Source organism: Stegostoma tigrinum, unplaced genomic scaffold, assembly GCF_030684315.1.
Source record: "Stegostoma tigrinum isolate sSteTig4 unplaced genomic scaffold, sSteTig4.hap1 scaffold_256, whole genome shotgun sequence".
Taxonomy (NCBI): domain Eukaryota; kingdom Metazoa; phylum Chordata; class Chondrichthyes; order Orectolobiformes; family Stegostomatidae; genus Stegostoma; species Stegostoma tigrinum.
Window position 1 is genome coordinate 131,007 of NW_026728189.1, and position 72,089 is coordinate 203,095.

At 44.0% G+C, this 72,089-nt stretch overlaps 1 long non-coding RNA gene and 1 other non-coding gene across 2 annotated transcripts; one reads left to right on the forward strand and one right to left on the reverse strand.

Moving 5' to 3' along the window:
* The first annotated feature begins 23,712 nt into the window (after window positions 1-23,712).
* On the forward strand, window positions 23,713-40,191 carry LOC132208036 (uncharacterized). Its single transcript, XR_009444148.1, has 4 exons — window positions 23,713-23,953; window positions 27,597-27,761; window positions 32,755-32,854; window positions 38,436-40,191. It is a non-coding gene; the product is annotated as an uncharacterized LOC132208036 (long non-coding RNA).
* Window positions 40,192-42,501: 2,310 nt separating this feature from the next.
* Window positions 42,502-42,693, reverse strand: LOC132208038 (U2 spliceosomal RNA). Its single transcript, XR_009444153.1, has one exon. It is a non-coding gene; the product is annotated as a U2 spliceosomal RNA (small nuclear RNA).
* Between the last annotated feature and the right edge of the window lie 29,396 nt (window positions 42,694-72,089).

Genomic DNA, 72,089 nt, shown 5'->3' on the forward strand with positions numbered 1-72,089 from the left:
GAGACGATTTAAGTTTAACTTCCTCATCTCTGACAAAGAAACTCAAGCTCTTTACAGACTATTGACAATTCAACCCTCACAAGCACAGCTTGTAACTCAAAGTTTGATTCGGAGCCCTGATGTAGGAATTTGTCATTGCTCAAATTCACTGAAGCTTAATGTCAGATTAGTCACCAGTGGCTGTTTTGCTGAAAAATTAATTTTATTCATTTTTCTTTCCTGCTCCTTTAATAGTTCTGAGTTTAGTTAAAGATTTGGACAAAATAAGCTCAGGATTAATTCCAGGTCTCTGACTTGGGAAAGTGCCTGACTTCATGGATGCACATGGCAGATGGCCAGATTAGATAATTAAAAACGCAAACTATTCAATGGCAATATTGTATGGGAGAAATACCAAGGCTCGGACACGGGGAGCAGGTCACATTCTTAATTGTAGGAATATTTATTCAAATGTCACGGAAGTTTGGAGGACACTTCAATGAACTTGGAGGAAGTTTGTAGGGAGGGTGCAGCTGAAGCAGGAAAGAGGAACAAAGAGAAGTGCTGAGGTGGGGTAGAGGAGATTAACCCATTTCTTTCATATTTTTTTACCAGAGCCACATTGTCCAGAAATATAACCTCAATATTGATCTGAAAACAATTTCCCATCTCAGTGTTTTGGATGCTTCAATGGTGATGCTATCATTTAAGGCAAATGTCTCTGTTATAAATTTTCCAGGGAGGCAGTCCAGCAGCCACTTTAATGTGATTGCTATAGTCTGGAGTGGCATTCCTTACATTGCAACAAAAAATTTGAAATCAATGATTCTCCATCATTCCTTTTTCACACTGCTGCATTCCAAATGAAGCAGAATTAAAACACATCAAAATTATTTCCGATCAACCTTGCTTCCTCATGGTTACACAGATGCCTGGCAAACTTTGATTCCCACCCACCCGACAATCTGTACGGCCAAAATATCTGCAGCTGCAAGTGCTCATGAAGCACAAATTAAGGAAAGGATCTGCATCTACAACTGACTTATAAACATTGAAAATAAATACTGAATCCCAAAATGCTCTGTATTTCAAGTCCCCAATTGGTCAAAGTCCAGACGAATGACTACACTAGATGGTTTGCTTTCCAAATTTTCAGAGAAAATATGTAGGTCACTCCAGTTACGTAGGCTGGTGCATTTGACGGGAGGTGGGAGGTTTCGCAGTTTAGCATTGTTGCAAGTTAGACCACCAAGGTCTGGATGTTGAGGGCCAATCAAATTTTCACTGAACATTTTTGAATGTTTTCTATAGATCAAAGGCTGAAATGTGTCATTGATTTAATTACTGGCAATGGCCGCAGAGGGAGTAAAGCTGTTTCTTTAATGTGATTTTTATCATTTCGAATGGTGACATAATCTTTCAGGAGCTACTATATTCACAGCAATTTCTTTTCATATTATGTATTATGAATGAAGCACAGAAGGATGAAACTTACTTTGAGATTTCTGCAGTCGCTTTTGGTGAACTTGGTTCTTCATCTTTCTCAGAGTTTGGGCTGTCAAAGGTTTTGGACCTGCAATTCATTAAGACCATAAGACCATCAGACATAGGAGCAGAAATTAGGCCATTCAGCCCATTGAATCTGTTCTGCCATTCAGTCATGGGTGATAAGTTCCTCAACATCATTCTCCTGCTTTCTCCCCATAGCCCTTGATCCCCTTGATAAACAGGAACCTATCTGTCTCAGTTTTAAATGTCCTGGCCTCCACAGCCTTCTGTGGCAGTGAATTTCATAGATTCAACACTCTCTGGCTGAAGAGGTTTCTCCAAATCTTCAATTGAAAAGGTCTCCTCTTTATTCTAAGACCGTGCCCTCGGGTCCTCGTCTCTCCTATCAATGGAAGCATCTTCCCAACATCCACTCTGTCCAGGCCATTCAGTATTCTGAAAGTTTCAATTAGATCACCCCTCATCCTTCTAAACTCCAATGAATATAGTTCTGGATTCCTCAAACGTTCCCTATATGTTTCGCTTTCCATTCCTGGGATAACTGTCGTGAATCTCCTCTGAACCCATTCCAGGGACAGTACATCCTTCCTGAGATATAGGACACAAATCTGCACGCAGCTCTCCAAGTACGACCTGACCAGAGCCTTACAAAGCCTCAGAGATACAGCCCTGTTTTTACATTCAAAATAAATGCCAACATTGCATTTGCCTTCCTGAATATATAAGGCAAAAATTAAAGACATTGTAAACAAGCACTTGCACCCAGAAATGGCTTACTCACAAAACGAACATTGAAGTATTTAGTGTGGATCCATAAGACTATGAGATATAGGGGCAGAATTAGCTCATTCGACCTGCTGAGTCTGCGTTGCCATTCAATTCTGACTGTGATGTTTCTCAAGCCCAATTGCCAGCCTTCTTCTGGTACCCTTGATCCTCTTATTAATCAAGAACCCTTCTCTCTATATATCTTAAATAGACCGAATGACTTGGCCTCGATGGCTTTCTGCAATGTTTTCCACAGATGAGCAACTCCCTGACTGAAGAAATTCTTTCTTACCTTAGTTCTAAAGGTTGGTCTCTTCACTGTGCGACTGCGCCGGCATGTCCTAATCTCTCCTACTAGTGGAAACATCTTCTCCATTCCATGTGCAATCCTTCCAGGTCTCTCAGTATTCTGAAAGTTTCAATGACATTCCCTCCCATCCTTCTAAACTGCATCCTGAACAGAACCAAAACCCTCAACCACTCTTCAGATGACAAGCTCTCCCAAGTTTTCAAGTGCTTATCAACTGGGTTTGTTAAACAGGCAACATTTCTGATGTATGTAACTACAATAGATCGAGATTTGTTTTTCACCTCCAAGCATTAAAAGGTGGTTTGCAAATGACAGGAGTTGAGTCTGGAAGAGAAGCTGGGGAAGTTGCAAGAAAGAAGGAATTTCAACTTTCACACGTTTTCAAAACACCACGGTCTTCTTTTTTGGGCAACGGGGGGAGGTGGGGCATGTAATAACATTGGAAATAGAGTTAGAGAGTCAAATTTTTCAATATATTTACCGGCAGTGCACAGTCCAATGTTTGGAAAAGAAACATTCCATTAAAGATCGTGTGTAATGCATGCCCAATCATTCACTGGCAATTAAATGGGAGGCGGGAGGATTAGGAAAATGGCAGGGAGGGGGTTTGCCACCTATACATTGCAAAGCTATGTGACATGGGCCAGTTCTCTTTGACACCTGGACTCTCCTTGACTTCTAAGGACTGCCTCCCTCATTTCCCTGATGGCGCCCACCTACACAACCTCAGTGACAATCAGCATTAACAGTTGGGCTGAGAAAGATGCTGATCTGCCATCCCTTTCTCTGGACCAGCAGCTGTCAAAACTGAGCCAAACCGTCAACTGGTGAGTAACGCCGGCAGCAATCTCTGTATTGGTTACCGTTGGAATCGGCCAAGGCCTCCAGGTTTCAGATCCAGCAGAAGGCCTGCAGCATGAACCACAAGCTTCCATCTAAAATTTCTTTTTACAACACTAAGAACAGAGCAAATATTAGAACAACAGCCAACTGTTTCTTTAATATAAAAAAAACAAACTACGGACGCAGACAATCTGAAAGAAAAGCAGATGTTTCTGGAGAAACTCTACAGGTTTTGCAGCATCTGCAGACAGAAAACAGAGTTCAAGTTGAGCCAAGCGACACTTCTTCAGAGATGCAAAGTTCTGAACAGGGGAACCTCAACTCAAAGCGCCCACTCTGCTTTCTCTCCACAGATGCTGCTCAGTTTCAGGAGAAAGTCTCAAAATAATGTTCCTGAAAATGGTGGCCCTCCAGCAGCTGCCCTTCACATAGTTGTATTCTGATTAAAGCATTATTTCCTCACACATTGGATCAATACTTACTTTCTGATCTCTGTAACTGTCTCTGCAGGCACTGGATTTGCAAGCTCCTCACAGCTCGGAATGTTATCACTGTTTCCGCTGCTGAAATTAGTTGTGAAAAATGTCATTTTAAACAAACACTTGCAGCCAGTAATTGTTCGCACATCGGCAGTTTCCTTTGTATTCCTTGTACTCTGAATAAAGCAAAACCTTAACCGCTTGTTGTATTCAAACTTATTCCTTCATGATAGATTTTAGAGTGCATGGTTTCCCATCTACCTTGTTGTTTGCACTGTCAGGTATTCTGCAAATGGTCATAAAAGCGCTATCAAGTAAATTTAAGCGAACATCTACATCCACAATAAAATTATCGTCATACACCTGAAAGACATTGAGTCCGTAATTTGAGCCATTGACAGCTAATTTTGTAACAACAGGTCTAGACGCAACTACAGAATATGGTGATTTGTCTCCACAAAGCCCTTGACTGCAGTTTGCAGGATAAGACCGTGAGACTGGGGTATGGCAGTAAAGAAAGAGAGAGAGAGAGAGAGAGAGAGAGAGAGAGAGGGAAGGAGAGAGAGAGAGAGAGACGGATGTATCAGATCCATTTCTTCATCATTTTATATTTGTTGCAAAGTCGAATAATATCTTAAACAAAGAGCTCCAGGCCCAAATATAGAAAGGCAACCAACTGTCCGATGAAATACTTCAGATAGTGTCTCGACATACAGGGCTGCATTTCCCAAGTCAACTGGCCTTGGCCTGAGACATGACATTCTTGGTAAAGTGAAGGGGAGTTCATGAGGAAAGCTGAATTCTCTTCTGCACCATTATACTGTATTGTCAGCGGTGGGCAAAGTAGCTGGTTTCATGACTCACTGGGCATGAAGTAAGTCACCAGCTGAAAGCCACTTGTGCCTGTCTGTCTTGCAAATAAGAGAGTTCCACAACTCCCACAGTGGACATTGGCCTGCAAATCTCTTTTGTGTAAGCTCAGCAATACCAACCTTCATGACAGCAAAGAAAAGATTGCAGCTCTGCCTCTATTTCATTCTTTGGTCAACAGTTTTTATAAAATAGATCACCCTCCAGATGTACTGGGAGTAGGTTTTTCTTCAAAACCTTCACAGGAGATTTGAAAGACAGCACAGGCAGACTGAGGGGAGGGGAGGAGGTAGGAACCTCAATTCTTCAACATGTTGTATCCTTAATTCAGAGTTCAGCTATCTAAATGTTTGGCGACAAATGGAGATCTGAATAGTGAATAGATGAGCAATTTTTCACTGAACACTTTTGGATCTTTTCTGTTGATACAACTTTTCTTTTTAAACAAACAAAATCTGTGTAGATTTTTGATACAATCAAACAACTCTGTTCATGTGACTGCTGCTGTCTAGTGTTTGCTGCATTGCTGTGGGAGGAAGGCCCTCCACAGATCTTACAGGAAGTGCCAGCAGGTTTTTTAACATTGTTGTATTTTGGATGAAATTTAATTAAGTCACACATTAGACTAAAGCTTACTTTGTGCTCACTGAATCGATAACTGGAATCTCTTCTGCCTCTGAGGTGCCAAAGCTTCCATATCTGCAATTGGTCAGACAGCACAAACTAAGTGATTTTAAACAAGCTTGAATCTACAATTTGCATTCAGCCACTGAAAAACATCTGAAGGTTCAGGATTTTGGCATTTGAAGCCTTGATTACCAAGTTTGTTAATACTTTGCATTGAAACTCCAATTTGGCACTTTACAGCATACCTGCCTCATCCCCTGCCACAGAGAAGAGTAAAGCATTCAATGTGGTTCAATGTTTTTTTAAAAAATCACTGTTTTAAATTGACAACCACTGCCCTTTAGACACTCGCCCTTCATTCTAGTCTCTTCTACAGGAGGAAACATTGTCTCCATGTCTACCCTGTCCAAATCGTCAGGTTTTTTTTGTTTCAAACACGTTGCCTCTTCCTTCCCTAAACACCAACTGATGCAAGCCTTGCCTGTGCAAATTTTCCTTGTAAGACAAGTCACTTAGTCTTGGTGTTATTCTGGTAAACCTGCTCTGAACTGCGTCTAATATATTTACTTCCATCCTTGAAATACACTGACTAATATAAAGAAAATCATTCAAGATATTGGATAACCAGTGATCCCTAATTTTGTGCTTAAATTCCCTCATGATAAAATGAAAACATTTAATTGCTTTCCAAATTACTTAATGTGTCTGTACATGATCATTTTGTGATTCATGCACGAGGATACCCAGATTCCACTCTATCTCAGAGCAATGCAATCTCCCTCAATAAAAACAAAACTGCTATTCTTTCTGCCAAAATGGACTTCAAATTTACCCATGTACAACTCTATTTGTCATATCGTTGACTACTTGCTAAACCTATATTTCTCTGCAGTATTCCGAAGTCCTCTAAGGTTAATTTTTTAGCGCATCTTTGTCACATCACCAAATCTGTCAGTCATAAATTCATTCCTTCAGAAGTCATGGGCTGGTCGTCAACACTTGGAAAACTTGGGCAGGAACAGATTTTTTAAATTATACTCATACTATACGATCCTAACCATTTTGAACTCAAGTTAATTCTCACGTATAAAAGCACACGTAAAAAGGGATGAATTCCCTGGATCTAATTACAGAACACCAAAATAACTGTAGCAACTAGTCAGACTGTTTCTCCCTTTCACCATGGATAAAGGAAAATTTTGAAATGTAGGGTGCCTGTAAGGTGAACGGATGCTATAAACATCCGTTGAATTATGATGATCTTTTAGCCGAATTAAAATGGTTGGCTCAAACACTAATCTTAAACACAAAATCTGACCAATTGGTAAAATGGGTTTGAACTTTTGAATGGCATGGAAGCCACTTTGTTGTTGACTTTTTAAAAACTCCAAGAATCTCCCTGCAGATGGAGACTTTCACCAAAAGACAATGGACAAGTTAGAGATCTAAGCAGCCAAAGTCATAAACAGTTACACTGTGAAAGGAGGAGATAGTAAATATAACAGATGATTGTCTTAACCACAGCTACCTTAGAGTTTAATGAGAACCAAACTCCTCAAATTTCAACAAACCACAGTTTGCTGAGATTCCTTGGTTTTACGAAATTTTCACTTTACCTTTAAAAGAATACCATCATCTAAGATGACCACCGGCCTAACACAAAAGCAAATAAGAAAGTAATAACCTGCGAAGAATCGTTGTCCACTATCTCACCTCTGAGAGATAACGTGAGACACATGCGTGAGCTGTGATGTTTCAAATTCTACGGCAAGTATGGGTCATCTTTTTTTAAAAACTCAGAAGCTTCTGGTTGGAATTATTCTGCTGGAACATTTATTTACTTGGGCAAAGAATTGAGAATATTTTGGCAACAGGCAAAAAGAGAAACCCAAATTCCCTTTTGAAAGGTCCAGCTGGATCGATTTCTGCAACCTATTGGGTTCATGAAAGCCTGCTCATTAGCTTACTGCTTTGAAGAAAAATCTAATAATCTCTGGTTATTTGCTGATTTTCTCCAATTTTTTAACCATAGCACATTTGGGAAACTTTTCCTACCCAGGGATATCCCTCTAATGTCAGAGGTACATCAATTGCAGGTCAGCAGTGGTGAGAATCGCTTTGTCCCCGAACTGAGTTTTTATAAGTTACCCCAAAACACCATTTGTGAAGTACATAAACTGTTCAATGCTCACCCAACATGCAAAAAAACTAATGTATGAAAACTGAGGTGACAAGAGAAACCATCACTGATGTCATTTGAAAAACATTTCACCCATTATTACAGAACTGCGGTATTCCTGCATATTTCAGTTGGAAGCAGACATTCATTTGACCAACATTTCAGTTTTGCAATGAAGGTTCCTCACCCTGAACTCAGCTTCCAAACTTTGATTGTTATGCCCAACACAGACTTACAGACAATTGATCAGAGATAATGGGAACTGCAGATGCTGGAGAATCCGAGATTACAAAGTGTGGAGCTGGATGAACACAGCAGGCCAAGCAGCATGTTCGGAGCACAAAAGCTGGGTCTAGGCCTGACATGTCAGCGTGTGTGCTCCTAAGATGCTGCTTAGCCTGCTGTGTTCATCCAGCTCCACACTTTGTTATTACAGACAATTGATAGGCTTCTTTCAATTAAAATAACATTTTTCCATTCACTACATGCAGAAACTTAAACATTCCAAACATAGTTGTAGGAAGCTCCAAACTACATAAAAAGCATTGAAGGAAGTCAACGTCACTGTTTATCTTTAATACCAAGGTCCAGACATTGTCCTAATACATTCACCACACTTTTTAATCGTTGTATTGTACTGGTTCTCGATCGCTTCATTATTGCGAAAAAATAATCAAAAATACATTGGCAGCTGTCTCAGCATTATGTTTTGTGAGTATGTTTTATTCACTTCTGTCCCAAATCACTAGCCGGGTGCTTAAACATGATTTGTGCCACCATTTGGGATCAGGGATATTGGAAGGCGATGGGGGCACAAAACAGGAGAACTGAAGGACTGCTTTGCCTTGTTGTAAACAAACAAGCTCATCAGTCCCACTGCAGTCTCTCTTTATGAAGGACTTCAAGTCTAATTACTTTTAATCAAGTTATTCAAACTTATTATGACACATGACATAGGAGATAGAATTTGAATCCGGACCTTTTAGGCAGAAGGTGGAAGATAAAACCATCTGTGTGGAGGATAAAATCCTCCAGAATACTTTAAAAAATGTGGACTTTTCTGATGAAACTGGATGAAAGTTAAAGCCCAAATTTGCAGAGCTTAATGTCCAAGGGATTGGGGTGCAGGTAAGTTTGTGTCTTCAATGAACAAAAAATAGTCTCCCTAACTGAGGGTTGGATGGAGATTCTCAGTTTACTGAGAGTTGTTTCCATATGGCTAGTTTCAGCGATTCATTGCCAGAAGGATTAATAACAAAAATTACTCGACAGAACATACTTTTCTATCATTACCATTAAACAAAGGAGATGCTCATAAGATTTATGCTCACTTGTCCAGGAGGATGTACAACACACTTTCAGCAGTGGTATATGCTTTGTATGTCGAAAAGAATGTGCGGATGTAGAAACGCTCCTTGTTCATGAGAGCGATTACAAAATTTTCGACAAGTCTTTTTGAGGTCTCAGAGTGAAGAATTTGAACGTTGGAGGTATCGACAGCGAGATGGGATGGAAGCTCATCTCCTGATGCCTACAGAGAATACAAATTTAAAAAGTAAATGTGATGCAGGAACAATGTTTATTTGTATAGATCTCTGACATGGTAGAAATATTTCAAAATGCTTCACATTTACATAATCATTTAAAAATCGCTCCAAGATTCATGAAGCTAAAACTAGGGCAGGTCACCAAAAGCTTGGTCAGAAAGATTGGTTTTGAGGACAAAGAGGAGATGTTTTGGAACAGTGTCCCAGAACTGGGTAGCTGAACACACCAATGACAGGATAAAGAAGATCAAGCATGCAGGCAAGATCAAAGTGGCCGGAATTAGAAGTGCAAAGATATGAGCATTGAAGGGTTGGAGGGGAATACCATTGATGAGGAGATACAATATGTTCAATCCAATGATAAAGCAGCTGGTCACTTCATGTATTGCTTGAACCATTAAAAAAAACACAAAGTTAAAGTCAAAACATTACAGAAACATGGCCAGCTAGATTCATACAAAACAGAAATTTGAGCCTTGGAGTTATTTTGTGTCGATCTCAAGAATATTAAACCATCATTTTAAGTAAATAAACATTTAATATTAAATCCCTTCAGCTGACTACCCACTATTTCTCAATTTCTACTTTAATCCAGTCATCAGACGGGCCAGAAAGTTTCCACAACAGAGAAAATGTGGAATTATGTGCAGCAACTTCTGTCTACAGCTCGAGGCCACAGCCAGCAACAGGAAACATGACAGTCTGGCTTCAATCCTGTTTGAATTCTCTGCTAACAATATCACTGACTTCACATTTCTGAACAATATTGTTCTGAGGAATCTAATTACTCTTGAAAGCAAGCTTACATAACTGGAAGGAAAGCAGAGAGGTGTAAAATGTTTGCTGACTTGGCGGAAAATAGAAGGAGGGAGAAACTGAAGAAAAAGGAAACCTCTGTTTTTTTTTTGTTCCACAACTCGTGCCATGCAAGGTCTCTTCCAATGTGCTGCCGAAGGGTTATCATACTTGATACTGTGGAGTGTGCAAAAGAAATTAAGAACTCTCACAAAGAACTTCATAGTTCAAATCACATCAAGCACCCCTATATCAAATTCAGTTTCCTTCATGTCAGCAGATGAATATACCTTTGGGATTGGGCAGGGGTCAGGGTGGAGCATGTCAGCAAAGGAGGGAATTGGAGCACTCTTGAAGGAGCCTGATTTGAAATTTGAAATCCAATGCGAACCTCTCAACTTTGCCAGAGTAGCTGACCGGTTCTGTCAGAATTATGAATCGTCTGTATTCACAGGAAATGTATTTCCAAGACTTGTTCCAAGTAATAGAAAATTGTACAAAATGTGTTTCAATTAAATGAAGTTGCCGTTTTAAGAACTTTACCCCACACAAGTATAAAAAAGCATGACTGCAGAAAAGCATAACCTCCAAACAAAGATAACAAAGTGTGGAGCTGGATGAACACAGCAGGCCAGGCAGCATCTTTGGAGCACAAAAGCTGACGTTTCGGGCCTAGACGCTCCATCAGAAAAGGGGGAGGGGGAGAGGGTTCTGAAATAAATGGGGAGAGAGGGGGAGGCGGACCGAAGATGGGTAGAGGAGAATATAGGTGGAGAGGAGACAGACAAATTTCGAGGCAGGAATGGAGCCAGTAGAGGTGATTGTAGGTAGGGAGGTAGGGAGGGGATAGGTCAGGCTGGGGAGGTCGAATAGGTCAAGTGGGTGGGATGAGGTTAGACAGAAGGAAATGGGTGTGTTGCTTGGGGTGGGAGGAGGGGATAGATGAGAGGAAGAACAGGTTAGGGAGGCAGGGGCAAGGTGGGCTGGTATTGGGATGCGGTAGGGGAAGGGGAGATTTTGAAGCTCAATTTGTTTATGTGTCATCATATTTTGATCCAGAAAGACAAATAACATTAAAAATAAATTGATGTTTTATGACGATGATGACAATCTCAGTGAGAGAAATTATGTAATGTCCATCTTTAAATATTAAAAGAGCAAAACTATTGAATGTTTGCAATACATTACTAAAACAAAGGCTACCAGCTGCCAATACATTGCCTTCAACATTTTTAATGGTGAAATCTCTGTTCCTTTCTCTCTCACCCTACTACTCATTCCTTCCATCTGTTCTGCTGTTGTGGTAAAAGGCTATCAGCTCCCCTACTCAAATTTACTTCATAATCATTCTTCCCGCTCCTTTCCTTCCCATTCATTGCACGGTGTAACAGAAGAAAGGACAGGATATCTATGGAAGGATGTGCCCTCCAGTGTTCTAAGTTTTCACAATTCCAGCAAAAAGGAAAAAAAAATACAATCGAGCGCAGTAAATCACGGTCCCTCAACGCACAGTTTTTGCGGCGATAAATCAAAACTGGTGCGTTTTCTCAGTATATTGTACACATGCAGTCAGTAAGCAATCAACAGGCATGGAGGAAATCTCTCAAGCAGATATTAATATGTCAATAAAAGCAGGATGGAAGAGTTGAAGTTAATTATGCAGCGGAGAGAATCAACTGAAGTGTGCACATTCAGGTTTCAAATATTAAGTAGAGTTCCACATGAACATTGTTTTATTTCCCTCTCGTAGTCAAAATGCCACAACACACTAGCTTGCCTGACAGATGACATGTTCTTTTCTTGTTTCGAATTCAGGAACTGGTTTGCAAATCTGGTTCAGATTTGGACTTTGTTCACTGAAGGTTGCCAGGCACAGCATGTGGCAGAGCAGTGGAAAGTGGCCAGTGATTGAAACACCATCTAATGCCCACTCTTAACCCCTATTAACACACTCCAGTTTGTGGCGACAAGTTAGTTCTAGTCATGATGATTGTCAAAAATTTATGAAAAACATGACAGTTATTTTCACCACCCCCACTACACGACATCAAGGGACACAATTCCTCTTCATGATTATATCGTTGCTCTATGTTCATCATGAATGTAAATTGGGTGACTATTCTATCTCAGTCTTAAATTGAAAAGAAGAATTTGCACATGTCGCTTACTTAATTAATAACAATTAGAAAAGTTTGAACAGATCTCTATCCTAGTACACAGCATACTTTTGTTACTCCATTTGTCTTACAGTTTGCTTGCTGAATATCTCAGAACTTAAACTATATTTTTTGAATTCATAGGAATAAGGTCTCTTGAGCTTGCTCCATTGTATCACATCATGATGCATTTCTCTCTTAACTCCATTTATCCATTTACTGTGAATACACTAGCGTAACATAAATGGCAGTCTTGAAGTTCTGAATGAACCCAACAGACTTCAACTTCAGAACCTCCAATGGACGACATTTTTTGGAAAAACGTCTGTCGCCAGATTTCACACCCATCGGACGTAGCTCGGATTTGAAAAGTGCAGCAATAGATATTTCCTGACATAAACAGTCAGTGATTATCACAAAAAAACCCAGCTTGTCTGTTCCAAAGTGACCCACCTTCGAAAAAAAAGTCACCATTACCACACCACATCATAGGGCTGTGCTCACATGAGTGAGAGAGAGAGAGACAGCTGGTGATTGTTTAACCAGCATGTCAGGCACGGGGAGAAGTCGATAAGGACAAACCCTCATGGTCAACACAAATGTTTATTTCCTCTTTCAATATCACCTTGCTCTTCCTTAGAACAATTGAAACTTTAAAAGGCCAAGTGAGCAGATGAGAGCATCAGCCTTCAAACATTTCAGCTCCCTCAAAATAAAACGGGACAAACCTGTGACCAAATATATAAAACATCTTGCACATCGTGGAAGAATGTGCGAGTGAGTGAGTGTTGGATGGTGTAGAGGAATATGAAGAATAAGTAATCAGGGGATTGGAATTTGTTGTGTGTGAAAAAGCAAGGATAGTACATACCATTTTTATTCTGAGTAGTATGACGGAAATCTGACTGCTTCGGCAAGCTGACTGACCGGAAACAACAGTCAAATCTATAAGATAAGTGAAAACATCATGAGAGACAAAACCAAATTCAACATATAAAGAGAAAGACTGCCATAAAAAAATTAAATACTGGACCAAAAAAGATAAAATGCTGACTTCAGTGTAGTTACATGTGTCCATGATCTGTTTGCTCTTCTGATATCATGTTGCTCTTGTTCAGAAAACACAACTTTAAAATCCTAACTGAGCCAACACGGACGTCAGGATTCAGACTTTTTAGGCCACTCAAAATAAAAATCAACAAAGCTTTCACATCAATATATGAATAAAAATCACTCTACACACCCTGGAAGCACTGTCTCAGAATCTAAAGGGAGTAACCCAGAGTCAAAGCAAGCGAGGCTGCCTTCATGCAGGATCGGTTCACCAAGAGCAGTCTCTGGCATTAATACAGGGTAATGGGCTCTGCCAGATGGACACCTGAGGCAGTCAGCTTCTCAGAATCCACACCTCTGCAGTCCAGTGAGTGGGACACAGTCAGCCCAGTGGGAGACCGAACCCGGTGTGGGGAGTGGGGAGAAAACAGCTGGGAAACTGTAGAGACATCAGTTAGATGTCGGGTCACCTATTGCTCAGTCTGTCAAGGTCGCAAAAGGGGGCTGCCACATCAGTCCTCATTGTGCTCAAAGATATTACACTGAGAACTGTCTGACTCCAGGGTCAGGCTGCTGTCATTGATGCAAGGCTGACAACTACTACTTTTCACAGGTGTCATGGACCGCTGCTGTTTTAATCTCGTCGGATACGGGAGGCACGGTGGCTCAGTGATTAGCACTGCAGCCTCACAGTGCCAGGAACCCGGGCTCGATTCCAGGCTCAGGCTGACTGTGTGGAGTTTGCATATTCTCCCCGTGTCTGCATGGGTTTCCCCTGGGTGCTCCCACAGTCCAAAGATGTGTCGGCTAGGTGGATCGGCCATGCTAATTTGCCCGTAGTGTTGAAGGGTGTGTGGGTGAAAGGAAGATGGGTCTGGGTGGGATGCTTCAAGGGGCGGTTTGGACTTGTTGGGCTGAAGGGCCTGTTTCCACACCGTAGGGAATCTAATCTAATTTAATATGTCACAGATGAGTATGAGCAAATGGAACAAAGGAGCAGGAATATTTCCAAGACAACAAAGTGTGGGGCTGGATGAACACAGCAGGCCAAGCAGCTGCAGTTCCCTGCTGTGTTCATCCAGCTCCACACTTTGTTATCTTGGATTCTCCAGCATCTGTAGTTCCCATTGTCTCTAAAGGCAAATTTCCATGTGAGGTCTGGAATAAGTGAGTCGATGCCTGACTGAACACAGGGAGACAAGGAACTGGATTGAAGCTTGTGCTTTGTGAAAAATTAATGATAACTCATACCTTTCAGAATCAAAGTGGGTTGGAGTCTGAGGAATGAGAAAGGTGAAGTATCGTCAAACCTAAAAGACAAATGAAAACACCATAAAAGTAAAAACCAAATTCAACATGAAAAGAGAAAGAGTACAATCACACTTAAATACTAGACCAAAAAATATGCTGACTTCAGCCTCATTACATATGTCAAATATTCATTTGCGCCTTCACTGTCTACTTGGTCTTCCTTCAACAATTTAACATTTTAACATGTCAACTGAGCAGCCAGGACATCACCCTTCAGATACTTCAGTTCAAAATGAAACTCAACAAAGCTTTGCTCTAATCCAACACCTTGAACATCTGGAATGATTTCCCAAAGGGCCTTTTTCATCTAAATACTATTTTTTGGCTGCTGTAATGTAGGAAAGGCACTGGTTAATGTGCAGAAAGCACGTTTTCATGAATAACAATTGGTAATGATTAGCTTTTCCATTGAAATAACATTCACTGAGGGATAAATAGTAGATGATTTATACGGGAGAATTCCATTCTTGTTTTTTTTGCGAATTGTTGTGATAATGGGATCTTGCGGTCATCCGAGATGAACATTTTTCCTGCTAACATCACCTTCAGCAAAGACCAGAAGAAACATTTTCCTCCATCAAAGAGCGGACACAAAAATGTGGCCAATATAATTTTGGTTTTGGCAAGTACTGGAACCATTGCGACCCACAACATACACGCATTAATTCAATCGGGTTACCCCAAATTCACATCATTTTTCCAGTTTTCCCGTCTTTGAAATTCGTACTAAAATCCAATTTCTTTACAAATAGTGTCCAGTATATATTGAATTCAAATTACCTCAAAACTCTTCTCACAACCAAGAGTGATACCACAAAGGTATTGCTCCTTTCCCTCCGCTTCAATTAGTGTTAGTTCTAATTACACTGATGAGGGAGAGAAAAGAAATAAGCGATTCGCACTTGAAACTGCAGAGCTACAAGTCTGCAATGTTCACCTCACGTTGTCTCAACATGAAGTGAAGACACACAGCAGTTATTGTTTATTCTTGTTTGTGTTTATGACATCACAGGCAAACCATTGTGATGTCACTGGGCTTATTCTTTTTTAAAAGAAAACCTTCCTGAGAAAGAACACAAAACCTGTTCCAGCAGTTACCTGCTGTTTTCCACTTCATCTCCGTGTACGCGGTTGTCATGTGGGGAGGGCTTGTTTGTAAACGTGGGCATCATAACATGGATGCAGTTTCCCATCTTCACCATCTTCCCTTAACAGCCTTCCTGGGATATTGCCCATGGGGGTGAAGGCACCAGGAGGCCTGCCCACATGTGACCAATACGTCTATTAATTTATTTGGTGGCCAGACTGGCTGGTCAGCTGTCAAGAGGATGGATGGTCTCATCTGTCCTGAAAGTCCCTTAAAAACATCCCTGAGGTTAATTTAACCTTTATATTCACCTTCGAATCCTTTGCACTCCTCTCATCACAGTCACAACAACACTTACTGTTATGTCCTGCATGTTCACCAACTCTCTATTCATGCTCATACATTACCTTCAGTTCCAGAGCCCTTATCTTATCTATTAGCCACCAGTGTGACACCCTACAAAGTGCCTCTTGGGAATCCAAGTGTTATGCAGCTGTTGGTTTCCTCTTTGCGACCTCACTTGTTTGACTCTGAAAAAGGAATGAAATTGTCAAACATGCCTGGCCCCAGGGTGACCTTGAACTTACCTGCAACTGCCCTGTCTCCATCATGGAATGTCTTCTTCTGGATTGACCACGTTGATTTAATCAGATGATACGATTTTTGTTTTAAAAGCATTGCTGAAACATACTTAATGAAGAGACATTATTAAGCACTTTCCCAACTGATTGAAATCATGTTAACTGGCTTTATCCCTTATTTTTGCTCCTCTTTCTTTCTTACATAGCAGTGTTACAACTGCTAATTTCTACTGAACTCAGACTTTTCCAGAATCCAGGATATTTTGGTAAATCAGAAACCAAAATATCTACGATGTCTGAAGCTGGGCTCCAGGGGTATTCAGTTTCTTGGAAGGACTGACAAGAAGGAGGAGGTAGGTCAGCATTACTGGTTACGGAATAAAATTAATATGGTAATGACAATGGATATTAGTTCTGGTGAAATGGAGTCTGGGTACAGTTTAGAAACATCAAGGGACAGAAATTGACAGTGGTCGATGTATATCCACCCCAGTCAACTCAAGTGGTAATTTTAGCAGAAGGCACTAAACAGGAAATTGAAGACACCAGCAGAAAGGGAGAGCTCTAACTGTGATGAAAGGTCACTGACTTCAAGAGTCAGGTGACTTCAGTCTGCATAAAGATTGGGCAAAGCAAATCAGTTATCATTGCATACAGGAGGAATTCCTGACATACTTATTAAATTCATTCACGGGATGAGGGCATCACTGGCTAGGGTAACATTTATTACCAATTCCTAAATGTCCAGAGAGCAGTTAAGAGTCAACCACATTGCTGTGGGTCAGGAGTTACATGTAAGCAAGGCTGGCAGTTTACTTCCCTTAAAGGACAACAGATTCATGCTCATCATTAGACGCTTAATTCCAGGTTTGTATTGAATTCAAATTCCGCCGTCTGCTGCAACTGGATTCAAACACAAGTCCCCAAAGTACTATCTGGGTCTCTGGATTAAGTGTCCAGTGATAACAATCTCAGGCCACTGTCTCCCCAATGAAGTGTGTGCAGTGCGGGTTTCTGGGTCAACACTTTGAGGAACCAACAAGCAAAACTGAAGTTTGAGGTGGGAAGACTGTGTCCATGCCCCCTCGGGGAAGTGACCCTCATTTTCACCCACAGAAGGAAACTAACAAGGACACCTTCCACTGAGAGTGCCAGAGGCTTTCGGAGAGAGCAACCCCCAAAAAGCAGAACGTCACTCACTTGGCTCTATTGTCCCATTCCAGACTCCAAAACTAGAACCTGTTTACAGCAACAAATGGAAGTATTTGATGGATGCCCTGGGTTTGTGCTCCTCCCCCATTGCTCACCTGCAGTTTTCCTGCTTCACCTTGTACTTCCAGCCAAACATCACTGATGTCAGCTGCTTCCTGCCATTCCAAATGCTGCTCCTCAAGTGGAAGGACAAACAGCAATGTGGAAATTCACACATATTTCTGGTCTGTGGAGGAAATGATACTGTTATAATTTCAGATAATTTTTAAAGGGCTCTTTTTGACCTTTGAAGCAGGGGGTGTGCAAACACTATCACAGGCTCGAACTCACAACCACTTGTTTCTGAGACCAGTGCTCTGACCACTGAGCTGTGCAGCCAGGCACAAGGCATGGAAAGAGGGTCTCATGTATTGGAAATAGCAAAAGAATAGATAACTGGAGACTATTATATATCAAGACGTAACAAAACCGAAACAGAGCAGAGGGGCATCATGTGCAGAAGGTTGGGAGAATGCAAGGCCGAATCAGACAGTGTCCTGAGTGCCATAAACTGATCTTTCCTGCTGGTCCAGAGATTACTATTCAGTGCCTTCACTGTCGTAGCCTGTTCATGGTTATCATTTAAAGTAATAAATCTGAAATACTGACTGATCTTGAGAAGCAGAATTATGTCATTGATCAGTCAAAATCGATTCACTCCATGTTACAGTTCCACAGCAGCAATGCCAGCTGAAACTGCCTGGTGTGCAATCAGTTTAAAACAAGAATAGAGGGGAGGTCAGGAAAAGTGAAGGGCAATGGTAGTTTGTGAGAGGTGACTGGAGGCCAAGTGGAGCCAGGTTCAATGTGGGTGTTGAAGACCAGTCTTCACTGTTACCCTGGCATACAGATCACATTGGATCAATCACACAAGGATCCTCCTTTGTGTGTTGTCTTTTGCACACAACAACTCGGGTCAGTGCCTCGAGGGGCTCGGATATTTTTAATTTGGCAACTAACTCAGGTCAGTGGTGCACAAACTAAGCTGTGTCGGGACACTATTTAAATGGGTCACCACTCATTGCAATGACCCAGAACTATGCAGAAAGAGGAAGAACACCAATACAAAATCTTCGCTTTGAATGGCTATCCCTGCAATTTCATCCACAGGTACTGACTAAACAGCAACACGAAGAGGACACATTATGCCCTAACACACTGGACACACTGCCACACATCAAGAACATATCAGAACTGACAACTCCTATGACCACTAGGAATTACGGTAGCACACAAGCCCAAAGCCATGCTACGACAAACATTCTCAAGGATTAAAGACACCATACCCACGACATGCAGAACTGACAGTGTTTACAAAATACTGTGCAACGATTGCCACAAACATTATATCAGACAGACAGGAAGGAAACTAGCCGTCAGTGTACATGAACATCAGCCGGCAGCAAAATGACATGACAAACTTTCCCTAATATCAGTACACCCGGATAATGAAGGCCATCAGTTTAACTGGGACAACATAACCGTAGTAGTGCAATCCAAACATAGCCACACATGGGAATTCCTAGAGGCATGGTTCTCAATCCATAATGCAGTCGGCAAACATATAGAATTGGACCCCATATGCAACCCATACAGAACAGAATGCGAAATGACAGAAGTTGCCGGAACAGACCGGGCAGTATAAATTTCAAGTGGAGGAGAACAACATCGCTTCTTCGGAAGTCTCACTCATGACGTTACCTTGCGTGGTGACGAAAAGTCTGAACGAAAACAAGCCAGCTGGGTGAGCAAGTTTACAACTTTACTTGTTATCTTTACCGTTTAATGTGTGGCTCAGTGTCAGTCTTATACACACAGTGTTCTACCCGCTTCTCCTGCTGTACACAAGGTTTCCCAGCAAAAGGCAGCTTTGTGTGGAACACATGCAGTTTCTCCTGACAATGGGTACTGTTGCCATGAGCTGGGATATGAAATATACAATGAGCTGAAGTAGCCCCACACTCAAGTTACTCATTTACCTTTTAATTTCAATTTTCAATTTCCAAAACCCAGCAATCCATTCACTTAAGCTGCTGGGAACCTGACAAAAACAGCGTTGGCCAGACATTCCTCTTCGGGAGTGTCTGTCAATTTGCAAGGGTAGAAAAGCTGTCAACTTCACTCGAGTGAGAGAGGATACAATATTCCAAACTTCCAATTCAAAATCAGATGCCGTCTCAATTACACCACTGGCTCCACACGTCTTGCTGCAGCTTTCATCCTGTCGATTGCGATGTAATCAGGGATACTGGCGGAAAAACCATTTGCAAGGTGAATATCCTGCAAAATAATCACCGTCGCTGCTGCACTTCAACGTTCTCCACTTTGTGAAGCGGTGAATGTCACTGGCAAACGAAACACATTAGCCCTCACATGCCTGGTTCACTGTCACCTGTTTCTTTGCCACCCGTTTCTCTGCTGGAACTTGCCATTGCTTTGTTCACAGTCACTGCAAAGTTCTGCCTTGCATATTTTTTTTATTAAATTATCTCCTCCCAACTTAAAGACATTCCCTAGTCTTGAAATCTCCCATCCTTGGGAAATGACGACCACAATTCATACTATCTACATGTCTCATTATTTTATGAACTTCTAACAGGCCGCCTCTCAACCTCCTAAGCACCAGCAAGAAAAGTCAAAGTCTATCCAACCTTTCTTTATAAATCAAAGCTTCCATACCAGGCAACATCCTGGTAAACCTCTTCTTAACGCTCACCAGCTTCATGATATGCCTCCTGTAATTGTGTGACAGAAACCGCACATTGTATTCCAGAAGAGGTCTCATCAACATCCTGTGCAACCTCAATATGACTTCCCAACTCCTAAACTGAAACAATTGAGCAATGAAGGCTGCCGTGCCAAAAGACTGTTTAACCACTGTCTAAATGAGATGTAAACTTCAAATAATCATGTACCTGGATCCCCTAAGTCCATGAGTAGGCACCTTAACAGTGAGAGAAAGTCTGTGGGAGGATGAGGAATAGTTTTGAATTTCTTTGACCTCACATCTGAAGAAATTTATTGGACACATGCAGCTGAATAAGTTCAACAATTCATACTCCGTGAAGAACTATAAATGAACCTGAAGATTTTTCAATTAAAAAGTAAAGTTAGACCCTCTCGAGTCAGAAGGAAGCCATCGCAGTTCTGTTTCTGAACTTCTCCTACCCAACAGGTTCTGCAACATGTCCATATGAAGATGGATAAGGGAGAACCAGTGGATGTAGTGTACCTGGACTTTCAGAAAGCCTTTGATAAAGTCCCACATAGGAGATTGGTGAATAAAATTCGGGCACATGGTACTGGGGGCAAAATACTGAGTTGGATTGAAAATTGGCTGGCTGACAGGAAGCAAAATGTAGTGATAAACGGGTCCCTTTCAGAATGGCAGGCAGTGGCCAGTGGGGTACCACAAGGTTCAGTGCTGGGACCGCAGCTGTTTACGATATATATTAATGATATAGACGAAGGCATTAGAAGTAATATTAGCAAATTTGCTGATGACACAAAATTGGGTGGCAGTGTGAAATGTGAGGAGGATGTTATGAGAATACAGGGTGAGTTGGACAAGCTAGGTGAGTGGACGGATACGTGGCAGATGCAGTTTAATGTGGATAAATGTGTGGTTATACACTTTGGTGGCAAGAACAGGAAGGCAGATTACTATCTCAATGCAGTCAAGTTCGGTAAAAGGGAAGTACAACGAGATCTAGGTGTTCTTGTACATCAGTCAATGAAAGCAAGCATGCATGTACAGCAAGCAGTGAAGAAAGCTAATAGCATGCTGGCCTCATAACAAGAGGAATTGAGTACAGGAGCAAAGAGGACCTTCTGCAGCTGTACAGGGCCCTGGTGAGACCGCACCTGGAGTATTGTGTGCTGCTTTGGTCTCCAAATTTGAGGAAGGACATTCTGGCTATTCAGGGAGTGCAGCGTAGGTTCACGAGGTCAATTCCTGGAATGGCGTCCGGGACTATCATATGTTGAAAGATTGGAGCGACTGGGCTTGTATACACTTGAGTTTACAAGGATGAGAGGGGATCTGATTGAGGCGTATAAGATTATTAAGGGATTGGACACTCTGGAGGCAGGAAGCATGTTTCCGCTGATGGGTGAGTCCAGAACAGAAGACACAGTTTAAAAATAAGGGGTAGGCCATTTAGAGCAGAGTTGAGGAAAAACTTCTTCACCCAGAGAGCGATGGATATATGGAATGCACTGCCCCAGAAGGCAGTGGAGGCCAACTCTCTGGATACTTTCAAGAAAGAGATAGATAGAGCACTTAAAGATAGTGGAATCAAGGGTTATGAGGATAAGGCAGGAACAGGATACTGATTGTGGATGATCAGCCATGATCGTAATGAATGGTGGTGCTGGCTCGAAGGGTCGAACGGCCTACTCCAGCACCTATTGTCTATTCATTCACCATATCCAGATACATGAACGTTGGATCACTCTCCAAAGGTATCAGTAACTATTGCCAATCCTCAGTTACATCTGGAGAACTTGATGTTTGACCTTTCTGAACCAGTGCAGGTCATGTGGTGAAGTCGCACTTGCAATGATATTAGGTAACGAGTTCCCAAATGATCGTAAAGGATTAGTGATGTTTTCCAAAAGAACAATTTAAATGTTTTCACATTTTTGATTCAATCCAATGATCTGACATATTACACAAGGTTGTCACAAAACAATATTTGATACCAGGTACTTATTAGGACAAGTGACCCAAAACTGGCCAAAGAAGTAGGTTTCAAGGAATATCCTGAACAAACAAGGGGACTTTGAAAACCACGGATGTTTAGGGAGTAAATTCAAGAGCTTATGGCCTTAGGAACTGAAAACATGAAAAAGGTGGGAGTTAAAACCAGAAATCCACAGGAGGTTGGAAGTCAGGGAGAACAAATGTCTTGAAGGAAAAAGCAAAAGGACAGTAGATGCTTGAAAGTTGTAACACAAGCAGAAATTGATGTAAAACTCAGCTTATCTGGCAGTGCTTGTGGAGAGAGAGAGAGCAGCATTACTGTTTTGTGTCCAGTGACCCTTCTTCAGATATATCTCAGAGGGGTTTGCAGCTGGAGGGACTATCAAACGAAAGTGGTGTGATGCCAAAATTTCAAAATAAGGATATGAATTTCAAAACCTTGGTGCTTTGCCACTGAGAAAATGTTTATGTTAGTGAGCACAGAATGGCAAAACTTGAAGATGTTAAAATCGGTGAGAATAAACACATGGGCAGCAGATTTTTGGATCAGTTCAAGATTTCAGGGAAGTAGTATTAAGAAGCCGGCCAGGAGTGTGTTTGGGGAGTTAAGTCGAGAGGTAGCAAAGGAATGGATGAGAGTTTCAGCAGCAGATGACCTGAGATGCTGTTGAGGTTGAAATTGTATGTGGTCTTTGTGATAATGAGTGTGGGGGTGAGTAATGTGGTTAGAAGCTCATCTTGGGGTGAAATATTGCACCCTGACTGTGACCAGTGTGTTACCTGCCAGTTACCCGGGGCAGGGATGGAGTCAGTGGCGAGGGAGTAGAATTTTGCTCCCAGCCTGGATTGACATTTTTCATTGTCTATTTAAATGTGATCTATACCCCTTTTCAAACAAGAACAGACTTGGCAGCAGAACTAATTGGTGAACCAACTGTCAGCTTTATTGAGACAAAGTGTGGAGTTTATCTGTTATGAAGTAAACTACAGTGACAAACTCAGACAGCTACTTACAGTTGAATGTGGATTATACTGCTTAAGTCAATAACTAGGCAGTAGAGCAGTGAAACAACTTATTGGAGTTTCTGCAGCCGCGGTCTTCAAACTTTTTCTTGTGTTGGGCTTTTATCTTCTGATTCTCGTTGCTTTCCATTGCACAGACCTTTCTTGAGAGTCTCTTTTCTGCTTGTTCTTTTTTGATTAACCTCCCTCTCTGTCCAATCACAGTTCATATGAACAACACTCACCTCACTTCACCACGTGATGTTCTTCATATTCATAATTATTCCCTTTACATCTTACCTGAGGACTGCTAGACCTGTATTTATTACCCTTATTTCATCGCTATTTCTCTATTGGCTGACAGAGCGGTATCAAGAGTACCTTTAGCTTTGAGCTGCCGGAAGCCTTTTCAATCGCGACTTATTAAAAAATAACAAAAGAACTGGGATGTTGTCAATCAGGAACAAAAACAAAGTTGCTGGAAAAGCTCAGCAGGTCTGGCAGCATCTGTGAAGGTAAAAAGACAGATCCAGTTTTCAGTCTCATTCGTCTCAAAATGCAACATTGCGACGACGTTCATTTGCTTCCAACAATAACACAAAGCACTGCGCATGCTCCAGCTCACAGTGAAGTCCGGCTGATTGATGTCAGTGCGCGACCAATAGGAGCACAGGTGTGCCGTGCATGACCGGACGGATGTCGCCCAATCGGAATGAAGGGAGGGCGGGATCAGTGAAAACCACGTGATCATCCACGAGTGCGGTGCAGAGTCGCTGAGATAACCGGAACTGCAGATGCTGGAGAATCCGAGATAACACGGTGTGCAGCTGGATGTACACAGCAGGAAAGCTGACGTTTCGGGCCTAGATCCTTCGCTGAGACCAAGATTTGTGCAATTGAGGTAAGAGCAGGCCACAGTAAAGAAAGCAAAACGGTAGAAAGCTGGAGGGAAGTGATATTCGTATGGGTTTGGAAGTTTTACAAACAGTTAGTGCACGTCGGAAAACACACCCATTTGAAACTCCCAGACTCACGTTTGCAGAAAACAAATCAACGCCTCAGATGGCGATAGGCCCGTGTGACCGTCACCATCTTTATTGGGGGCAGTGATCCGCGGGGCGCATGCGCGACAGCTTTGAAACTTTAAAAGGGCCGGGGGTGAAGCTGGAGGAACACAACAGGACAGGCAGCATCAGAGAAACAGGAAAACTGACGTATTCGGGCCCACACCCTTCAGAAATGGGGGAGGGGAAGGGGATTCTGAAATAAACAGGGAGAGAGGGGGAGACAAGTGGAGAGGAGACAGACAAGTTAAAGAGGTGAGGATGGAGCAGGTAAAGGTGAGTGTAGGTGGGGAGGGGATGGGTCAGTCTATGGAGGACCAACAAGTCAAAGGGGTGGGATGAGGTTAGCAAGTAGGAAATGGGGGTGTGGCTTGAGATGGGAGGAGGGGATAGGTGAGAGGAAGAGCAGGTTAGGGAGGTGGGGATGAGCAATTGTTTATTGCGAACTGAGTGTAGGTGTTCTGTAAAGTGGTCCCCAAGCCTCTGCTTGGTTTCCCTGATATAGAGGAGGCCAGAACGGGTGCAGCGGTGCAGTATACCACATTAGCACCTGCATACCCCATACAGATTGCCTCAAAGCCCTACGCTATTTCCTGTCCTGCAGGTCTGACCAGTTCCCCTCCACTGACCCCATTATGTGCTTCGGTGAACTCGTCCCACTGCCTACAGACAAAGGGGGTGGCCATGGGTACCTGCGTGGGCCCAAGCTTTGCCTGCCTCTTTGTTGGAACAATCCCTCTTCCGTACCTCTTCCTCCAGTACATGGATGACTGTATCGGCGCTGCCTCGTGCTCCTATGAGGAGCTCGAACAGTTCGCCCACTTCACCAACACCTTCCACCCCAACCTTAAGTTCACCTGGACCATCTCTAACCACCTCTCTCACCTTCCTGGTCCTCTATTTCCATCTTGGGGAACAATCTCAAAACCGATATATATTTCAAGCCCACTGACTCCCACAGCTACCTAGAATACACCTCCTCCCACCTGTCAAGTTTGTTTTCGGAGACCCTCACGGACGTGCTGCAATAACAAGACACTGACCTGTTTAGAAAAACACCAATCATTTTCTTACCAAGCAAGTACAAGCTGTGAAGAATCACTGTACTCAACCCGGCACACAGTGCAAAGTCTCACAAGGAGTTCTCCCCGGACAGTCCCTGCTTTTTATACTTTACAAAAGACATGATACAGAAAACGATTTCACAACCTCCAGTGACATGATACATAAAACAATTACTACAACAGACAAAAACAGGATACCAAGCAATTATTACATCGACAACATAAAAGACCAGGATATAGTATCGATTGCTTGTGAAGTAGCTGCTCATGGCAGGAGGTGATTTTGAGTTGTTGTCCGGGACAGATTGTGATTTCAAGTTGCCAGTGTGTCTGGCTAGGACAAAGTCAGTGCCCTGGCTCCTTAGTCAGCGACAGAAGTTACATGCTTTAGAGGTTTCACACCTTTACAAAATTTCCCCACCTAACCCTATTTGATACAGATTGATTCTAATTTCAGTTCAGTCAGGAAACTTAAGACAGTGTCTGCATGCCGATGTGTGAGAAGATAAGGAGTTACAAAAGCTTTACACTGAATTCCTAGCTGGGCAGGAAGCTTCAGGGCAGTGTCTGCATACCGATGTGAGTAGATAAAAGACTTTACTTCTATAAATCGAAGTCTCTGTATAGGAATCAAATGCAGATGAAAGACTTTGATTTCTATACTTCTTTAAATTAATGGGATGTTATCACATTAACATCTCACACCCACCCACCGTCCTGCAAAAATGCCATCTCCTATTCCCAATTGCTTCACCTCTGCCGCATCTGCTCCCAGGATTCCACTCCCGTACATCTATGATGCCCTTGTTTTTCAAGGACCTCAACTCCACTCCCCACCTCCCCACCAGAGTGGTCAAGAACACCCTTGACCGTGTCTCCTGCATTTTTCTACAACTCCTCCCTCGCACCCTGTCCCTGCAATAACAACTGAAAAAGAATCCCCCTCATCCTCACATACCACTCCACCAATCTCCGGATCGAACACGTCATCCTCTGACACTTCCGCCATCAGCAATCCGACCTCACCATCAAAGACATTTTTCCCTCCCCACCCTTGCTTGCCTTCCGGAGAGACCAGTCTCTCCGTGACTCCCTTGTCCGCTGCACGCTGCCCTCCAACCCCACTACTCCCAGCACCTTCCCCTGCAACCAAAGGAAGTGCTACACTTGCCTCCACACCTCCTCCCTCTTCTCTTCCCCCCCCCCCCCCCCCCATCCCAGGCCCCAAGAAGACTTTCTACATCGAGCAGATGTTCACCTGCACATCTGCCAATGTGGTATACTGCATCCCCTGTACCCGTTGTGGCCTCCTCTACATTGGGGAAACCAAGCGGAGACTTGGGGACCGCTTTGCAGAACACCTACGCTCAGTTCGCAAGAAACAACTGCACCTCCCAGTCGCGAACCATTTCAACTCCCCATCCCATTCCTCAGATGACATGTCCATCCTGGGCCACCTGCAGTGCCACAATGATGCCACCCAAGGGTTGCAGGAACAGCAACACATATTCTGCCTGGGAACCCTGCAGCCCAATGGTGTCCATGTGGATTTCAGAAGCCTCAAAATCTCCCCTCCCCCAACTGCATCCCAAAACTAGCCCAGCTTGTCCCTGCCTCCCTAACCTGTTCTTCCTCTCTCCTATCGCCTCCTCCCACCTCAAGCTGCACCCCTATTTCCTGCTTACTAACTTCATCCCACCCCCTTGACCTGTCTGTCCTCCCTGGACTGACCTATCACCTCCCTACCTCCCCACCTCTCCTCATCTTTACCTGCTCCATGCCCGCCTCTTTAACTTGTCTGTCTCCTCTCCAAATATCTTTTCTCTCCATCTTTGATCTGTCTCCCCCCTCTCCCTATTTCGTTCAGAATCCTCTTCCCCTCCCCCGTTTCTGATGAAGTGTCCAGGCCCAAAACGTCAGCTTTCCTGCTCCTAAGATGCTCCTTGGCCTGCTGTGTTCATCCAGCTCCACACCTTGTTATCTTGGACTCTCCAGCATCTGCAGTTCCTATTATCTCTTATCCAAGAGAAATGTTTGTTTCTTATGGATTTTTTTTCCCAGACTGTTGGATCATAGCAGCTCACACTGCTCTTGCTCACTTCTGTGCTCCCTGATCACCTTTGTCGGTGTCTAATCTCTTCAGTCTCTACTGATGGATAGATTTGATCTCTGTAGTATTTTACTGTAATTTCCTTGTACCTTTTTTGTAAATAAATTTTCCTCTGCTGCCCACCCCCTGACCATGTGCTGCTCTCTGACCAGATTAATTTTTGAATGGTATCTTTCACAGTCAGGAAATATTTTCCCAGAAAGAGTGTATTTTTCTTCCATTTCAGACCACCAAATTCTACAGCGTTTTTATCTGTCATTCATTTTGCACTTCTGCAACATTTACTGTGTGTTTCTCCTTCCACAGATACCAGCGATCGTTGCCAAAGCCCTGTTACCTGTGGAGAAGGTGATGTTTAACTTTCGTGTGCTACTGCAGTTTGTATGATAAAGGTGCTCTCACAATGCTCCATTTGAGAAGTTACAGATCATTCATCTAGCGATACTGAAGAGCTACTGAAGAGCTAATGGTGTATGTCCAAATCAACAAACTATTTGTATTTTTATCATGTTTTATAATTTCACAAAAATATTATCAACAAACTTTTGACGTAAGGCCATATTAGGTCAGGTGACCAAAAAGTTACCAAATCTACAGGTTTTCCTGACTCTCTCAAGGAAAGCAAACCTAAGAGGTTTATCAGGGGAATTCCAGATCACGTTTTCTGGCAACTTTAGAAACAGCCTCCAATAGTGAAGGGATGATTAAACGCATTGTTGGAGTCTGGAACTAAATGAGTTATCCAAGTCTTGAAGGTTGTTTGGTGCAGGGAGATAGGGCTCATCACAGCCAGGAATTAAATCACTGGTGAGAATTTTAAATTGTTGCTTATAAATAGGAGCCTTTGTGGGTCAGGGAGCACAGCAGTGATGGTGAACAGGTCTTGGTACAAATGAACTTGTGTGCAGCAGAATTTTAGGTATTCTTGAGGTTGCAGGGATGTTGAATGTGGGAGGCCGACTGGCAGTGAGTTTGGATAGTTAAGTCTAGAGGTAACACAGGAATAGATGAGAGGTTCAGCAGATGAGCTGAAACTAAGGTGTCACTGTCAGTCATTGTCACTGAAGTGGAAGTAAGTGGTTTTTGTGCAGAGCTCTGCTGTTTACCCTCCCCTCACCTCAGGAATTCAGCTGTTTGTGAATTTGCGGATCAAGTCTGTAATAAGATCAGGAACCGAGTGCCCACCATGGCCCATGCTGGGTGTCACTGAGCAGGTTACTGCTGAGTAAGTGCTGCTTACGACCGCTGTCGACGACGCCTTCCATCACTTTACTGATGATAGAGAGTAGATTGCTTGAGGGGAAATTGGTCGGGTTCAATTTTCAGTGTTTCTGTGCTGAACAGACCTGGGCAGTTTCCCAAATTGTTAGTAGATGCCAGCGCTGTAGCAGAACTGAAATAGTTTGGCTTGGATGCTAGCAAGCTCTAGAGCACTAGTCATCGCTACTATTGTCAGAGTGTTGCCAGGGCCCATAACCTTTGCACTGTTCATTCATTTCTTTAATATCATGTGAAATGAATCAAATTGGATGAAAACTCACATCTCTGTTGGGGACCTCTGGAGAAGGCTGAGATGGATCATCCAGTTGGCACTTCTGGCTGAAGATTGCTGCAGACTTGTCTTTTGCATGGATAGGTTGGGGTCCTGTGTCGGGTAAAGATGGGGATTTTTGGCATTCTTCCTCCAGTGAGTTGTTTAATTGTCCATCACCGTTCACGACTGGGTGTGGCAGAACTGCAGAGCTTGCATCTGATCTATTGGTTATGGGGTGGCTTAGCTCTAACTCTTGCTGCTTATGCTATTTGGCATGCAGATAGTCCTGTTTGGTGGTTTTACCAGGTTGGCACCTTATTTTTTAGGTATGCCTGGTGCTGCCCTTGGCGTGCCCTCCAATACTCTCCGTTCAACCAGTGTTGGTCCCCTGGATCAATGGCAATGGCTGTCTGTAGGATATGCTGGGCCATGAGGTTACAGATTGTGCTGGAGAAGGTCTGCTACTGTTGCAGTCTCTCTCAAAGCCTCATAGATATCTGGTTTTGAGCTCCTGTGTCTGTTCCAAGTCTGTCCCTTTTAGCCGAAGTTAGTGCCACCCAACGCAATGGGGGGTATTATCAAGTTTAAGATGAGGCTTTGTCTCCACAGGACTGTGCGGTGGTTGCTGTTAACATTCCTGTCATGGACAGATGCCTCTGCAGCTGGGAAATTGGTGATGATGAGATCAGCTATATTTTCCCCGTTTTGGTGCGTCAGCACCTGCTGCAGTCCCAGCCAAGCAGCTTTGTCCTTCAGGACCCGACCAGCCTGATTGGTAATCCTCCTGCAAACTACTCCTGATGTGGACATTGAGTCCATTTAGTGCTATTCACACTCGCAGTGCTTTCTCTAAGTGCTGTTCAACATGATGGAGTTTTTTGTTTCTTAAAATTCCCTCTTGGGATGTGGAAATCGCTGGCTGGACCAGCGTTTATAACCTGGAAGGCAGTTAAGAGTCAAGCACATCACTATGGGTTTGGAGTCACATGTCATCCAGACCAGGTAAGGATGGCACATTTCCGGAAAGGGCATAAGTGAACCAGATGGGTCTTTCCTGATAATTGGCAATGGTTTCATGGTCATCATGAGAATCTTAGTTCCAGATCATTATTTAATTCATGTTTCACCATCTGCCATGGCAGGATGCGAACCCAGGTCCCCAGAATGTTACCTGGGTCTCTGGATTAATAATCTAGCGATAATACTACTGCTGATTTATCAACCAAGGGAGGATGGTACATGGTAATCAGCAGGAGCCGTGAGACTTCCAGGCGTCAGAGTCAAAGTTGAGTACTCCCAGGTCAAATAATCTGGTCAGAATAGCACTGTGCTGTCACGTCTGCTGGGACAGGGCTTCACTAAGGACAATGATAGTGGTGTGTGTCATTGTTTGCCAGGTATGTTTCCATGAGTCTGACACTGTTCCTTGACTCGTCTTTGAAGCAGCTCTCCAAATTTTGCCACTAGCCCCCAGATATTATTAAGCAGGAGTTTGGGGGGCCGATAGGGCTGATTCTGCAGTTGTCTTTCCTAGTTCCCTGGTAGATGCCAAATGGGCCACCCAGCTTCATTCCTTTGTTGAAACTTTGCAGTGATTTGCAACTGAGTGGCTTGCTGAGGTTGGCAAATTTCTTTCCCCAAAGGACATTAGATTTTTTTTTCACTCTGTCATCAGCAATTGTTGCCATGGCAACCAGTTGATTCTTCCAGTTTTTTTAATTGAATTCAAATTCCACCATCTGCTGAGATAGGATTTGAACCTGGACTTCTGTTGTACATTTTAACATTCTGGATAAAAGTTAGTCATCAGGTTTGTTCACTCATTTTTAAATATCACTAACACAGGCATTGTTTCTTTGCAAAACACTGTCCATCATCCTGTCTCCTCCATCCTCCGCTCCAACAGCAAGTGAAGGAGACACATGCAGTTTCTATGTCACTAAGATTGAGACAATCCAATCAGCTGCCTCTGCTGCTTCCCTCTCTTCCACAAGCCCACCAAACCAAATTGCCTAGCATGTTGCTCCTCGTTTTAGGCTTAAACTTGCATCTTTGTCCAGTTTCATGTCAAGCCTTATCAGAGCTCATCTTAACCCTTTGCCCTATTCTCACTAAACTACAAATATTCCAACTCTTATTTCTCCTCCTCCTCCTCCCTGCCTCTTCCCCCATGCCAATTCACAGATATTGTTACTTGTTCTGTCTGTTTCTCTTTTCTGGTTATGTCCTTCTCACCCATTCTGTTTAAAACCAATGTTCGACCTCACCGTCATTGGAAAATCCCACTCCATCTCTCTTTCCTGTCTGAAATCCATGTAGTAAATGTCCCTCAAGGATCTATCCTTGGCCCATGCTGTTTCTCACCAACATACTTCCAGGAGGTGAGATCTTCGACAAGCACTGTGTTAACTTTCACATGTATTCTACAATGTTCAGATCTAACTCGTCTCCATCACTTTGCTCCACTGTTACTCAATTATAAAACTGCTTTTCATGCTTCCACTACTTGATTAGCTGAAATTTCCTCCAATAACACTTTGTGATAGTAAAACACATTGCCTTCAGTTATTATTACAAATTATTTTTCCTTACTATTGTACTGAATCCATCCCTCTCATTGGGAACTGTCTGAGGCTGAACTGCACCCTTCTCAATAATGCTCTCATATCTGGTCTCAAGATGAACATCTTACCGTACATTTCAATCACAAATGCCAGAAATTTCAATCTCTAAAATGCTCCTTCTCTCCACCTCACTCCAGCTCATTCGCGACTGAAACCCCTTACCCATGTCTGTGTTGCCTTAAGCTTGACAATTCCAAAAGAGAACCCTCTCCTCTGCCTTATCAAGAATCTGCTCCCACGATGAGAAATATTTCCTCAGCATTTATCCTGTCAACTCCCTTGAGAATCCTCTATTTTTAATTAGAACATCTCTCATTCTTCAAAAAAATCTAGTTAGTATATTCCAGACCTGTTTAGTCTTAGCTTAAAACATAATCCCTCCAAACCAATGATCATCTTAGTTCAACTTCTTTGAAATGCCTCCAGTGAAGTGATATACTTGCTCGAATAAGTGGACCAAAAAAGCTGCTCACATTCTTCCAGATGTGGTCTTGCCAGCAAGTTGTATATTTGTCCTAAGACATGTATTCCAAACTCTTCTACTGCAAACACCTTGACATAAGGATAACATCCCATGACCCTTCCCGATTACCTGTTGCAACTGTGTGCTCGCTTCATGCTTCCTGCACAATTATTCCTGAATCCCTTTTGTGTTGCAGTTTTCCACAGTTTTTACATTTTTAAATAACACTGTTCTTCGGTCATCTCCTCAAAAAATAGCAACTTCTCATTTTCCCAAATTATACTCCATTTGCCGACTTGTCGCCCATTTATCAATATCTCTCCATAAACTCTAACCCTCATGGAACTTGACTGTTATCCCTTTTTATGAGATCCTCCCTCATTCTTCTCATCTTTTTGTTGGGAGCACTGGGCAACATGACACATATGTAATTGCTGCCTTTTTAAGGGGCGTTTTTTCAAATGACTGGGAGAAGCTTACTGCCCATTTCTCAGAATCGAGACAACTTGTTCATCAAGTTGCATTGGGCCGGAAAAGCTGATGTCTCATTGTGGCAGTGCAGCAGCACAGAAGGAAAGAAAAGGAAGCAAATCCTGCTGCCTGCATCGCACTAAATCTTGGCCATTCTTTGCCTTGTGTCAAACACCTGTTGTTCTGTTCAGTGACATGAAGCCCCAATGTGGAAATTCCGAGAAACCCAAATAGAAATCCCTCAAATCAGCTGCTGACTCCCACAAGGAATAATGTGCAGCAGGAACAATGCACAGTTACCCTCGGCCAGGAGGAGGGGATGTTGTGGATTTCTACTCTGACAGTGATGGATTTTATGAATTTGTGTTACAGGATATTACAAGTGGACTTTCAGGTAGGAAGCTCAATAATTGTAACACCAAACTCTGACAGAATTACTCAATTCATCAGGACCTGGATATTCGCATTGTGTGTGAGTATTGTGTTCCTGCTCATTCCCATTTGCCATGTAAAATTTCTCTCTTATTACTCCATTCTCTCAATAGATCTTTCCTACAACTTTCAATATATGTCCTGTAGTCCTTTTTTATGGCCAGTTGTGTACGTTTTACCATTCTAATGTTTATCTTTTGTAAACACCTCCTATCAAAGGTCCCCTCAAAATCCTTTGTTACAAGGAGATCAATCTCCGTTTCCCCAAGCACCTGATTACCCAATGACAGTTTGCTTCTTGTGTGTGAGGCACTCATCCACTTTTCATTTCCACTTACCTGCATGAGTACAGCCCCAACAATATTAAAGGAAGTTAACATCCTCCAGATGAAGCAGTGTCGGAGTGGTGTCCCATCCACCACATTCAACATTCCCCTCTACACCACTGAGGCAAAGTGGCATCACTGTGCCTAAGGTGAAGTCACCATTATCCTACCTGACCATAGGGCTAGTTTAACCTGAAGATTACCACACCCCAGGCAAGGGGAGAGGTTGAGAATGAGAGTCCATCTATTGTCGATGGATATTCTCAATATGTACCAGCAATACCTAAGTCACATGAAATTATAACTTTAAAAAAAACCCTATCCATGCAACTAAAAACCCTCTTCGTACAAACCATTCTGTTAAATCTCCTCTGCCCCCTATCAGGGACCCTCCCGTCCTTCACGGTGTGTGGGGGATCTTTGGTTTGCACAGACTCAGCTCGTCTCTGTTCCTGTCTGTGATGTCATCATGCTGTGACAATGGCACTGAGCCTCACTCTCTGTGAGGGTGGTAGGCACAGAGATCCTCATAGCGTTTAAGGCATATTTAGATGCACACTTGTGATGCCAACACAGACAAGTGTATGGGCCAAGTGCTGGAAAATTAGATTAGAATAGTTAGGGTGTGGTTTTTAACCAGCCCAGGCTGTATGGGCCACAAAGCCTTTTTCTGTGCTGTAGACCTCCGAGACTCTTCACATAGGAAGATGCCCAGCAATATTTCAAGTTATTTCAGAAAATGAGATATTAGACTAAATGACTCATGATTGGTCAGTGTTTTCGGGAGTAAAGTGAGGTATAGAGGGAAAGCGGTTGACTTCAATTCTGGGGCCTGAAGCCCAGGAAATTGAAAGTGCTGCCATCATGTGGATGAATAAAAATAAGGATTGTATTAGAGGAAAGAAATATCGTTCTTGTATCACTGATCTGTGAGGCTGGATGATATGAGAGACAGGAAGGGTTCTGAGACTGGAGAAGACTACAAAAATAGAGAAAAGTGAGCTTGGAGGAGATTACAGAAATGGGGAAGATTGTGAGGCTGGAGGAGACCAGACAGAGGGAGTTTGTGACGGTAAAGACAATTATAGAGCTAAAGAAGTTTGTGGGCTGGAGGAGATGACAGATAAGGTGGTCTGTGAGACTGGAGGAATCTAGATAGATGGTGTGAGTTGAGGCTGGAGGGGGATTCCAACGATAGGCAGGTCATGAGGCTGGAGAGGGATTCCACAGATGTGAAGGGTGTTGAGACTCGAGAATGATGCCTGCAACAATGCAGGTAGTGAGGCTTGAGGGCATGATCTGGAGGGTAGTGAGGTCTGAGGTATGATTCCTGCAGTAGGGAGGGTAGTGAGGCTCCAGGGTGGATTATTATCATAACAGCACAGTGGTGTACTTACAGCAGATGGAGTGCAGCAGTAATAGAAAGTACCACTTTCTCCAAATTGAATAAAAGTGGAAATCAATATTAGCCTGTGCAGCAAAGGCCACATCCCATAAGTCAATTAAAATTGATGGGTCTCTGGTTTGGAGAGAGTGAACAAAAGCTCAGGTAATTCTCCATTGTAGCAATGTTTGGTAACCGTGGAGTACAACATTCAGATAATTGGCAAAAAATGCAGAGTGAAAATGTGAAGAGTGTTTGACTCAGCAAGTTCCCAGGATCTGGAACAGTCTGAATGGCAGCTGGATGCAGATTTAGCAGTTATTCTCAAAAAAGAGTTTGGATTTAACTTTTCAAGGAATGATGGGCAAATGGTGGGGGAATTGTTTCAGTTTTGCAGCACCTCCAGAGTGAGAGTGAAGCCTTTGACACGATTCCACATGGTAGACTGATACGTAAAGTTAGATCACATGTGATTCAGGAAGAGCTCGCTAATTGGAAGCGGAATTGGCTCAGTTGGAGGAGAGACGGTGGTGCTGGAGGATTTTTCAGAGTGGAGTTCTGTGACCAGCATGTTCCACAGCATTTGGCACAGGGTCCACTTTTGTTTCTCATTTATATTAATGATTTGGATGAGAATTTAAGGGACAAGATTAGTAAGTTTGCAGATGATACTAGAATTAGTGGTATGAAATGTTGGTATAGTGGTCAGTGAAGGTTATCGAAGATGACAGCAAGATCTTGATCAATTATGTCAATGGGTTGAGGAGTGGAGGATGAAGTTCAATTTGAATAAATGTGAGACATTGTATTTTGGTAAAATGAACCGGGTAGGACTTGCACAATTGATGGTTGCACCCAGGGTAGTGTTGTGGAACAGAGAAATGCTGAGATTCAAGTGCATAATTCTTTGAAGTTTATGTAGACAAGTAGACAGAGTGATTAATAAGTTGTTTAGCTCACTTCCTTTCATTGCTCAGACCTTAGAGTCTCAGAGTTGGGATGTTATGTTGAGGTTGTACAGGACATTGTTTTGGCTTCATTTGAGGTATTGTGTGCAGCTCTGGTCGCCCTGTTACAGGAAGGACATTATTATTAAACTGGAGACAGTTCAGAATAGACTTGCTGGGATGTTGCCAGGAATGGAGGGCTTGATTATCAAATAGACGGCCAAAGCTGGCACTTTTCTCACTGCAGCATAATGGGTTAACGAGTGGCCTTGGAGGTTCATAAAATCATGAGGGCACAGATTATGCAAATAGCAAGGGTTTATTCACAAGGTTGGCTGATTTCAAGACAAGCGGACATGTGTGTAAGGTGAGAGGAGAAAGACATATTTAAAAAGACATGAGGGAAACTTTTATTTTTATGGAGTTTTCCATGTGTGGAACAAACTTTCAGAGGAAGTGGCAGATACAGGTACAGCCACGTTGTTTAAAAGACATTTGAATTAGGACATAGACAAGAGAGGTTTAGAGGAGTATATGCCAGATGCAGGCAGATGTGATCAGTTTAAAATAAAACTTATTTATTTAATATACATTTCAAAATTCTAAATTGGAGTAAGGCCAACTTTGACATTGTTGGGCAAGAACTTGCAAAAGATGATCCAGAGAGGTAATATGCAGGTCAAGGAATGCTTGGAAAGTGGGAGGTCTTCAAAACTAAAATAAGGAGAGCCCAGACACAATATGTTCCTGTTCATGTGAAGGGCAAGGCTGGTAAATGTAGGGGATACTGGCTGACTGGAGAAATTGAGGCTGTGGTCAAGAAAAAGGCGGCAGCACATGTCGGGTATTGACAGCAGGAATTAGGTCAATCCCTCGAAGTACAAGGGCAGTAGGATTATACTCGAGAAATCAGGACGGCAAAAAGGAGACATGAGCTATCTTTGGCAAATCAAGTTAAGGGGAATCCCAAGAGATTCTGAAACTTCATTTGGGACAAAAAAGCAACTAGGGAGAAAATAGGGCCCCTTTAAAGATCAACGAGGCTGTCTGTGTGGAACTGCAGGCTGAGATAGTGAATGAGTATTTCGCATTAGTATTTACTGCAGAGAAGGATATGGAAGTGAGAGAGCTTGGAAACATAAATAGTGAGTCGTGAGAAGTGTCTATATTACAGAGATCTAGGTGCTAGATGTCTTAAAATGCATAAAGGTGGATAGGTTCCTGGCACCTGATCAGGTGTTACCCACAAACTCTGGGAGAAGCTGGGGAAGCAATTGCTGGCCCCTTGCTGAGGTATTTGTATCACTGACACTAGTGAAGTGCCAGAAGGCCGGGTGGCTAATGTGGTGTCATTCTTTAAGGAAAAGCCACGGGACCATCGACCGTTGAGCCTGATGTCAGTGGTGGGTAAGTTGCTGGTGGGGATTCTGAGGGACAGGATTTGCATGTGTTTAGAGAAGCAAAGACTGATTAGGGATAGTCAACATGGCTTTGTGAGTAGGAAATCTTGTCTCATTAACTTGATTGCCTTCTTCGTCACTTCTTCAAAAAACTCAAAGCAGTGGACATTGTCTATTATGGACTTCAGCAAGGCATTCACCAAAGCTCCACATGACAGATTGGTTAGCAAGATTAGATCAAATGGAACCCAGGGAGAGTTAGCTATTTGAAACAAAATTGGCTTGAAGGTAGGAGACAAGATCATGGTCAGCTGGGGGAGAGTGGATTCAGTCTAGATGACTATGAACAGCAGTGTGCTGCAAGGATCGGTGCTGGGTCCACTGCTTTTTTTTAATCATTGATGCAAATCATGCGGAATGAATATTGGAGGAATGGTTAGTAAGTTTGCAGATGACACTAAAATTGTTGTTGTAGTAGACAGCAAAGGCGTTTACTTCCCAAGCACAATGGGAACATAATCACATGGGTTGATGTGCCAAGGAGTGATAGAAATAAGTTTTTAGTTCAGATAAATGTGAGCAATTGCATTATGGTAATGCAAATCAGCGCAGGACTTAAACAGTTAATGATGAGGCCCTGGGGACTGTTATGCAACAGGGACTCCTTGGGGTGCATGTGCACAGTTCCTTGAAGGTGGATTGCAGGTACAGAAGGTAGTGAAGATGATATTTGCTCTGCTTGCATTTATTGGTCAGTGCATTGAGCGTAGGAGTTGGGAGGTCAATGTTATAGGCTGAACAAGGCATTGATTATGCTGCTTTTGGAATACTGTGTTCAGTTCTGGTCTCCCTGCTATAGGAATGATGCTGTTGAACTTGGCAGGGTGCAGAAAAGATTTACAAGGATGTTGCAAGAGGTGGAATTTTGAGCTGTAGGGAGAAGTTGAATATGCTGGGTCTATTTTCCCTGGAGCATTGAAGGCTGAGGGGTGACCTTATAGAGGTTGTTAAAATTATGGTGGGCGTAGGGTGAATGGCCAAGATTGTTTTCCCAGGTTAGGGGAGACTAGAACTAATAACATTGGCTTTAGCCGAGAGGGAAAGTCTTAAAAGGGAACCAAAAGAACTGCAGATGCCTGAAATCTAAAAAAAAACAAATTTGCTGGAAAAGCCTAGCAGGTTTGGCAGCATCTGTGGAGGAGAGAAGAGTTTCGGGTTCTGAGGAAGGGTCACCGGTCCTGAAATGTTAACTTTTTTTCCTCCTTAACAGATGCTACAGGCCTGCTGAGCTTTTCCAGCGAATTTGTTTTTTTTAAAAAGGGAAAGTGGGTGGTGCCTGTGTAGAATGAGCTGCCAGAGGAACTGGTGGAAGCTGGTACAGTTACCCATCCAGATACCTTTTAAATGTTGTATGTGAATAGGAAGGGTGTCGCAGAGTATAGGTCAAATGCTTGCAAATGGGATTAGATTAATTTGGGATATCTAGTCAGCATGGACAACTGGGACCAAAGGGATTGTTTTGTGCTGTACAATGCTGATGAAGCATTTTTTGTTTTCATTTCAGATTCCCACAATTTTACTTCTGCACTATTCTTAACCTTTCGATCCCTCTGAAAGACTGAGTTACAGATCTATACAATGACTGTCCTTCCTCGCTGGCTTCCCCCACCTCTCTTTTGGTAGTTTTATGCAAACACTGACTGGATCCCTTACCTGGAGGATATTTATGAATGAATTTGTTCTAATGGTGATCCAGCATTTTCCCCAAGTATCGCTCCACACATGCCCAGAGAATTTCTCAGTTTCACAATCTGTGTCCTTCTGGTTTCTTACTCGCTACACTTAACTTTCTGTTTGAAAGTATAGTCTGCAGTTGGAGAATTTTAACAGGTCCACATCCAGGTCTGACGGTCACTTTGTTTATCACAACCCAATTATCTCAGGGTTTTGAACATTGAAGGAAAACGCAGCACTCACATTGGGGAGAAATGCACATGGTGTGTGTGTTGAAGAGTCTGTGAAGATTCATCTGAAATGTCCGAACACCAGTGCAGTGACACTGGGAGACAGTGTGGAAATGTGCAGATTGCAGGAAGGAATTTCTTCATCCATCCCAGCTAGAAACTGACCACCAGAGTCACACTGGAGAGAGACCATTGGCCTGTTCTGCATGAGGGAAAGGCTTTGCTGATTCGAATTCCCCGCTGATACACCAGCGAGTTCACTCTGGGGAGAGACCTTTCATGAGCTCTGAGTGTGGGAAGGGATTCATTGTCATCCAAACTGTTAACACACCAGCGAGTTCACAGACAACCACAGTTGAAGAACTTTGCTGTCACTCTCACTATCAAATGAACCATGGTTTTGGGCTGTTTGTACAGATGTTACCGACCCCTGCTCAATTAAAGGTGCTGGTATTGTGAATAAAATGTCACACTAACAGTTGTGTAAGGTAGAGCTTGGAAATAGTCACGTTGTCACAACACGTCGACACATTCGCACTGACTAAAGACTATCCACCTGCACGATATGTGAAAAGGGACTTGCTGGTTCATCAGGACTGGTTAACTGCCAGCAAATTTCTGAATAAGTTGATTGGTTTGAATATAGCTAACAGTAGAATCAAAAATAGTATCAGTGATAATGGGAACTGCAGATGCTGGAGAATCCAAGACAACGAAGTGTGGAGCTGGATGAACACAGCAGGCCAAGCAGCATCTCAGGAGCACAAAAGCTGACTTTTCGGGCCTAGAGAAGGGTCAAGGCCTGAAACGTCAGCTTTTGTGCTCCTGAGATGCTGCTTGACCTGTTGTGTTCATCCAGCTCCACACATTGTTATAGTAGATTCAAAAACCATGTGTTTTGGGCTTGTTGCTGGAGATCATAGAATCCCTCCAGTGTGGGAGCAGACCATTTAGCCCATCATGTCCGCACTGACCTGACAAACAGTGTCTTACCCAGACACTGTCTGCGTGAGTTTCCTCCAGATGCTCTGGTTTCCTCCCACAGTCCAAAACTGTGCAAATTATGTAGATTGACTATGCTAAATTGCCCATAGTATCTTGTGTGCAAAATGCAGGCATAGGGTGGGTAGGGTGTGAGACTGGGTGGGATGCTCTTTGCAGGGTTGATATTGACTGAATGGCCATCTTCCACACTGTAGGAATTCTGTGATGATCTCGATGGCCCTTTATTTGTTAGACAGGTCTGCACACCTTTACAATGACGGATTCTGTTGCTCTCCACAGACATTTGTTTATTGGAAACAATGTAATCTTTCATTTTGTGGATAAAAATCAAAGGAAAGTTTTAAATCCAAACATAGGATTGGGCTGAGTCATGTCCTATAATCCCTGATTGCATTTTCCCAGTCGGCTATGAAACCTGGTGACCGCTGTGACTCTGCCTGGGGGCATTGCAGTCTCTTCAGCTCTTTACCTGGTGTCCATAGCAGTGATGGATCTCATGATGGAAACATAAACCAAGACATTGTATGATTTCTAGTACATATTTTCTATTTAGTCTTCTGTCCGTCACTTCCCTAGAGGCTGAGATACTGTTCTGGGGACCTAGGTGTGAATCCATCTGGAAATAAGAATTTGATGATGACTGTGAATCCATTGTCTTTGTTGGAAAAAACCCATCTGTTCACCAACGGCCTTTAGGGAAGGAAACTGCCATTCTTATCCAGTGATGTGATCATCCCATGAATGAATTTTTTTTAAAAAAATGTAAAAAAAACTCCTGCCAATACGTTTAACTCTGTCTTAATTTATTTGACAGCTGATGGTTCAAACTGCTTGTTGGTCACTTTCTCTTTTGATCAAGTTGTGGCCATTTCGTGGTTGAAACCATAGTAATTCTCGTACAAATAGTGCATGCTCTGACATGCCACTTAGGAACCAGACATCCACGTTGACCATATCCTGATGCTGTTTACCATGAAAGCGAAATTCTTCACCATCTTATCTACTTGTGCTGCTGTTTCAGGGAGCTATGGACTTGAACCTCCCAAACTCCCAAAAACCTTGAGCATTTCATCAAACTGACCTCCAATGGCAGGAATGGACAGGGTCAGCTTGGATTGATGAACATAATTCAGGCTCAACAAGTCTATTGCAGCATTTTGAGAATGTAATTAGTGAGTGTGGCCACCTCTCTGTACTGTAGTGATACAGATTCCCTGATCCTGATTGCCCCAATGGCTGACTGACACTGTCAAAGTCCCTGGGCTGATATCAAATGATTCCTTGGACATGCTGTGTCAGGATCCCCTGACTGAATCCTGTCTCCCTTGCCCTGACTGAGAACTGTTTCCCTGAGACTTGTAGACGTGACCATTTGGTTGAAAAAAATGCATTAGTTGCCACAGCTGCTGACCAGCCCTTGACTGACTGCTGGTAATAACGATGCTAAGCTGCCTGACTTATGCCTGTGATAAGCAACCAGGCAAGACAGGAGCACTGTGGGACATTAGGTTCTAGTTGAGACATCAAAGTGCAAAAATGCCAGGGAAAGGCAGAGACATTGTGCCAGGCCCTGAGCAGAACATGCCTCAGGTGCTGAAAAGCATGTAGAGTTCTGACAGCAACAATGTACTTTTTGGGCATCTTGATGTCGCATTTTTATTTCACTCTGGCTCATTTTGCTAGATCCGCAAATATCTATTGGTCTGGCTAATGTGAGAAATGGCTTTTGGCGTAATATGCCACTGACTTGGTCATTCACAGTTGTGTCCCACATCAGTGAGTCAGTAATCTGATTAAACTCATAGGCCTCGACTTGCGAAAAATAAAGCAGCCACGTGCACATCTGTTTGATTGGTTGCTTTTGCACTCAAATGAAAAATGTGCGTTGTATACACCATATCCTTTCCTGGCTCACAGTGTTCCCAAAATCTCTCATTCAATACATCCAAGTCATCATCATCAAATTCAAAATTAGTGAATACTTCGATAGCATTTTTTTGTGAAATGCTATTTGTAATGAGGTAGTGTTGGCAGGTGATTTTCTTTTACTTCTGATGCCATGTGTGAATATTCAGGGATGGTGTTGGTGGGAAGGTGCAGCATGTACCAGGGATGAGGCAATAATATTCAGAGTAAGTGCTGACCATGCAGAAAAGGAGAGATTAACGTTTACCTTGGAACAAGCATATTTAGAGAAAGTTGGGTGAAAGTACTGAGAGAAAGCATTTCAGTGGTACGGTGGCTCAGTGGTTTGCACTGCTGCCTCACAGCACTCGGACCCGGGTTCGATTCCAGCCTTGGGCGACTGCCTGTGTAGAGTTTGCACATTCTCCCCATTTCTGTGTGAGTTTACTCCCACAGTCCAAAGATGTGCAGGTTAGGTGGACTGGCTGTGCTAAATTGCCTGTTGTATTCAGGGAGGGGTACATTAGGAGGGTTATAGATCTGGCTGGGATGCTGTGAGGTTTGGTGTGGACTTGTTGGGCTGAAGGGCCTGTTTCCACACTGTAGGAATTCCATGATTATGGTTCCAGAGCATTGAGCATATCCCAGCATATCGAGGATAGTAGGAACTTCAAATGCTGGAGAATCTGAGATAACAAGGTGTTTGGACCTAGGATTTTTCAAGTTTTGATCAGTCTGCTTTTAAAATTGGTTTAATAAGACTTCATCATTCCTGGGAACACTGCAATACCACAATAATGCATGGAGAAAGCTCGTATTCCAACTCCCTGCTCCAAAAATCAGTTTAATATAGGGTCCTTAGGCAAAGGACATATCAGATATTAAAGCTGATAGGGACAAATGCTTTTTCTGTGGTGTTGTCTTCACACCAAAACCACTAAAAGCAAGGCCATGTTTCCACACATGAGATAGCCACCAACTGTGAACACTTGGTATAATAAACACTTGATCCTATTTTCCACCAGCCTGACTGTGTGCAAAGACTTGTAAATCACTGCTGACAGTTTTTACTGTTGTTCCCAAACTCCTGGGTTTCTTAACCAGGGCAAAGAAGTCAGATTGCACCAGTGCTTTTTCATCACTTTTCTAGAAAACATCTTCGTAGTGAATGTAGATCATCGAAAATGTACCAATCAGATGAGGTAGGGCAGAGCTGACGTCACCAACAAGCCTCATCAACCAGCTCCATGACTAGCAGCGGGTCAGTGAGATTGCAGCAACAATCGGCAGAGAACGGCACGCTCAGAGAATGTCCCAGCACAGAGGAAGGTGCTTCAGCCTGTCACTCTCTGCATCAGCTTTCTGTATGGGTAACTTCACCAGTCCCTCCCGATGCCCTGTAAATCTCATCATTCAACTCTCTCCTGAGGGCCATGAATAATTCTGCTTCCAGCGCCCTCTCAGGCAGTGCACAGCCGGCAGGAACCACTCGCTGAAGATGGTGGGTCCCCCTCCCTTGATAAATGTGACTCTTTGTTACAAAAAAAAGGCGAATCACTATCCCCTCCCTCCAAATCCATCCCACCCCGTCTATTTCTTTGGAATGTGTAACTGCCTGCAGTGTCAATGTGCCTGCAGTTGCTAAAAGGGTCTGATTTTTATGCCATTCTATTCTGTGCACTAAGCAAACTGAACTGTTAGCAATGCATAAAAATGCCTGCCTCTTCCCAAATCAAATCAAATACTTGAAACAAATTCTAATTCTGATCAAGTAATATCCCTGTCAGGAAGTACTGGGTCACAGTTACAAACAGAATTTCTTAGACTAATCCATCTGACCTGGAATATATGAACTCTGGTCCCCAAACCACTCCAACATCCCTAACGTCACTCCCCGCCCTTCATGGAAATGAGCAGCGTGATGCTGCTGGATATTAAGTTCAGTACCTTGAAAAGTCACAAATGGTTTGGCTTCGACTCCAAACATTCCAATTACAATCTGGTAATTTAGAATTGCAAATTAAGATCCAAGAGCTGCAGAGATATAAAGGATGGAAACAGACTGATTGCTGCAACTTGTCTATTCGAACCAGATATCCTAAGTTATTTTAGTCCCATTTGCCAACATTTGGCCCCTATCCCTCCGTCCCCTTCCTATTCATTTACCAATCCTGATGCTGTTTAAGAGCTGGGATTGTACCACCTCCTCCGTACATGCAGCATTCTCTACATGTAAAACTGTCCCTCAGGTCCCTTTTAAACCTTTCGCCTGTCAACTTAAACCATGCTCTCAGGTTTGGATTCCTTTCCTTGAGAAAAAGATATTGACAATTCACCCCATCCAAGCCCCTCATGATTTTATAAACCTCTGTAAGGTCACGCCTCAGCCTATGACGTTACAGGGAATCAGCTCCGGCCTATTCAGCCGCCTCTTCCTGTCGCTCAAACTATTCAATCCAAGCACCACTCTTGTAAATGTTTTTTTTCCTGAAACCTTTCAGTTAAACAATTTTCCTGTAGCAGGGATATTATAACTGAATGCAGTATTCGAAAAGTGGCAATGTTCTGTACACCTGCATTATAACGTCCAAACTCCGATACTCAATACATTGATCAATAAAAGCAAGCGTGCCAAATGCCTTCTTCACCACCCTGTCTAACTGTGGCTCCGCTTTCAAGGAATTTTGCATCTGCACCCCAATGTCTCTGTTTGGTGACACTCCCCAAGGCCTTACCATTAACTTGTAAGTCCTGCCCTAGTTTGCCTTACCAAATCGCATCACATCACATTTATCTGAACTCTATCTGTCACTCATAGGCCCATCTGATCAAGGTCCCGTTGTACTCTGAGATAACATTCTTCACTATCCACAACAACATGAATTTTGGGGCCATCGGCAAACTTACTAACCACCCCTCCTATGCTTCCATCTAAATCATTTATATAAAGTTATGGCTAAGCAGTGTCCCAGCACTGATTCTTGTGACACACCACAGGTCACAGGTCTCCAGTCTGAAATATAATACTCCGCCATCACTCTGTGCCTCCTGCCTTCAAGCCAGTCTTGGATCCAAACCATTAGCTTCCACTGGATTCCATGTGATCTAACCAGTCTACCATGAGGAACCTTTTCAAACACCTTTCCAAAGTGCATCCAAACAATTTTTACCCGCTCTGTCTTCACCAACCTTCTTTGTCACCTCTGCAAAATCCTCATGTTAGTGGGACATGATTTACATCACACCAACACCAGAGTCAGATGACTGGGAACAGTATGTGAAGCAAAATGTGTACATGAGATAACAAAATGTGGAGCTGGATGAATACAGCAGGCCAAACAGCCCACAGCCTCCACAGCCAGCAGCCCCAGAGGAGACAGCCACGCTGAGCCCTGCCGAATTTTCACCATCCCCCAGACCTCCCACTGACTGAGGTCAAACGGTTAGTCCTCAGTAAGGGGCTCACCTTTGTCCTCATTCACCCACACATCCACGAATGACAGTCACGTTAGGACATTGAGCAGTTTTTCTGCCACCTTTGCCTCTCCAGCTATCTTCTCCTCAATCCATCTTTAATCCGCCTCTCCCTCACTCCCTATTTATATCAGAACCCTCTCCCCATTCCGCTTTTCTGATGAAGGGTCCAAGCCCGAAACGTCAGCTTTTGTGCTCCTAAGATGTTGCTTCGCCTTCTGTGTTCATCCAGCTCCACACTTTGTTATCTCGGATTCTCCAGCATCTGCAGTTCCTATTATCTCTGATACAAAATGTGTACATTACTGGTTGAAAATAATGAAATAATTTCATTGTCTTCAACTTTAAAATCAAATGCTGGAGTCTGCAGCTCAAAAGATATCAGAGCCACTGGGATCAGAGGAAACCCACAGTTCATGAAATGCCCAGGATTCAGGGTGATGTCACTGAGCAATTGCCCGTGTGTGATAACATCACCCACTTGAACACAGAGCATTCGGGTCTGCACAAACAGGTGGTGTGCACCAAGGAAGTGAGGGTCTGTGGAGTGATTGAAAGGAGATTGATCAGAATGATTCAGGAACTGAGGGATATTAATTGTAAGGTCAGGTTGGTGAAACTGAAGATGTTCTGCACAAAGCGAAGGAGACTGATGATCTTTGACAAAGATGTCTCGGCCTATGATACTCCCAAACATCCCAGATGTCCTCTTTTTTCAAAAACCGCCACTTCCCCTCCACAGTGATCAAAAATACCCTCGACCATGTCTCCCGCATTTCCCGCAACTCATCCCTCACACCCCCTATTCGCAATAATAACCAAAATTGAATACCCATTATCCTTACATACCACATGACCAACCTCCAAATCCAACGCATCTTCGTCTGACATTTCTGCCATCTGCAATCCGACCCCACCACCAAAGACATTTTTCCGTTCCTGCCCTTATCTGCTTTCCGGAAGGACCGCTCTCTCTGTGACTCCCTTGTCCGCTCCACACTCCCCTCCAGCCCCACCACCCCGGGCATGTTTCCCTGCAACCGAAGCAAGTGCCATGCCTGCCCCTATATCTCCCCCTTCACCCGCATCCCAGGCCCGAGGAAGACTTTTCACATCAAACAGATGTTCACCTGCACATCTGTCAATGTTATACACTGTATCCGCTGTTCCCGTTGTGGCCTCCTCTACATTGAGGAAACTATACGGAGGCTTGGGGACCGCTTTGTGGAACACCTATCCTCTGTTCGCAACAAACAACTACACCTCCCAATTGCGAACCATTTCAATTTCCAACCCCCCCAACTCCTCGGATGGCATGTCCATCCTGGGCCTCCTGCATTGCCACAATGATGCCACCCGAAAGATGCAGGAACTGCATCTCATATTTCGCTTGGGAACCCTGCAGCCCAAGGGTATCAATGTGGATTTCACAAGCTTCAAAATCTCCCTTCCCTCGACCACATGCCAAAACCAGCCCAGCTAGTCCCTGCCTCCCTAACCATTCCTCCCTTCTCAAGCCCCACCCCCATCCCCTATCCACTATCCTCACGCAACACCCTCCCAACCTATCCATCCTCCCTGGACTGACCTATCTCCCCTTAACTCCACACCTACAGTCACCTTCACTGGTTTGAACCCCAACTCTTTGACCTGTCTGTCTCCTTTCACCCTATCTTCTCCTTTGTCCACCTTCTATCCGCCTCCCTGTCTCCCTATTTATTTCAGAATCCCCTTCCTCTCACCCATTTTTGAATAAGGGTCCCGATCTGAAACGTCAAAATTTCCTGCTCCCCTGAATCTGCTTGGCCTGCTGTGTTCATCCAGCTTCACACCGTGTTATCTCGAATGCTTGGAGACTGCTTTGTGGAGCACCTACACTCCCCCCTCACTGACCAACCTCCAGCCCCACTTCCCACCTACACTAACCTCACCTCTACTAGTCTCATTCCTGCCTCCTCGACCTGTCCGTCTTCCCTCCCACTACTCGCCCCTCCCTCCTCACTGACCAACCCCCGTCAAATCTCCCTACCTACCTCACCTTTACTGGCTTTATCCCCAACTCCTTGACCTGTCCATCCTCTCTCCACCTATCTGCTCCACTATCTACCTTCTATCACTGCCTCCCCCTCTCTCTATTTCAGAGCTCTGTTCCCCTACTTTTTTTCTGAAGAAGGGTCCAGACCTGAAACATCAGCTTTCCTGCTCCTCTGATGCTGCCTGGCCTGCTGTGTTCATCCAACTTCACAGCTTGTTATCTCAAATTCTAGCATCGGCAGTTCCTGCTGCCCCCATCACCATTCATGACTGGTTGTAGCAGAATAGTTGCAATCCTTCCACCCTGTCTGTAATGCATTAGTTCTGCTGTTTGTAATGCAAGCAGTTGAATGCAGTCGCTATAATGGGTTGGCATCAGTTTCAGGTACGCATGGTTCTGACCCCGGCATGTTTGCCTGCACTCGTCACTGAACCATTGATCAGCTTCATGGGAATCATAGACTGAGGGATTATCCGGGACAAAGAGTCACAGATTCTGGTGGAATACAATTCTGCTTCTGCTGCTGCTGCTGTGGTTTCCATCACCACATGGATGCCCAGTTTTGAGCTGCAATAAGTGCAATGTAATGTTCCCCAGTTCAGACTGAGTCCCCATTGCCCTTGTACGCAGTGACCTACTCTATTTTCTGATGTGGTAACACTTACATTTTAATATTCTCATTCTACTGACAGTCTCTCCATGGTGTCACATCTCCAATTTGTCACGTTGCTCAAAACCCTTTAACATATTCATCTGAACCTTTCCCTTTCCAGTAGGAACATCTTTGGGTGGCACAGTGGCTCAGTGGTTAACACTGCTGCCTCACAGCCCCTGTGATGTCGGCTCAATTCTACCCTCAGGCGACTGTGTGGAGTTTGCATGTTCTTCCATGTTTGCGTGGGTGTCCTCCAGGTGGTCCACTTTCCACCCACAGACCTAAGCTGTGCAGGCTCGGTGAATTGCCCATGCTAAAGTGCCCATTGTGTGGATTAGGTGAGTAATAGGGGGCTGGGTCTGGATGGCATGCTGTGAGAGTCGGTGTGGATTTGTTAGGCTGGTGGGCTTGTTTCCACACTGTCGGAAGGTTTTTAAAGTGAATGTTTCTCTCCCTGACCATGATTAAGAGCTCTGTACTGTCAGTGAGGCTAGAGTTATGTAGTTTCAGAACCAAGTAATTTTTTCACCTTGCACTGTCACTCACTTCTCAGTGTTTGGTGATCCATGTTGGAAAGGGTATTTGAGCAACTTTGACACACGTTTTTGGGATTTATTCAAAAACACAATTTGCTGAAGAAACTCAGCAGGTCTGGCAGTGTCTGTAGAGTGAAAGCAAAGTTAAGCTGTTGGACCCAGTGATGCCTTTTCAAAGCTTCCAGTTTCTGCAGCAATTTTTCATTTTTCAGATTTCCAGCATGCATGGTTCTTTGTTTTGTTGAAAATTCAGTCAGTGCTGATTCATTTCTGGAGAAATTCAGCAGGTCGAGATGCATCGGTGGAGACAGAGAAACAGGGTTAAGGCTTTAAGTCCAGCAAGACCCTTTTTCAGAACTGAACAGGTTCGGGAAATGGCCTTTTTAATACCTTACGAGAGGTGGAGGAGGGCTAACAGAAAACAGAGGGTGTTGGGGTGCCGTGCAAAATACAAATCGGCTTTTAATTGTGTTGAAAGAGAAGCAGATGTACAATGGGAGTAAATAAAGTTATGAATGGGGGAGATGGGTTCCCTCAACTGAATGCAATGTTAACAAGACACAAACAAGACAAGGTCACATCGCCTATGCCATATTGTGTACATCATATCTTCATTAATAACCCTGAGTGTGTTGAGCATATGTGAACAATCTTATATGTCTCCACACATACGCTGATTAAACAGTGTATATAAAATCATTTCTCCTCCGTTCCGTTGCAACCTATCGTGTTTTGTTCACCTTGTCAGTCGCCATTCCTTCAGCCAAATTTATTCTGTCTCTTTCTCTGCATTTTGTTTTATTCCATCTATGAAGAAGAAATTGCCTACTGGGCAATATCAAGTTCATCCTGTCCAGACTGCACAGCCACTGTCCCCTCTTCCTTACTGTTTCTTAATCAATCACATAGATATTGTCTCTGACCCTTTCCTCCCAATAAGCAAAGCTATTGGAAATGTAATGTTTACTTTTGGGCTCAGGCTAAAAAAATTGGTCAGGAAAGGCTGTATAAACTGCAAAAAAATTGTTTGCAACTTTAGAAGCAAATTATTGAAAATATTGTGTTAAAGATAAAATGTTGCCTTATTAGGGCAGTGAGAGGAAAGTTCAGCAAAACCCACATTTCCTGTCTTTCTCCAGGTTGTCGTGGCCAGAGACAGTGTTTGGATTGGCAGTTGTTGTGGTGGAGGAGACTTTGGTGAAATAACAACCTCTCATTTGGCTCTCAGGAAAATGGTTACATACATCATCACATGTGGATAACACGGCAGAATCATTGAGCCTGTGCAGAGAAAGTATCAACTTTCTCCTCTGTCTCTATCATTGTGAGAGGAATTGGAGATGGGCATTGAGTCCAATAGCAGGCAATGTCACCCAAACCAGGTATTGTTGTTACATTAAAAGTGTCAGAGTGGAAGGGGTTAACTGGAGCTGTTTGTTCAGTGACTCGAATTAATGTCAGTCTCCATGGATACTAACTGTGTCACTGGAGGGTTTCCCTCTTCTGTTAATAAGGGGTTTCTCCCAATGCGTTATCCCACAGTATCTGTGGCTGTGGCATATTCAACACAATTGGGATCAGCAGCTCCAGAGATGTGGAGAGATCAGAATCTGTGACCAGCAGATTGGGATGTTCCAAATGATGGATCAGAATCTCAGAACCACAGCCGGGAATGTGACAACAATGTATAAGAAACTGAGAGGAATAGATTGGAATGTTCCAACAATGGACAGGAGTTTATCCTCTGGCCTTTACTATCTTTCTATCAATTGGTTACCATTAACATTGTGGATAGAAGCTGTCCTGATGGTTATTCAGGCGGGTTACTATCCCATCCTCGCTATTGTCGGTGTTCCCGGTAAGTCTCTCTATCTCTGTCCATTCATTTATTCTGTGACCAGCGACTCAATTTCTAAGCTCTGTATTTGGCAACGAAGGAAACTATTGTATTCACTTTCAGTGACAAACTCAACTCTTATTCCAGGGTTTTTTTCACCTTCACTTACAAACACCCGAGGAGGAAGAAAAGTGTTCATAACCACCATTGGCCCATTTTGTCCTGATCTGATTTATATCACAATATTCCCTTTATCACTAATAATATCCTCAGTTTTCACTTCCGCTTCAGTGCTGTTTCTGATTAAATCATAATCTGCTCCTTTCCAGTTGCAGCTCTCTTCTGGCCACACTTGCAGTTACTAATATTTTGATTGTATTCTTATTTTTATCTCTACCTCGACCTATGCCAGTTGCAAAGTGTGGAGCCAGTTTGATTCTAAAATGAGGAGGTTACAGCTTTGTGTCAGTGGTTTCAGCATAACCCGTCGATGGCCATCAAATGACAGTTCATTGAACTGTTTAGATTCTAGAACTTTCCAAGTAGCAGTGGTGCCATGTCCATTATCTCTGAAGTGCAGTGCTCCGATGTGTTCACTTGTTGAAGGAGGCAGTGTCTCTTCACCCCAACCCCCACTGACCCACTGCTGAGTGGGATACATTACTCTGTCTCCACAGAATAAGATATAGGAAATCTTCCAGAAATTCTACAGGACTGTGACTGTGAAAATGAGAAACTGTGGGAGATTAGAATTAATAAAGCGGAACTGCTCAAAACTAATTGAACTGAAGTTTGGTACTTTGCTCTGGTATGTCCCAGAGATTACATGGAGGTGGGAATAGAGCTTGTGAAAGAGTTACAGGGTCAGACAGCTCTTCAGTCCAACCAGTCCATGTCAAACATAATCCCAAACTATCCCAGTCCCACCTGCCTGGGCTTGGCCCATATCTCTCCAACTGTTTCCTGTTCATGAACTTGTCCAAATGTCATTTAAAACTTGTAACTACGAGAAAGAATTATTGATTACCATTCAGAATTCTTCAGATTCAGGAATTGCCAGTTCCTGCAGAATGGAAGTAGCTGTTGTAACGCACATTAAAAAAAAACTGGAGTGAGAGGGAAATCAAAATAAAAATAAATTTTGGACAACTTGATATCTGTTATGAGAAAAATATGGAACCTTTTTTGAGGGCTGTAAAAACTAGACACTTGGGAAATCATGATATGACTTGGCAGAGTCAACTTAGATTCTGGAAAGGGAAGTTATCTTTGGTAAACCTGTGCAGTTTATGTTAATTGAAACATCCAAAAATTTCAGATGTGTGTCCAAATTATCCCCAGAAATGTCTTCCATTGCTACTCCACCATCTTCCCTAAGATTCTATTCCTATTAACTCTAGCCCGTTCCTTCCTCATGATGTTTTTTTAGTTTCATCACTCAGTTGTAATTGTGTCACATCCAAATGCAAACAATACATTTAAACTGAAAGAGGGAGCTTTGAGAGATAAAACATGGAGAAAGATTGGAGTATTCATTAACTTGATTTATGTCATGTATGTATGAGATAGAGAGAGAGAGAATATGGGTGATGAGATGTGAAAATAGAGAAAACTGCATTATCGACTGAAGTTGATGTACTTTCCAACTTGTTTTGGCAATTCCTGTGTGTTGTGATCCTTTGCCCAGTGCATGTACGACTGAGTAATATGTATATAATAGTTGAAGTATCCACACATGAGAACCAGTGAGAGCGGTGTATTTGAATTTACAGAGTACTTTTGATATGGTTGCACACAGGTGAGTGAATAAAATTAGAGTTGAGAGGTAAGGTGGAATATACTACATGGATTGAGAATTGTTTAGTTGACGCAATACAGAGAGTGGAGCCCTTTTCCAGGCTGAATGCTGCTCGTTATGGGGTATCACATGAATCAGTGTTTGGACCACAGTAATTTAAAAGGCATACAAACTATTTGGATGTGGCCAGCAACAGCATACATCTCATTTTGTAATGATTAAATGATGTGAGGTTGGGAAGTGTTGTGGTCACAAAAGGGCCTGCATGTCCTTGATCGTAGGTCACCAAAATTGGTACATGCAGCGCTATCAGTCATGTGGGAAGTAAATGGTATGTTGTCCTTCATTGTAAGATGATTCATGTACATGAATAAAACCATATGTCTGCACATGTACAGCCTTGATGAAAGACTATTTATGGGCACTGTGCATAGGCTTGATCCCTTTTGTAATGAAAGAACTCCTTGCCACAGACACGGTACAAATGGTCATCACCAGTCTAATCCCTGAGATGATGGTACCATGAGGAGCGAGTGAAGAAAGTGAGTGTTTAATATGTTGTGCTGTGAGAGAATCAGAGATTACTGCATTAAAATTACAAAGTTGGTGATGAACTCTTTTATCCACAAAAGAAATTGATAGGGTGAGAAATCCCATACGTGACCCATGTAAATACATGTGGATTTTACATATAAAATGACATAGAGCCCCACAGTGATTCAGAGAGAAGCACAGGCTCTGAATGAACTCTCCCCACATTAATCTGTGACCTTACACTGAACCCGATGTTGTTCACAATCCTGACAGCAGCCCAAATACCCTCTTTGTGACATTAGCCAGACCAACCAGATTCTGATCTCCATAGAGAACGGAAGCATGTATTTTCAGAGGATGCCACTTGTGATTTTGCACAAAACATTAGTCTTCCCACCACACTACTGTAAAACTGCATTAAAGTACTGCATGTGTACCATGAACAATGGAGGCATGTTGACCAGCGTGAAGCAGACTATCTGTACAGCCTAGCTCCATTTGCTTGTCATGTTACCTAAGTCTGTTTACATGTAAGTGACTGTAGGGTCTCAATGGCCTTCTCCTTTTCATATGTAGGGACGCAAGGGGCTGTAGAGCAGGGCCAAATGCTGAATTGATCCACCCTGGGCTCCTGAGGAACAGTTCGATGTGTTCATGTGACATTGCTGTAACTGTAAGATATTATTTTATTTTGGTTTCTTTTAAGAGAAGGATTGAACGAGAGGCACAAAGCTGTCTAGTTAAGACCATTGAGTAAACAGTCTTGAGAGGGTTCGGGTTTTTTTTAAATGCAGCCTGAATGAGTGCGACGAGCTCTCACAGATCAGAATTTCTGAGTTTTGCTTTTCTGTTGCATCAGAAGCTATTGGTGTCTCAATGGAGTTGGAAGCTTCAGTGAATGTCTCCTGACTGCAGAATTTTCTTTGGATGATTATTTTCTCCTCCTGAATTGGAGAACCGCATGTGAGAACCTTCTCTGAATTTTATTTCTGACCAAAGTGTCTGTTTATGGGCTGCTACTATGCTGGAACAGTTAATTAGTAATATTTGCTATAGCTATTATACTATAAGTTTATCCACCAGAGCGAGGTTATTCTAAATTCCTTTTTTTTGGTTCTACTTTGACTACAGTGTTTAAATAAATTGTGTTTTGTTTAACATCTGTCAACTATTTCATTAATGTATCTCTGAATAAATGTCAACACAAAGGCAGCACAGACCTCTAGGGAAGAGAATTCCCACTCCAAATGCCCTTTTCAAATTTCTTCTCATCTACCTGATGGAATCAGAAAGTCACACAACGCAGAAACAGATTATTTGCCCCCACTGACTTGATATGTAATCTGATCTATTCCCATTTGCCAATATTTGGTCCATATCCCCCTCAACTTTTCCTATTCTTGTACCAATCCAGATACTTTTTTAGCTGTGTAATTGCACACACCTTCACCACTTCTGACAGCACTTTCTGATCACACACCTCTCTCTGCGTGAAAATGTTGCCCGAAGTTTCCTTCTAAGTCGCTCCCCTCTCACCTTCAACATCAGCACTTTACTTTTGGCCTCCCCTCTCCTGGGAAACCGACCTTGGCTATTCAGGCTATTCATGCCCCTCATGATCTTATAAACATCTGTCATGTCACCCCTCAGCCTCCACACTCCGGGGAAAACACTTCAAATTGTTCAGCCTCTCCCTACAGTTCAGACCCTCCTGTCCTTGAACATCCTTGTAAATCTGTTTTTTTCTGCACCTCTCAAGGTTAACAACATCTTTCCTTTAGCAGAGCCAACCGATGTGTGCGCAGTATTCTTAAAGTGGCCTCATCAATGTCCTGTACAGAAGCAACATGCCATCCCAACCCCTATACCCAATGCTCTGACTGATTAGGGCAACCATGACAAATGTGAGACATTTTTCCATCCCCATCCCTGTCTGCTTTCCGGAGAGACCACTCTCTCTGTGACTCCCTTGTTTGCTCCACACTGCCCTCCAACCCCACAACACCCAGCACCTTCCCCTTAAACAGCAGGAAATGCTACACTTGCCCCCACACCTCCTCCCTCACCCCTATCCGAGGCCCCAGGATGACTTTCCATACTAAGCAGAGGTTCACCTGCACATGTGCCAATGTGGTATACTGCATCCACTGTACCCGGTGTGGCTTCCTCTACATTGGGGAAACCAAGCGGAGGCTTGGGGACCGCTTTGCAGAACACCTCCAATCGGTTTGCAACAAACAACTGCACCTCCCACTCGCGAACCATTTCCACTCCCCCTCCCATTCTTTAGATGACATGTCCATCATGGGCCTCCTGCAGTGCCACAATGATGCCACCCGAAGATTGCAGGAACAGCAACGCATATTCCGCTTGGGAACCCTGCAGCGCAATGGTATCAATGTGGACTTGACCAGCTTCAAAATCTCCTCTTCCCCCACCGCATCCCAAAACCAGCCCAGTTCGTCCCCTCCCCACACTGCACCACACAACCAGCCCAGCTCTTCCCCTCCACCCACTGCATCCCAAAACCAGTCCAACCTGTCTCTGCCTCCCTAACCTGTTCTTCCTCTCACCCATCCCTTCCTCCCACCCCAAGCCGCACCCCCATCTCCTACCTACTAACCTCATCCCACCTCCTTGACCTGTCCGTCTTCCCTGGACTGACCTATCCCCTCCCTACCTCCACACCTATACTCTCCTCTCCACCTATCTTCTTTACTCTCCATCTTTGGTCCGCCTCCCCCCTCTCCCTATTTATTCCAGAACCCTCACCCCATCCCCCTCTCTGATGAAGGGTCTAGGCCCGAAACGTCAGCTATTGTGCTCCTGAGATGCTGCTGGGCCTGCTGTGGTCATCCAGCCTCACATTTTATTATCTTGGATTCTCCAGCATCTGCAGTTCCCACTATCACTGTCCTTCCCTACCCTGTCTCACATGCTACTCCACCTTCAAGGAACTATGTGTGTGCACTAAAGGTCTCTTTATTCAGTAACAGTCCCCAGGGCTGTCTAAGTCCTGCCCAGCATCACCTTACCAAATGCAAAGCCTCTCATTTATCTAAATTAAACTCCATCCGCCATTCCTTGGCCCATTGGCCCATTTGATCAATGTCCCATTGCACTCTGAGATAATCTTCACCACTGTCCACTGCATCACATTTTAATATCATCTGTAAACTTACTAACCATGCCTCTGATATTCACACCCAAACCCTTTATATTAATGATGGACAGCAGTGAACTCAGCACTGATACTTGCAGCACGCCGCTGGTCACTGGTCTCCAGTCTGTAAAACAATCCTCTGCCTTCAAGCCAATTTTGAATTCAATTGGCTATCTCCCCCCGGATCCCATGTGATTACCCATTACTAATCTGTCTACCATTCGGAACGTTACCGAACACCTTCCTGAAGCCCATATAGAAAATGTCTGCCACACTGCCTTCATCAAACTTCTTTATCACCTCTTCAAAATAATCAAGTTAGTGAGACACGATTTTCACTGCGCAAAGCAATGTTTACTATCCCGAATCAATACTTGCCTTTCCAAATGCATGTAAATCCTATCCCTCAGAATCCCCTCCAACAACTTACCCAGCTCTCATGTCAGCCTCACTGGTCTATGGTTCACTGGCTTGGCTGATCATTGTTTCCTTTTCGAGTCCCACTCCTCCACTGGTCACAGCAAATTTTAAATGCAACCAGGTTGGTGATGTGGCCGATGATATAGGGCTCAGACTGTGTCAGCATCAGTGTAAGGAGCAAGTCAGGCAGTTTACTTTGATCTGCGAAAACAACATGTTTATGATCAAAACAAATTTACTCAAACTATGATGGAATGAAGAATGACACATGCAGTTCACAAACACACACACACGCACACACACACACACACACAAAGAAATGTGATCAATTCTCACAAATGTTATTCTGGTGCAAAATTTATTCTGTTCGCACAAGTTGTTGGCAATGGGATTACTTCCTGCAGCCCTTAGATTTGGCTGAATTCCCTTTGCTACAGCTGGTGGGAGATTACAATTAATCCTCATCATGAATCCTCCATGAGTGGTAAAGATGATTGGTGCATTTTCAGCTCTCATACATTGATGTGATGAGGAACAAGGAAATAGAGACGGAGCAACAGGCTGTTGCTTTCGAGGCAGGTTACTTTTTTTTCCTCTGAGTTGAATCGCACAATAACACTATCCAACCCACAAACTGGAACATGTGAGGTCTCCTTGAACATTGTCTCCATTATATGCGTACATCACATTCCCTGCTCCACGTAGATGTATCATTGCTGCTGTAATACACAGAGCCACATATGACCGCACTCGTTATAAAGGTATGTTTATATGTGCCTGCATAATATAAAAATAACATGTTTAATATATGTTTAATACATATATAATCTGTGTTAACAAGAATGTGTCTTATTCCTAAAGAAATACAAAAATTACTGGAAAAGCTCAGCAGCCTGGCGGCATCCATGAAGAGAAATGAGAATTAATGTTTCAGGTTCAGTGATCCTTCCTCAGAAACTGTTTTATTTTTAAAATTATTTCCCCAGTTTTATTCTCCCATACAAGAGGAAATATCAGTCAGGTCTTCACCATTAACACTCACCTCAAGCTCTTACATAGTCAAGAACATTTCTCGTTCTCAGGCCTAAACTGTTAATCCTCCAGGAACTGAATGCCTTCATCACAGGACGGTATATACAAGTTAGCAAGGAAGGAGCTGAAGGAAGGGCTTAGGAGAGCTATAAAGGGGCATGAGAAACCCTTGGTGGATAGCATCAAGGAAAACCCCAAGGCTTTTTGCACGTATGTGCAGAACAAGAGAATGAACAGAGGAATGGTAGGGCCGATCAAGAATTGTAAAGGGAATTTGTGCACAGAGCCGAAAGAGATAGGAGGGGTCCTTAATGAATACTTTTCTTCAGTATTCACAACTGAGAGGGACCTCATTGTAGAGGAGGACATTGTGAAACAGGTAGGCTAGAGGACGTGGATGTTCGTAAAGAAGATGTACTATGAATTCTGAGGAAGTTGAAGGTAGATATGTCATGCAGCCCTGATGGGATTTATCCAAGGATTCTGTGGGAAGTGAAGGACAAGATCACAGGGCCTGTGGCAATGATCTTTTCATCCTCACTGTCCATGGTTATATTGCTGGAAGATTGGAAAGAGGCAAACATCATTCCCTTGTTCATAAAAGGGAACAGGGATAACCCCAGAAATTACAGAACACTTAGTCTTACTTCAGTGCTGGGCAAGTTATTGGAAAGGGCTCTGAGAGATAGAGTTTATGATCACTTGGACAGGCACAGTTTGATTCGTGATATGCAGCATGGACTTGTAAGGGTTAGATCATGCCTCACAAACCTTACTGAATTCTTTGAAGTGGTGACCAAACACATGGATGTAGGTGGAGCAGTGGATGTGGTATCTGCGGATTTGACCCAGGCCTTTGATAAGGTTCCCCAGGGTAGGCTTATGCAGAAGGTAAGGAGACATGGGATATGGGGAAATGTGGCAGATTGGCTGACCCTTATAGGACAAAGGGTGGTAATGGATGGGAAATATTCAACATGGTGCTCTGTCACAAGTGGTGTACTACAAGGATCTGTTCTGGGTGTTCTTCTGTTTGTGACGTTTGTAAATGATTTGGATGAAGGGGTGGAATGATGGATTAGTAAGTTTGTGGATGATATAAAGGTGGGTAACTGTGGACAGTGTGGACGGCTGCTGTAGGTTACAAAGCGACATTGATAGGATGCAGAGCTGGGCTGAGAAGTGGCAAATGGATTATAACCCTGAAAAGTGTGACGTGATTCATTTCTGAAGGACAAATTTGAAAGCAGAATACAGGGTTAACGGAAAGATTCTTGGCAGTGTGGAGGAGTAGGGGGATCTTGGGCTTCATGTCCACAGTTCCCTGAAAGATGCCACCCAGGTGGATAGAGTTGTTAAGAAGGCACATGGTGTGTTAGCTTTCATTAATAGAGGGATTATGTTCAAGTGCCATGAAGTTTATGCTCCAGCTGTACAAAAGCTTGGTTCTGCCACATCTGGAGTAATGTGTTCAGTTCTGATCACCTCATTACAGGGAAGATCTGGAAGCATTGTAAAAAGGTGCAGAGGAGATTTTCCAGGATGTCGCCTGGAATGGAGGGAAGGTCTTCTGAGGAACGGTTGAGAGAGCTAGGGCTTTCCTCCCTAGAATGACAAAGGATGAGAGGTGACTTGATAGAAGTGTACAAAATGATCGGAGGTGTAGATAGAGTGGAGAGCCAGAGACTTTTCCTAGGGTGGAGGTAGCTTTTATGAGGGGACATAGTTTTAATGTGAGTGGAAGTAGATATAGTGGAGACGTCAGAGGTAGGTTCTTTACTCAGAGAGTGGTAGGGGCTTGGAATGCATTGCCAGAGAGGGTAGTGGAGTCAGCCTCATTAGGGGCATTTAAGTGGCTATTAGACATGTAAAAATGTGATAGTATAAGGTGGGGGTGGAGGTTAGATAGACCTTAGGTTTAGGGTAAAGGTCTGGCACAACATTGTGGGCCGAAAACCCTACACTGTGCTGCACTGTTCTGTTCTATATAGAGACCCATCTTTGAAAAGTTTCAAAGGCCATCATTTTTTATTAGTTTAGGGCATGATACCTACAGACAGTGCATTGGGTAGAATCTCAGCAATGTCCTGTAGAAATGCAGGGAAATATGCCTAAGATCATACCCAGCACCCTTTGCAGGAAACAGCACCATTCCATTTCCTTTCCAAATCACTTGTGACATCTTCAGATTAACTTTATCTGATTTATGTACCAGGACCCACAACTCCCTCTTTCGCACGCAAACTCTGTGTTCTCCCTCCAGTTAAATAATTTACTGCCGTTTTACCCTTTCCCCAAAACACAAACTTCCCATAACCCACACTGTACTGTTTTATTTGCAATGCTGAAAGTTCGCTCATTATCATCCCCTGTCTACAGCCCGTTATAGATGCTCCGCCTCCACTTGACATCTTATTGAATGACTGTACTGGTGTACTAGCAAATTGAGCTCCAATCTTGTCAGACCTTCGTCCAAATCGTTAATCTAGATTGTGAACTGTTGATGACCTCGCACTCATCCCCAAGGAATTCCAGTCGCTGCAGCTTTTCAAACTGAAAATAAATAATTATCTCTACTCTGCATTTCCTGTTAGCGAACCAGGGCTTGCTGTGTAGCAGCCAAGAAAGGTTGCAGGGCCTCTACTGCAGTGTGTAACTCGTAGACGAGGTGTATTTGAGCTCAGCAACACACCATTAGGGCTATTTGTTGTCAGATCATCAGGTAGAGGTTGTATTGTCAATGATTCCGATCCTTGAGCATTTAAAAAATCAAGCATAGAATATAGACTGACATTTGAGTAGAATGCTGTACGGTCAAAAATGCTGTCTTTTAGATGCAGCAATAAATCTAGTCTACCCTCTCAATCAGGTGCTCAATTTTCCCTGGACACATATTGAGGAGGAGCGGAGATTTCCTATCAGCCTGGTTAACATTCGCCCCTTTACAAACACCACAAATACAGATAATCTTCTTAATTAATTTCATTTCTGGCTGTAGGTGCTGTGTGGAAAATTTCCCATAACAAAATAGAACAAAGTCTTTGACGAGTGACCTTGCAGACGTTTGCAAAGTCATAAGGGGCACAGATGTGCAAAGAGCCAAGGTCTTTTCCCTGGGGTGGGGGAGTACAAACCGAGAGGGCACAGCTTTAAGGAGAGAGGGGAAAGGTTTAAAAGGGACTTAAGGGACAACATTTTCATGCAGAGGGTGATGTGTTTATGGAATGAGCTGCCAGAGGAAGTGGTGGAGGCTGGTCCAATTACAACATTTAAAATTATCAGGATGAGTATATGTTTCGGAACAGTTTAAAGATGTATGAACCAAGTGCTGCCAAATGGGCCTAGATTTATTTGGGATATCTGTATGGCATGGACGAGTTGGACCGAAGGGTCTGTTTGGATGCTGTCTATCTCGATGTCTCTCTGAATCCATGTTTGACTGCTCCATTTGTGTAACTCCTGAGAGGGGAAGAATGATCCCCTATCTCATTATAACTTCCTTTCCCTTTGTAACAGCTTTGAGGGGTGGAGTGAGAGAACAACACACAGGATAGGAACTGCAGTTGGCCATTCAGACCCTCGAGCCTGCTGCTCAACTTAGAAAGATCATGGCTGATCTGTTTGTGGCTGAACACCCGTTTCCTGTTTATTCCCAATAATGGACTCTCTTGTCCATTAAAGGTCAGTTGATCTCTGCATTGAATATCTTCACTAACCCAGTCTTCACTGTTCCCTGCGGATGAAAACACCACAGACAGCACAATATTAAAGAGAAAGATAAATTCTTATCTCAATCTTAATTGGGCAACTCCTTAAAGTGGGTTACCCTCACAGCAAGTTACCTCCTCTTTAAAGAGCACAACAAATAGGAGCAGATGTAGGCCATTCATTCCCTCAAACCTATTCCATATTCCGATTGGCTCTGTTCAGTAAAGTATTTATCAATCTCAGCCATCACTGCTCTCTTGGGAAAACATTCCCGATACCTTCAGACCAGACAGCAGAAGAAGTTCGAGCAGAATTAGCCATTTGGCCCGTCAGGTCTGCTCTACTGTTCGATCCTGCTTGCCAAGTTTCTCAAAATAATTCTCTTGCCTTCTCACCATAACCCTCAATCTGCTCATTGATCAAAACGTATCTATCTTTATCTTAAAGACGCGAGTGTGTCTGTGTCTCTGTGTGTGTGTGTGTGTGTGTGTGTGTGTGTGTGTGTGTGTGTGTGTGTGTGTGTCTGTCTGTGTGTCTGTGTATTTCTGCTTTATGGCAGGAAATATCATGGTCATGTGGGATTGTCCATCAGACTGGAAGCCTGTGATTCGCTGTGATCCACAGGGATTGGTGCTGGATTTATTTTTGGTTGTCATTTCAATAAATGATTTAGATGAAAATGATAGAAGGCATGGGTAGCAAGTTTACATATAACACTGAGATTATTTCAACTGTCAACAGGGAAGGCTTTCCAAGATTACAAAGTGAACTTGATTAATTGAATGAATGAATCATAAAGATGTACAGTATGGGAACAAATCCTTTGGCCCAACATGTCCATGCTGACCAGGTATCTGAAATTAATCTAGTCCCATTTTCCAGTGTTTGGCCTATATTCCTCTGAACCATTCCAATTCATATACCTATCCAGATACCTTTAAAATGGTGTTTCAACAAGCCTCTAGCATGTCATCTGGCAGTTCAATCAAATGTTTTTAAAATCTTTCCCCTCGCACCTTAAACCTGTGCCTTCTAATGTTTGACTCCCCATACTCTGGGAAAAAGACCCTGACTATTCACCCTATCCATGCCCTTCATGATTTTATAAACATATATAAGGTGCACATTTTACTCCAGTCCACACGAATGGCTGTGCTTTCTGTTATCCCGGGCCTGAATTCTGTAATTCAACACTGATCCTTCTCAATCAAGTCACAATTCTGGAAAAAAGTTGAACCAATTTGTTCAGACATTTTATGAAACACTGCTGTGGGAATTGAACCCAGACCTTTGGGCCCAAAGGTGGAGACACTGCCACCACACTGCAAAGGCCCCTGAATCTGCAACATTACTCTCCTGTAAATTTGCTCATCAGCCTGTTCTGACAGGCTGTGACACACCTCTGTGACTGGCAGCACTTGAATCCAGAACTTTTGCTCCGGGGCTAGTGACATTGCCACAGGTTCAAGGACGGAAATCGAATCCAGAGCTGTAGCACAGAGGCATTGGCACTACCCATTACACAAGGCCTAAGTCATGTTCAGATTTTGAGTCACATTTTGCCTGCCAGCTGTCAACTGAGTTTTGGTTTATCAAATCCTGGTTAACTTTTCTGAAGTACACAGGGAAGATTTTTCAGTGTTGACCAAATGCAAGGTACTTGCCTCAACTATTAGCATGTTGAGTGCATTTCTGTGCCATTGAGATCAACTAATAACATCTTGAATTGCTTGGCTATGATTTCCAACTTTCATGGTTATTATCTGAAACCCTCCCTCCACTGACCCCTTCTCTCTCTCCTCCTGGACACCACCCCAAGGCCTCTTACTCTCCCTTGACCTCTTCATTTCCAACTGCCATTGAGACATCAAACACCTCAACCTCTCCAGCCTCTCACCCACTCCAACGTCTCCCCCACAGAGCATTCAGCCCTTTGCACCCTCCGCTCCAATCCTAACCTCAGTATAAAACCCACGGACAAGGGAGGTGCCGTTGTAATATGGCGCACTGACCTCTCCATCACCGAGGCCAGGACCAGCTCTCTGAAATCTCCTCCTACCGCCCCCTGGATCATGACGCCACCCCCGACCACCAAAACATCATCCCCCAGACCATCCACAACCTCATCGCTTCAGGTGGCCTCCCACCCACAGCCTCCAACTTCATGGTTCCCCAACCCCGCACCACCCGCTTCTATCTCCTTCCCAAAATCCACAAACCGGACTGACCTAGTCGACCAATTGTCTCTGCCTGCTCCAGCCCCACCGACGTTGTCTCCACCCTTGTAGACTCAACTTTCTCCCCCTTGGTCTGGGAACTCCCTACCAACGTCTGTGACACCACCCACGCCTTCCACTGCCTCCAAAACTTCCGACTCCCTGGTCCCCAACACCTCATCTTCAGAATGGACGCCCGATTCCTACATACTTGCAGTCCCCATGCAGACGGCCTGCAGACCCTCTGCTCCTTCATGTCCCGCAGGCCCGACCAGTCCCCCTCCACTGACAGCCTTGTCTGTTTAGCTGAACTCATCCTCAACCTTAACAACTTCTCTTTCAATTTCTCCCACTTCCTACAGACAAAGGGGGTGGCCATGGGTAGCCGCATGGGCCCCAGCTATGCCTGCCTCTGTGTAGGGTACGTGGAACAGTCCCTCTTCTGAAGCTACACCGGCCCTATCCCCCACCTCTTCCTCCGGTACATTGATGACTGTATCGGTGCCGCCTCATGCTCCCACGAGGAACTCGAACAGTTCATCCACTTCAACAACTCCTTCCACTCCAACCTTAAAATTATCTGGACCACCTCTGACACCTCTCTCTCCATCCAGGACCTCTCTGTTTCCATCTCTGGCAACCACCTGGAAACCAATATCCATTTCAAGCCTACTGACTCCCACAGCTACCTAGAATACACCTCCTCCCACCCACCTTCCTTGCAAAAATGCCATCCCCTATTCCCAATTCCTTCGCCTCCGCCGCATCTGCTCCCGAGATGAGGCATTCCACTCCCGTACATCTCAGATGTCCTCGTTTTTCAAGGGCTGCAACTTCCCCTCCAAGTGGTCAAAAACCCTGTCGACCGGACCTCCTGTGTTTCCCACAACTCATCCCTCACACCCCCTCCACGCAATAACAACAAAAACAGAATCCCCCTTCTCCTCACGTACCACACCACGAACATCCGGACCCATTGCATCATCCTCCGGCACTTCCGCCACCTGCAATCGGACCCCACTACCAAATCTGCTTTCCAGAGGGACCACTCTTCCCCCTGACTCCCTTGTCCGCTCCACACTCCCCACCAGCCCCACCATCCCCGGCACTTTTCCCTGCAACCGCAAGAAGTGCAACAGCTGCCCCCACACCTCCTCCCTCACCCCCATCCCAGGCCTCATGGAAACCTTCCACATCAAATAGATGATCACCTGCACATCTGCTAATGTGGTATATTGTATCCCCTGTTCCTGATGGGGCATCCTCTACGTTGGGAAACCAAGCGGAGGCTTGGAGACCACTTTGTGGATCACCTACGCTTGGTCTGCAACAAACAATTACACCTCCCAGTTGCAAACCACTTCAACTCACCCTCCCACTCTTTGGACGACATGTCCATCATGGGCCTCCTCCAGTGCCACACGATGCCATCTGAAGGCTGCAGGAACAGCACCTCATATTTCGCTTGGGAACCCTGCAGCCTAATGGCATCAATGTGGACTTCACAAGCTTCAAAATCTCCCCTCACGCTACTGCATCCCAAAACCAGCCCAGCTTGTCCCTGCCCCTGTAACCTGTCTGCTCTTTCTCCCACCCATCCACTCCTCCCACCTCAACTCCTACCCCCACCTCATACCTACCGGCCTCATCACTGTCTCCTTGAGCTGTCCTTCTCCTCTGCATCTATCTGATCCTTTATCCATCTTCCATGTGACTTCCCCTCTCTCTCTATTTATTCTAGAATCCCGTTCCCCTCTCCCATTTCTGAAGAAGGGCCCAGACCTGAAACGTCAGCTTTCCTGCTCCTCTGATGCTGCTTGGCCTGCTGTGTCCATCCGGCTCTAAACCTTATTATCTCCGATTCTCCAGCATTGGCAGTTCCGACTCTGTCTGTAAACTTCAATGTTAGCGAAACAAACTCTGCAGACATATTCTGCACTATAGAGAATCTCGATTAGACATTACTGAACACCAGACATGACCAAAGAGCATAATTTCCAACCCCGAAAGAGCATATTGCAGATCACGATTTCCTGTCTCTAATGTGTGGCTGCCCTACCCTAAAACCATTAAATGTTACAAGGCAACAAACTATATTCGAGGAACAAAAGCAAAGTTGCTGGAAAAGCTCAGCAGGTCTGGCAGCATCTGTGAAGGCCAAAGAAAACAGAGCTAATGTTTGGGGTCCAGTGACCCTTCCCCAGAAGTTATGGCTGCTGGGAAAATGTCAGTTTGTCTGCCGAAAATAGGGAGGTGGGTCGGGTAGGGAGTAAACAATAGGATAGGGCGCAAAGAGCGAGAAAGAAGTTGGACAGACAAAGGAGTTAATAACGATCAGGCTGGGAGGGTGAGTAGTTGCTAATAGGGACTGTTAGTGACTGACAACAGGGAGTGTGTAATGGCAGGGTATGTGGTAACAAGGCCTGGTGTGTGCAGTGGGGTGTGGGACATGGGAGAGTTTAGGCCCTAAAATTATTGAACTCAATACTGAGTCCGGAGGGCTGCAGGGTCCCCAAGTGGAAAATGAGGTGTTGTTCCTCCAGCTTGCATTGGACTTTGCTGGAACAGTGCAGCAAGCCAGAGACAGAGATGTTGGCCAGGGAGCTGGATGGTGCATTGATGTGGCAGGCAACAGGTAATTCAGGGATAATAAAATGTGAGGCTGGATGAACACAGCAGGCCAAGCAGCATCTCAGGAGCACAAAAGCTGACGTTTCGGGCCTAGACCCTTCATCAGAGATCTCTGATGAAGGGTCTAGGCCCGAAACGTCAGCTTTTGTGCTCCTGAGATGCTGCTTGGCCTGCTGTGTTCACCCAGCCTCACATTTTATTATCTTGGAATTCTCCAGCATCTGCAGTTCCCATTATCTCAGGTAATTCAGGGACTTTTCTTGGGAGCAAAATGTAGATGTTCTACAAAGCAGTCTCCAAGTCTACACTTTGTTTCCCCAGTGTAGAGGAGACCACATTGTGAGCAGCAAATGCAGTAGACACGATTCTGGGAAGTGCAAGTGAAGTGTTGCTTCACCTGGAAGGTATGTTTGTGTCCTTGGATACTGGGGAGGGAGGGGGTAAATGGGCAGGTGTTGCACCTTCACCGGTTACAGCGGAAGGTGCCGTAGGGCTGTGGGGAGGTTGGCGGTTTGGACCAGGTTGTCCCAGAGGGAATGGCCCTGTAGAAGGCAGACAAGGAAAGGGAGGGGGATCTGAGTTTGATGCTGGCAGCTCGCAGAAAGTGGCGGAAATGGTTTCTGACGATCTTCTGGATGTGGATGCTGGTGGGATGGTCGTTGAGAATAAGGGAAACTCTATCGCTGTTGCGGGAGGGAAGAGAAGGGATGAGGGCAGAAGTGTGGGAGATGGGTCAGACCTGGCTGAGGGCCCTGTCGACAACGGAGCTGGGGAATCCTCGATTGAGGAAGGAGGTGGACATGTCAGACGATCCCTTTTTGAAGTTGGCTTCATCTGAACATATGCGACCGAGACGGGGGCACTGACAGCATGGGATGGAGTCTTTACAGGAAGTGGGATTGAGGAGGTATAGTCCAGGTAGCTGTGGGAGTCTGTGGGTTTGTAATGGACGTTAGTGGCCAATCTCTCCCCAGGAATGGAAACAGAAATGTTAAAGAAGGGAAAGGAGGGGTCAGAGATAGACCAGGTGAAAGTGAGGGCAGGGTGGAAATTGGAAGCAAAATATCTGAAGTTTTCTAATTCCAGATGAGAGAGAGAAGCAGTACCGATGATATCATTGATGCATTGGAGAAAGATTAGTGGGTGGAGGCTAGAATAGGACTGGAAAACGGAATGTTCCACGTACCCCATGAAGAGACAGGCAAAACTTGGGCCCATCCAGGTACCCATGGCAACCCCTCTTTCCTGAAGAAAATTAGTCTCCTCATTTGGTCAGCAATCCACCCTCCACCCATCTCCTCCTGCCCACACAAGGCAAACCAAGCTCAGGGTCTTTGGGAAAATGCAGACTGGAGTTTGTAGAGATTCTGGAGATGGGAGGGTCTTTCAAAACATGTCAGTGTTGTGTGGGGGTGGTGGTGGGAATATCACTCACTGGGCTTTGGTGGGGCAGATTGTGTTTAATTTGCATAAATGCGAGACATTGTTTTTGGTGAAACAAACAAGGGCAGGACTGATACAATTTAAATTAGGGCCTTTGGTAGTGTTGCAGAACAGAGACTAGACTGTCAGGTATAATTCTGTGAAGTCTTTGTCACATATAGACAGGCTGGTTAAGAAGGTGCTCAGTTTACTGTCTTCATCGCTCAGGCCTTTGAGTTTGGGAGTTGGGATGCCATTTTCAGATTGTACAGTACGTTGGTGAGGCATCTTCTGAAGAACTGTGTCCACTTCTGGTCGCACTGTTATAGGAAGGATAGTATTAATCTGGAGAGAGAACAGCAGAGATTTACCAGGATGTCGGTGGGAATTGATGGTTTGAGTTATAAAGAGAGGCTGGACAGGCTGGGACTTTTCTCAGTTGTGCTTTGGAGATTGCGGAGAGACCTGATTGAGGTTTACAAAGCTTGAGGGGCACAGATAAGTTGAAAGTTAGTCATCTTTTCTTGGGGGTGGAGGATTTCAAGATGATGGGGATATTTAATTTTTTGAGGAACAAATATCTGAAAAGACATGAGGAACAATTATTTTACAGAGTTGTTCGTGTATGGAACAAACTTCCAGACAAAATGGTGAAAGTGCCGACAGTTACCATGTTTAAAAGACATTTAGATAAGTACATGAGGAAGAAATCAGTTTGGATGGTGTTGTGAGCTGCTGCCTTCCCAGGCCCTCTCTGAATAAATCCCAGATGGTCCTCATCCTCTGCTGCTGCCTGTGCAGTGGCGTGTGGAGACCAGCAGAGGGTGGCATTGCATCACACCAAACAGCACAGAGACTGTCAGACCTGACCCACACAGAGACACACAGATACATACACAAATACACCGATACTTACACAAATAAGGGGAGACTATCAGAATTTCTCTGGCTCTGTGGTTTGTCAATATTTCATTCATTCCATCTGGTGTGTGTCAGGATTCCTGTTATTCCGTGGACAGCATTTCATTATTTGAGTCACTCCATGAGAGTACATCAGTATTTGCTCTCTCCAGTGAGTGTGACAGTCTTTCAGTTGTTCCATGGGGACTGTGACTCTGTGAGATTTTCAATGCTTGATTATTGAAGATGTAGGGACAAGTTGGGAGACTAGTAAATATTACAGGTTAGATTCAGTATCTGACCTGTCTGAAGGAGGAGGTGTAGGAGGGAGACTCCGTGCTCCCTTCCTGGGAGCTGGTGGAGACGATGTGTTGTGAGCCCACCCTCCTGCCCACCGAGACCGTGGGGATTCCATTTATACCGGCTCGATATAAAAGGGAGATGGCATCAGGGACACAGTTTCTAAGCTGTGCCAGGTGGAAATGGAACTGACAGTGGGGTTAAAGTGAGAATTACCCTTCACTGAACATTGCTGCTTACTCGGTCGGTGGGACATGTATATTTTGGAATCTCCACACGGGTCGTCCTGGTTCTCTCCAGCTCATTCCAGGGTCCACCCCATGCGGCGGGGGAAGGTGGGTGAGGGAACTGATGTGGGGAACACCACCGCCCTGCTTGGCCTTTTCTGTCCTATCCCAGGCTGTTCCTCCTGGAATGAGGGAAAGGGAGGGTTGGAATGAAGGTGAATGTGCATGGCCCTGCTGTTAGTGATGGTGTAGGTGAGGGGGAATTGGTGAGGTGTCCGGATTGAATCAGTTGACAATGTTGATTCCATGCAATGTTTTCAGTGTAGGGGAGTAGCGGAGGTGGTGTGTGTGTGTGTGAGAGAGACAGAGAGAGAGAGTGAGAGAGACACAGAGGCAGAGAGAGAGAGAGAAGGAGAGATGGAGCAGTGAGAATACAGTGTTGTTTATCCTGACGGAGCGGGGAAGGCTATTGTTGCCCTGTGTTGCTGGACATTTCTTCAGACTGCAGGTACTGCACTGGGCTGTGTGGTGAGCTCAGGCCATACTCGGTGGGTCTGGTGGTGTGGTTTCCTCTGCTAAAAGAATGGTCCTCCTTTGTACTCGCCCATGCACCAGGATCTCCGTGTCCCTTTCGATCAATCTTGGTGCAATTGCTCCTGATCTGCCAGGCTCGGGGTAAACCGTGTAGGCTGGCACCAAACTAAGAAAGTTCTAATGTGTGCCCATTGGCCTTTTAAAGAATGGCACCTGCACCAGGGATGGAATACCTGGGCCATCCAGGCGATGGGAACTATTACCAGCCATGATGGGTGGGAGAGTCAGGCTGGCATTGAATGAGAGGAATGGCATGTGCTGGGTGAGGGAGAAAATGAGGGGAGTTTGATAACATAGCATCAAAAAACTAGCTCGGCCTCCTGCAGACTATCCTTCTGTCAAACTCAATTGAAATGTCACTGAGACAAATTATTGTTAGATTCAGCCCAATGAGTCAAAAACTGTGCTCACCACACTGTCTGTCACAAATGCAGAACAAATGCTCATTCAAAACTCTCCATCATCTGAACTCACAGCAATATCCTATTCACACATCATTCCTGAAACACTGACCCATGTTGCAAGATGCTATCAAAATGTCTACATGTCAGTATTCTAAAACTTGTGAGCACATCCTTCCATGACACAGTCTCTCAATCTCCCCGTCTCTGTCTAGAAATCCAATCCATCCCATTTGTTTGTATTTAAACTGATTCCCCACCATCTCTCTCTGGCAGTGATTTTCACACCCATGGCACCCCTTGTCATGGCACATTGGAGATATGGAGCTGTAAATGGATGGGAGCAGCACATCCTGTCACTTCCAGCATGGGCTGCAAGTTTCCCCAAACTGGGCAGCGATTTAACGCAGCGTTAACCGAGCACCGCACTGGAGTGGTCTGTACAGATCTACACGCTGGGAGGGTAACTGCTCCGGGTTTAGAGATCAGTTCAGTGGTGTTCACTTCACAGCCCCCCGTGCTGGAGAGGTACCTGATCCAGGGTTATAGATCGATGCACTGGTGTGGTCTGCACAGCTCCCCGTGCTGGACTGATATCTATTTGACTGGTGAGTTCTGCACAGTGTCCCACTCTGGGCAAATTGCCGGGTTGCATTGAGCAGGACACTAGCCTGGTCTGCACAGTGCTCCATGCTGAACAGATATTCCATCTGGGTTTGTGGTGTCTGGGCTGGTTCTGTGAGGTGGATTGAGAATGTGAGATAACTGACCACTTCAGCTGATCTGGCAATGCCTTCAGTTTGTGTTTGCCAGTTGTGTTGAGTTTGGGGAGAGATTTCCACCGCGAGGCTGTGTTTCTCAACAAAACTGATGGACAGAAGGGCCTTTGTGATGTGGATCTTTATGACTCCATCACATTCTGTAACCGACATTCCCCGGAACATTCTGTCACCGACTTTCCCCGGAACATTCTGTAACCGAATTTATTTGTGAATGTTTGGATGTCAGTTAATTGAACAAAAGATAAGATCCTGAGGGAAATGATCCCTTTCCAGGGAGAAGGAGATACTGTTTCAAAATCCCCTCAGGGAGTTAAAGGGGTGAATACATTTTCCCTGTGTTCATGTTTCTTCACAACTGAAAATTGACCACAATTTAGACAAACAGACAGAATTTTTTATACTCTGTTTGTCTTCAAGGAACTGGGAAAGAATCCTTCAGGAATGCAATGTCTTCACCCTCTGTATCAGGAACTGTGAAGAAGTGACCTGTGACTGCGCAGGTGGGAATGTTCCAGAAAACATCCGTTCTTATGGATGTGTGTCTGTGTGTTTCGGGTGGGAGTGCTTCTTGTGTTTCATGTTGCGTTTTTCACAAACAAAATTGAGAAATTACTATTTGTTATATCAGCTTTTTTTCCCCGCAATAAATCAGCGACACATTTGAAAATGTCACTCGGTCCTCAATCAAACTGGTAACTTTGCTTCCAGGCTGGTGTATGATTTGTTTGTTTTCCTTCCTCACAGTTAACGTAGTGACAATCTACGTCCTGCTTTATAAAGATTGTGGATTGTCTCCTTGTGTCAGACGTTACCTGGGGGCTATGGCAGTGGCGGATCTACTGGTCATTATCCTCGATCTGATACTGAGACACATTCCCATTGTTTATTGGACACAATTTGATTTCGTGCAGTACATCCTCGTGTGTAATATCCACGCCGTCCTGCTTTATGCAGCCACTGACTGTTCTGTCTGGTTCACCGTCACTTTCACCTTTGATCGATTTGTGGCCATTTGTTGCCAGAAGCTGAAAAGTAAATATTGCAGTGAGAAAACGGCGGCTGTGGTTCTGGGAACAGTGACTGTGCTGAGCTGTTTAAAGAACATTTTCTGGTATTTTATGCTCACAGCTCACTATTCGCTGGCGAACGACCCCTGGTTTTGTGTGCAAACAATCGATGTTCAATCATCTCGTGCCTGGACCACAATCGAGTTCCTCCACCACATTCTAACCCCGACTCTCCCATTTCTCCTGATTCTGCTGCTCAATGTTTTCACCGTCAGACACATTTTAGTGACCAGCAGAGCCCGCAGGAGACTCCGGGCTCACACCAATGGGGACGGTCAGTGTGACACAGAAATGAGAAATCGAAAAAAATCCATCATTTTACTGTTTGTGATCTCAGCCAATTTCATCCTGTTATGGTCAATGTTAATGGTGTATTCTATATGGTCCCGGATGTGGGAGTTTGGGTATCGGTCTGTGTATCTACATCCCTTTGTGCAGGAATTGGGCTTCATGCTTCAGCTCCTCAGTTGCTGCACAAACACCGCGATTTATACCGTGACCCAGACTAAGTTCAGGCAGCAGCTGAAGAATGTGCTGAAATATCCCTTTACCCAAATTCATCAATCAATCAAATTCACTCATTAATCAATCCATCCAGGATTTTCTCATTTC